This window comes from Carya illinoinensis, chromosome 6 (genome assembly GCF_018687715.1).
Source record: "Carya illinoinensis cultivar Pawnee chromosome 6, C.illinoinensisPawnee_v1, whole genome shotgun sequence".
Classification (NCBI taxonomy): Eukaryota; Viridiplantae; Streptophyta; class Magnoliopsida; order Fagales; family Juglandaceae; genus Carya; species Carya illinoinensis.
In genome coordinates, this window is record NC_056757.1 from 28,465,603 (window position 1) to 28,523,917 (window position 58,315).

The 58,315-nt window shown below is 36.6% G+C and overlaps 3 protein-coding genes and 1 pseudogene across 9 annotated transcripts; 2 read left to right on the plus strand and 2 right to left on the minus strand.

Annotated features, from left to right (window-relative positions):
* Window positions 1-10,661: 10,661 nt before the first annotated feature.
* Window positions 10,662-16,871, plus strand: LOC122313466 (probable methyltransferase PMT5). 6 transcript variants are annotated; one of them, XM_043128508.1, is made up of 9 exons: window positions 10,662-10,811; window positions 11,177-12,164; window positions 12,394-12,529; window positions 12,799-13,039; window positions 13,763-13,988; window positions 14,165-14,325; window positions 14,720-15,023; window positions 15,583-15,715; window positions 16,290-16,871. In XM_043128508.1, exons 2-9 carry the CDS (start codon window positions 11,653-11,655, stop codon window positions 16,437-16,439), a joined length of 1,863 nt encoding a protein of 620 aa, XP_042984442.1. In that variant the 5' UTR covers window positions 10,662-10,811; window positions 11,177-11,652; the 3' UTR covers window positions 16,440-16,871. The 6 variants fall into 6 exon arrangements, 5 of the variants coding, with proteins under 5 accessions (XP_042984442.1, XP_042984443.1, XP_042984444.1 ...); XM_043128509.1 differs by having other exon boundaries at window positions 14,165-14,307; XR_006243409.1 differs by lacking the exons at window positions 15,583-15,715; window positions 16,290-16,871 and adding an exon at window positions 14,456-14,619 and having other exon boundaries at window positions 14,165-14,354; window positions 14,720-14,863.
* A 2,513-nt stretch (window positions 16,872-19,384) lies between these two features.
* LOC122313873 (14-3-3-like protein GF14 iota) lies at window positions 19,385-22,864 on the plus strand. 2 transcript variants are annotated; one of them, XM_043129159.1, is made up of 7 exons: window positions 19,385-19,741; window positions 20,996-21,356; window positions 21,751-21,838; window positions 21,952-22,061; window positions 22,161-22,309; window positions 22,394-22,440; window positions 22,540-22,864. In XM_043129159.1, the coding sequence occupies exons 2-7, from the start codon at window positions 21,052-21,054 to the stop codon at window positions 22,543-22,545; spliced, it is 705 nt and encodes a 234-aa protein (XP_042985093.1). In that variant the 5' UTR covers window positions 19,385-19,741; window positions 20,996-21,051; the 3' UTR covers window positions 22,546-22,864. The 2 variants fall into 2 exon arrangements, with proteins under 2 accessions (XP_042985093.1, XP_042985092.1); XM_043129158.1 differs by having other exon boundaries at window positions 19,389-19,741; window positions 21,050-21,356.
* A 920-nt stretch (window positions 22,865-23,784) lies between these two features.
* LOC122313874 lies at window positions 23,785-26,533 on the minus strand. Its single transcript, XM_043129160.1, has 6 exons — window positions 26,238-26,533; window positions 26,075-26,147; window positions 25,070-25,121; window positions 24,881-24,950; window positions 24,021-24,119; window positions 23,785-23,864 (listed from the first exon to the last, which is right to left on the minus strand). Exons 1-5 carry the CDS (start codon window positions 26,340-26,342, stop codon window positions 24,033-24,035), a joined length of 387 nt encoding a protein of 128 aa, XP_042985094.1. The 5' UTR covers window positions 26,343-26,533; the 3' UTR covers window positions 23,785-23,864; window positions 24,021-24,032.
* Window positions 26,534-34,639: 8,106 nt separating this feature from the next.
* Window positions 34,640-45,148, minus strand: LOC122312732 (annotated as a pseudogene).
* Window positions 45,149-58,315: the final 13,167 nt, after the last annotated feature.

A 58,315-nucleotide genomic window follows, 5' to 3' on the forward strand; every position in this document is an offset into this window, starting at 1 on the left:
TCAGGACTGTCTTATTTTGTTTATATTTTATATTATATATTTGATTTATAATTATTATTTTTTTAATACAACTCAATTCACCCCCCTCTTGTGTTAGTCATCTGGGCAACAATTCCAAGCATATATAACAAGTTTAGCAATTTAAACAATGTTAATGTTCTAGTCTAAAACTTTTCCCCCTTTTGGCATCATTAAAAAGGATCGGCAGCAAGTAAATGGACTGAAGAAAATGATGCGTTTAATAGTCACTGTAGATAGTTGAAAAAGGAGCCGTCCGTGACCCGACAAATGCTGCAAAGTCTCGAGGCCTAACTCTATGAATTTAGTGCGGCTGGAGATTTAAACAATCGCCTGATATTGTTGACAAACGTGATTGAAGGCTCTGAGTTGTTATAAAAAAATGATCATTTTCATTTATCGGATGCCAAAAAAATAATCGCTTCTTGACCTGAGTTATGTTTTTCCACAACGATAGAATGGCTGAGCAATTCTCTTCCACTAATGTTCCAGACTTGAATCAGGAACCCTTGACGCATCAATCATCAATCTTCTCTCCTGAGGCCGTCAATACCATGATAGGAGCAGTGAACCGTTTTTCTAGTAAGGCTGATTATGAGATTATTGCAGAATCAAGAATGCTCAGTAGTTAATATGCTGCCTCTGTTACGATCATGTCTCGGAGGTTAATGGCGAGGGTGAGTGAGATTGATCATCTTAACATGCAAATATTTGAGTTACGACAGAAGCTTGCTAATAAGGATAGTGAGAATAAAAGGCTAAAGCAAGAAAACTAAGAGTTGAAAAAATTTACAGATTGGTATGCTCATGATCTGCAACCACGAATAGAGGAGCTGGAACGAGAAAGGGTTCAGATACGAGGTCAACATCAGCAGATAACAGCAGAGGTTCATCGTTTATTAGAAAAATAGGGACAATCTACTATTAATCTCGCTGGCTTAGTAAGAAAACTTTTGACAATGTCTGTTTAACATATCTTGTATTTCTTTTGACTAAATAAGATTTGAAGAGACAATAGTTTGTCTTATTCTTTATGTTATCTCTATAAAATCAGTCCTGAAATTCATCCAATCAGCATCAAGTTTTCATCTCATCTCTATAACTCATCTGCATTCCTTCAGCATTCTCGTTTTAAGCCTTCTATTCTTTTCTCAATGGCTCATTCTTCTAACATTTATCTAGATCCATCCATGAGGCATTCTGCATCTCAACCTCCTGTCCTTTTTGCAGCTGCCATTGGTGCCATGTTGCAGCAAGAAAATAATAATCTGACTAATAAGTCAGATTCTGATGCTATTTATGACTTGGTGAGTCTTGGGACTCGCTACTCTTCCTCTATTGTTGCTTTTTCTCAACGGCTACAAGCCAAAAATCACTAAATTGAAAAGCTCAAAGAACAAATTGTTGTACTTCAACGAATTGTTCAAGAGTCTCACACAAGGAAAGGAATCATTCAGCAGAAGAATAAACAGTTGAAATCTTTATTAGATTTTTCATTTCGCTTGCCGGTTCTTATGGATAAGAATGACATGATATTGTATGAAGAGAATGAGCGTCTCAAACATGAGGCTAAGAATCTCAAGTTTATGTAAAAGTATTTAAAAAATCTATCTCTATTTTTATTGACTCTGGTCTATCTTTTAAGAGATATTCATAAAATGCATCATACCTCTTTCTCTTCTGATCATACATAATCTATCTTCTGGTAAAGGTTTTGTGAAAATATATGCTAACTGATCATGTGTGTTTGTGAACTCTAATATTATATCGTCTTTCTGCACATGATCTCGAAGAAAATGATACATTATTTCAATATGCTTAGTTCTAGAATGTTGTATTGGGTTCTTTAAAAGATTTATAGCACTTGTATTATCACATTTGATTGGAATGTGATTATATATGAGTTTAAAATCTTCAAGTTGTTGCTTCATGTAGAGAACTTGAGCACAACAATTACCCGCAGTAACATATTCTGCCTCAGCAGTAGATAGTGCAACAGAATTTTATTTTTTACTAAATCAGGAAACTAGTGCATGACCTAAGAAATGACATGCTCCACTAGTGCTTTTTCGATCTATTTTACAGCCAGCATAATCTGCATCTGTGTAGCTGATTAGATCGAAAGATGTGTGCTTAGGGTACCATAACCCTAGGTTAATTGTACCACTAAAATATCTAAGAATGCGCTTAACTGCAATTAAATGTGATTTTTTTGGAGATGATTGAAAGTGTACACATAAGCACACACTAAACATAATATCTGGTCTACTGGCTGTTAAATATAATAAGCTACCAATCATACCTCGATATATCTTTGAGTCAACTGGCTTACCGGATTCATCTTTATCAAGTTTAGTTGATGGGCTCATTGGTGTTCCAATTTCCTTTGCATTTTTCATCCCAAACTTCTTCAGTAATTCCTTAATATATTTTGATTGATTGATGAATGTCCCACTTTTTGCTTGCTTAATTTGCAATCCAAGAAAGAATGTAAGTTCTCCCATCATGCTCATCTCAAATTCTTCTTGCATAGTCTTAGCAAAAACTTGACACATATTTTCATTAATAGCACCGAATATTATATCATCAACATAAATCTGAATCAAAAAAATATCATCATTTTCATATTTAATGAAAAGAGTTGTGTTGATTTTTCCTCTTGAAAAACATTTTTCAATTAAGAAACCACTAAGTCTTTCGTACCAAGCTCTAGGAGCTTGTTTAAGTCCATATAATGCTTTTGTGAGTTTGAAAACATGATTTGAGAAAATATGATTTTCAAAACCTGGAGGTTACTCAACATATACCTCTTCATTTATAAAACCATTTAAGAAAGCACTTTTAACATCCATTTGAAAAAGTTTAAAATCTTTATAATAAGCATATGCAAGTAGCATTTGAATAGCTTCTAATCTTGCGACAGGTGCATATGTCTCATCATAATCGATTCATTTTTATTGATTAAAACCTTGGACTAAAAGTCGAGCCTTATTTCTAGTAATGACTCCGGACTCATTTTTCTTGTTTCTAAAAACCCATTTTGTTCCAATAATAGTATGATTTTTGGGTCTAGGAACAAGTGTCCAAATATCATTTCTTTCAAATTGATTCAACTCTTCTTGCATAGTTAGAATCCAAGATTCATCAAGAAGTATGTCATCAATATTTTTGGGTTCAATTTGAGATAGAAAAGCAGTATGATTGCAAATATTTTTAAGAGATGATCGAGTACTTACACCTTGTGAAGGTTCTCCCAAAATTTGTTCCACTGGATGATCTTTCACAAATTTTCACTGTTTGGTTGCATCTTGTATTAAATTTTGATGATCTTTCCTGATGGCTTCATGTTGAACTTCCTCTATTGTTTTCTCTTTGTTGAGATTGAGACTTTCCGTATTATTTATACCTCCTGTTTCTTCATCAATAGATTTCTTGGAGAGTGAAGAATTAGATTCATCAAATACTACATGCATAGATTCTTGTACAGTCAAAGTCTTTTTATTGAATACTCTATAAGTTTTACTATTAGTAGAATACCCGAAAAAGATACCTTCATCAAATTTTGCATCAAATTTGCCTAAATTATCCCTGTCATTCAAAATAAAACATTTGCATCCAAATACATTAAAGTAACCAATGTTAGGCTTTTTCTCATTCCAAAGCTCATAGGGGGTTTTATCTAATTTAGATCTTAACATAACTCTATTTATAATATAACATGCAGTACTTATCGCTTCGGCCCAAAAATAACTAGGCAAGTTGTTCTCATTGAACATTGTTCTTGCCATCTCTTGAAGAGATCTATTTTTCCTCTCTACTACCCCATTTTGTTTAGGAGTTCGAGGAGCAGAAAAATTATGCACAAAACCGTTTTCATCACAAAATGTTTCAATATTTTTATTAACAAACTCTTTTTCCCTATCACTTCGGATACTTAAAATAGTATAACCCTTTTCATTTTGAATTCTCTTGCATAACTTGGTAAAGGCATTATGTGCCTCATCTTTATGAGCAAGAAAGATGACCCAAGTATATCTAGAGAAATCATCAACAATAACAAATGCATAATATTTTCCTCCTAAACTTGCAACTCTATTTGGTCCAAAAAGATCCATGTGTATCAGTTGCAATGGTCTAGTAATGGAAATATGTTTCTTAGTTTTAAAAGAAGTTTTTGTTTGTTTACCAAATTGACATGCATCACAAATTTTGTCTTTAAGAAAATATGTTTTTGGTAAACCTCTCACAAAATCATTTTTTGAAAGTTTGGAAATAAGTTCCATGTTGGCATAACCTAGTCTTCTATGTCATAACCAACTAGTTTCATTTTGAGTTGAAAAACAAATTGCATCTTGTGGGGTAATTTCTTCAAAATCGATTGTATAAACATTGTTACTTCTAAAAGCAATAAAACAAATATTACAATCATGATCATTCAAAATAATGCATTTATCCATTTTGAAAATAACTGTAAATCCTGTATCACATAACTGACTTATGTTCAAAAGATTATGTTTTAGACCTTCAACAAGTAGAACATCTTCAATTATGAGAGAAGATTCATTACCAATTTTACCTATTCCCACGATCTTCCCTTTCGAGTTGTCTCCAAATGTCACGTGTCCTTCTTCTTTAGATCTAAAATCAAAGAACTTAGTCTTGTCTCCCGTCATGTGTCTTGAACATCCACTATCTAAAAACCATTTGTTTTTGCTTGTGGAAGACTTCATGCATACCTATAAAAACAATTAAAATGATTTTTCTTGGTATCCAAGTTCTTTGGGTCATTTATTTATTAGTATTAGAAGAAACAAGATTTTTAGGTACCCATATGGCCCTAATAGTCATTGTATGATTTATTCTAATAGGACAAGTATGATAATTATGACCATTTCTATTACAAAAATTACAAATAGCATGTGACATATATGAAAACCTTGAATGATTATAATAATATCCTTTTTTGACAAAATTGTTTTTATGAAAAGAATTTTGAATATTAGTCTTTGATGTAGAATGATTATCAAAGAAATTTTTATAAGGTTTGTATTTTTGTTTTGACATATATCCCAAATCCGCCTTATCAAAAACACATCTTTGACTACCAAGAAGTTTTTCAAAATTTTTTTTTCCATTCGTAAAGTTTTCAACAATATTTTCTAAATCGGTTTTCTTCTTATTCAATTCAAGATTTTCATCTTTCAAAATGATACTTTCTTTTCTTAAAATTTCAATTTCATTTGTTAAAGAAAAATTTTTCTTTTTCAAAGCAATATATTTGATACCCAATTTTTCAAATTCCTCATAAACTTCTTCTAAAACATTTTGCAATTCTTCATATGAAGGATTTTCAATATTATCAAGATTTGTTACCTCAATGTCATCTTTAGCCATAAGACAAAGATTTGCTGATTCTTCATTGCTTGCTTCACTATCTGAGCTACTTGAATCATCATCCCATGTAGCTTTCATTGCTTTTTTACCCTTGTTTCGATCTTTCTTTAGCAGAGGACAATCTGATTTGATATGACCAAGTTTATTGCATTTATAACAAATTAAAGTGTCATTTTTACCTGAATCTTTCTTGGAAAACTTTTTGAAGGATTTTCTCGGAGGAGTTCTATTTTTCTTCAAGAACCTCTGAATTCTTCTTGTTATCATCGCAACTTCTTCATCTTTATCGTCATTTTCCTCATCTTTATCACTTTCACTTTCATGAGGAACAGCTTTAAGTGCTAAGCTCTTCTTTGGCTTTCCTTCTTCTTCTCCTATTTTCAATGTGTACTCATGGGTGATAAGTGACCCGATGAGTTCATTGACTTCGAGCTTCTTGAGGTCTCTAGCTTCAAGAATCGCTGTAACTTTTGATTCCTAACGTTTTGGTAAAGAGTTGAGAATTTTTCTTACTATCTCCACCTTGGAATAAACTTTGCTAAGAGCTGTCAAGTTGTTTATGATGTTAGTAAAACGAGTGTGCATACTAGAAATAGATTCATCATCATTCATCTTAAACATTTCATATTCATGAGTAAGAATATAAATTTTTGATTCCTTGACTTGTGAAGTTCCTTCATAAGTTACTTCCAAGTTATCCCAAATTTCCTTTACCGTAGCACAATTCATTATTCTATTAAATTCATTTCCATTAAGAGCATTATATAATAAATTCATAGCAGTTAAATTTAAAGTATAAAGTCTATCGTCTTCACGATCAAACTCTTCTTCTTCCTTTTTGACCTTTACTCCATCAACCACTTTTGTTGGAATATAAGGTCCATTTACAATACATTTCCAGATTTCTCTACCTTGAGCTTGAAGAAATATTCTCATTCTAACTTTCCATAATGAGTAATTATCTCCACAAAAGAGTGGAGGCCGACTGCTAGATTGACCTTCACCAAATGAAGCTGCAATGTTAGCCATAAGATCTTCACTCAAAAGATAGTTAATCTTATAATAGAGCTCTTAGCTCTGATACCAATTATTGCCCAGATGACTAACACAAGAGGGGTGGTGAATTAAGTTGTATTAAAAAAATAACAATTACAAATCAAATATATAATATAAAATATAAACAAAATATGAAATAACAATAAATATAAAGAGTAAAGGTAAGAGAGAAGCAAACTCAGTATGTTAACGAGGTTCGGCCCCACTGCATACGTCCTCGCCTCAAGCTACCCCTTGAGAATTTTCAAATTCACTATTCAACCTCCTTCAGGTGGAGATAGAAACCTATTACACCTTTGAATAACACCGCTACAAAGGATCCGTGTAGAACACCCTCTACACTTGCAATCACCTTACACGTGGTGATTCAACTATTCCCCGTGTAGAATACTTTCTACACGCACAAGGATTATACACACCCTTTTTTTGATACAAAAGCTGATAGTGGGTAGGTTATCAGAAAATACTCCTCAATGAGTGAAATAAGAACAATACAGTGCAAACTATATCTCTCAAAATGAATAAGGATTAAGGCTCAATGCTTAGAGAAGAGAGAATGAAAGTTTTGAATGAATGTTATATGCTCTTGATGTTGTGAATGTGAAGCTCTCAAATGATCTATTTATAGGCATATGAGACTTCATATTCAAATTTAAAAGGATTCACATGTCAAAGACAACATCATTCACTTTTTCAAAAAATTCAAATAAAAGGTTCTTCTTTTTCAATTGTCAAAGACAATATCATTCATTTTTTTCAAAAAAATCAAACCTAATCTTTTACTTTTGGCATATGACAAAATGAACACACTTTCCTTTTCAAAAAATTCAAACCTAATCTTTTACTTTTTGCATATGACAAAAGGAGCACACTTTCCTTTTAAAAAAATTCAAATCTAATCTTTTACTTTTTGTATATGACAAAATGAGCACACTTTATTTTTCAAATTTTTTAAACAAAATCATCTACCTTTTGTATAAGTCTAAAAAAGTATCAATTACTTTTAAAAATATTTAAATAAAATATGCACATGTGAAAGATGACAATCAATCATCTTTAATATTTTCAAAATTCAACCCTTTAATTAAGGCATACACATGTAAAAGATGACAATCAATCATCTTTCAAAATTTTCAAATTTAATTTTCAAAAATATTCATGCACATGTGGAAAATGTATTTTAATGCTTTATGATAAAATATTAATTTTGAGCATTAATCCTAATTTCGAATTTTAAGAGATTTACAACATTACTCTATGACTTTAATGTGAACTTATTTCCTTCTTGCTCATGCTTGGTTCTTTGATGTGCTTGATTCCATTGTGTGAACAACTTGAGCTTGAAACTCCTTCATTCTTTGAATTCATTTGTTATCATCAAAATCCATGTGTAGATTTATAATCACATGAAACTTGAAACTTTGGGTTTAACAAAGTAAATTTTATTAAAAATAATATTAATTTAAATTTTAAATATAAAAAAATCTGTATTAAAACACATCTTAATACGTGATTTTTCTTATATATAGCAAAGCTCACTTTAGAGTTTAGTAAAAAAGTTGAGTTTTTTTATATATAAACACAGTCGCGTACTAATCTGTGTATTAATACTGATTCATTCATATTTAAAAAATTTAAATTAACACTGTTTTTAATAAAATCTACTTTTTAACTAATCACATCATATTTATGCACAGATTAATACACAATTATGCTTGTAACTATATTTTTTCAAAATAATTTAATAAAAAACTTAAATTCTATTGTTGCAGCTATTTTCTCCCTCTTGTTTTCCAAGCAATAACTCCAATCACCAAAATATTTTAAAAAAAGAATTACAGGCTTTTGCTTTTTTTTTTCCTCTTTGGGTAAGTTTCTTTGTGGCCTTTTTCCCCTGTCGAAAGAATCTACGTGTTAGTGTTAGATACATTTTTAAATTGTTTTTTTTTTAAAGAAGTGTATTTTATCATTAAAAAAATTAATTTTTTATGTAAATTTTTTATTTTTTATTTTAAAAAAACACAATATTTGTTTTATTCCAAATTTATTATTAAAAATTTTATTTATTTTATATAAATTTCATATTTATTTTTATTTTTTCTAATTAATTACACAACTATTACATCTGCAATCATTATTTCAGATAATAAATAATAGAACTCCCTCAGTCCCTTGAATTATGGGCAAATCATTGTCCATTGTTCCCATATAACGAGGGGGGAAAAGGACGAAGGTGGAAAACAGTAAAGAGGGATGTGACGTGCGGAGACGGCAACAATTACTGGTGTGAATAATTGAACGCAGCTGTGTCCCGTTAGGTCAGTGTCGACATATACATCAGACATCGTGACTGTCTAATGTCTACCTTTCATTTGGCAACTCCACCTAAAGTGGTCCCATTTATCAATCACTTTAATTAGTTTTCTCTGTTCTTTTCAACAAAGCAACTCCTTTTCAGAAAATCAATGTCTATTTAGATCATTATCTGTATCCTTTGATATCTTTTAATCATAAATTTTTTTTATAAATTTAAATTTATAAATTAATATAATTTTATATAATATATTAAATTATAAATTTAATTTTTTTATAAAATATATTTAATATATCATTTAAAATCATGTCAATTTATAAATTTAATTTTATAAAATCTATTTATAATTATAACATTTTAATTTATGATATAATATAGGAGGAAATGGTTTATATAAAAAAAATATAAAATTATTGGATTTATAAAGAGAGGTGTATTATAAAGGAAAATGATATTTGTCAGTCACACTCTTTATGTGGCATATTATAAATAATTTTAGTTCTTTTCAGAAAATATTTTAGCCACGAATAAATTGCATAAAAGTAAGTTTATAAAGTGATGTGATTTGATATAATACATCAGATTGTAAAATTAATTTTATTATAAAGTAGATATAACATATTTTATAAAATCACATCATAAATTTACTTTATATAATCTATTTATATCTTTAGCTATTCTCATAATTTTATACGTCAAGCACTTAAATAAATAATTATTTAAAACATATCATTTGAGAAAGTGACAAAATAAATTATCTATTTTATAAGAATATGAATTTTTTTAATCTAAAATAACGTATCAATCACGTCAATTTTTAAATAATTTATTTAAACTTGTGTGAGGAAAGAAACATTTCTAATCAAATAATAGTTACTTAACATCTTATAATATTAGATAGAGAAGTATTAAGTTCATAAAAAGATTTTACTAATAATAACTCATGATTAGATATAATAATTGGATTAAAATGATTTTAGAATTTTTTTTTTGAAATGAAATGGATTTTAGAATTTAATATAGCATAACAAAATACATCAATTTATAAATTTTATTTTTATAAAATCTGTTTGTAAACAAAATATTTTGACATAGACATAAATCCATACACCCGTTACACTAGCAAGGCTAGTGCTTAATTACATAAATTTTGTTTTTGTTTTTCCAATACAGAATGTGAGTCCTAGTAAATAAAAAATATAATATACGGCACTTACATACTTATGATTGAAAGTATCATTTTCAACATAAAATAATTTAAATAAGTCCGTGTCCACACAATGGTAAATTAAAAGAAAATTAAAAAAATAATCTAAGTTTTGCTCTTTGTTTTGTCTAATAAAAAAGAAAAATGATATTTGTAGTCTTAAAATGTGTAATCTCGCGACTCATTTTAAAAAAAAGAATAAATATGAAATCTATATAAAAAAATAATAAATTTTTAATAATAAATTTTATTATTTTTCAAAAAGAATGCGTGAAACTTGCATATTTTATAACTGTATCTAGTATTATTTGTTTAAATATTTAGGAAAATCTTAAAAATAAAAATAAAATATTAATAATCATTTTTTAAATGAGCAACATATTATCATTTTTCATCAAAATAAAATTATCTAAATCTGCGGACTTATGGTTCTAATCATTTTTCCGTCGTCTATAAAATGTCATGAAAAAAAAAGAAGAAATGATTTGTATAGTCGACAAATATAGTCTGCATACAATCGTCTTGAAAAAAATGAATTAATATGAGACTTATATAAAAAAAAATTATTTTTATAATTTTTTTTTATTCATTCTGTATACCCATAAAATTTTTTTATTTATTTATTTTATACAATTGACTCTATTTACCGACTGCGTCTCTAACATAGCAAAAAAAAAAAAGACCCAACAAAAACACGTCCCAAGAACTCGAATCCGATAAATTTGGACTCATCCCTGTAGTAATTTCCAATGTCTCAATCTCCCTCTCTCTCTCTTGAATTGGCTCTGAATCTGTGTCTTGATTTTTCAACGACCCATAAGGGTACGCCCCCCAAACCCTAGTTCCCACATTTTGTTATATTCGTTCACGCTGATTCTGGATCAAATGTCCATTGGTCAGTATGTTTGTATCTGGGTGGATAGTGGTTTGGTGTTGGTTGGATTGGATCTGTGTTCATGTCTGTCCTTTTCAAGATCTGGGTTTCGCTCACTGGATTATGATAATGGAAAAGTGATGCATTTTTTTTAATATTTTTGCATTTTATGCTTTTTGGTTGTTAGGAACCTTGGCAAAAGGAAAGAAAATTTTGAGATCTCATGAGTATATGTTATCTGTCGTGAGATTCGGTTATTTTGCTCAGCTACAGAACAGTACCGTTAGTGACCCATTATTCCACTTCTTTGCAGGTTGATCTAGTAGATTGAGAGGATTGGTCTGTAAGAATTGGCATTACTCAGTCGTGATCAGTTGGTTTATAGTCCGGAATCGGGCATTATTTGGAAGTATACTTCTAGATTTCTCTCTTTTTTGTGTTTTTTTAATTGGATAGTTGATCCATTGGTGGACATTGAAACTTGGGGATCTGAATTTTGTATCTCACATTTGTTTATGGTGGATATCTATTAGTTTTCACTGTATCTTCAGAATTACGTGCGTCCGATGGTAAAATCGAGTGGGAAGAGATGTAGCTGCCTTATTTGGGACATGTGACGGGTTGTTGTTTCACTGTTTGTGGCAATAGTTCAGATTCATGATAATGTGTATAGAAGCTCGTATGTTATGATAGGTGGTTTTTCCCGTTCTTTGATATATGTATTCGAGGAGTTATTTATTTAGTGGGTTTTCTTAACTTGATTCTTGGAGTGGGTTGCACAATTTGAACATGAGAAGCTTTTGGTTCAATAAACTCTCTGTCATTTTTGGCCCGAGACCACCGGTCAGCTGGTTACTCTTGTGCCTTGTTAGCTTGCTCGCACTAATTGCAGTTTTAGGATCAACTTCTTCTAATGCCTTCGACTCTGTAACTCCTACACCAGTACCGGACATTTATTTAAACTATAGAAGGCTAAAGGAGCAAGCAGCGGTTGATTATTTGGAGTTGAAGTCTCTCTCACTTGGAGCTAGTGGGCAAAGAGAGCTTGGCCTTTGTGGCAAAGAAAGAGAGAATTACGTGCCTTGCTACAACGTTTCAGCAAATTTGTTAGCTGGGTTTAAAGATGGGGAGGAGTTTGATCGGCATTGTGAAGTTCTGAGAGATCGAAACCAGTGTTTGGTTCGCCCTCCCAAGGACTATAAGAGTCCCCTGAGGTGGCCTGCTGGCAGGGATGTGATATGGAGTGGAAATTTGAAGATAACCAAAGACCAATTTCTTTCATCTGGAAGCATGACCAAAAGGTACTTGTCACTTAGAGCTAACTGTTGGAGTTTGTGAAATTACCTACAACTACAAAAGGGTCGGAGCCTTTTCTTTTCTTTTTTAAATCGGTAAACAAAATTTTATTGAGAATAAGAATAGGCAAGAGCCTTTTTAACTCACTGCTTTTACACATATATTGTTTTTTTCTTGAGCTTGTGGGCAATTTATGAGTTGATTGTGTATACTATTTACAATTTGTTGTGATAGGTTGATGTTACTTGAAGAAAATCAAATTGCCTTTCACTCCGAGGATGGATTGATCTTTGATGGTGTTAAGGATTATTCTCGCCAAATTGCTGAGATGATAGGGTTAGGAAGTGACTCTGATTTTCTTCAAGCTGGTGTAAGATTTTTTTTATTTTATATATCTTATAGACATGTTTCTAGTTGTTACCCTTTGGACACCACTGGGTTTTTAGAAGCCTGGATTCTGGAATTTGTTGAATGCAATTCTTTATTGTCCACATGATGTTTAACATTTGTACTTTTTTAAGTAACAATCCCATAGTCTGTTTTTTGTTTCTTTTTGTGCTACCTTCTTTCTCCATTCTGGTAAAGAGCAGTAGAATATCGTTTGTGGCACATTTTTTCATTTAATGATGTTAATTACAGGTGCGTACTGTACTCGATATTGGTTGTGGATTTGGTAGCTTTGGAGCTCATTTAGTCTCACTGAAGTTAATGGCTGTTTGTATTGCGGCTTATGAGGCAACTGGCAGTCAGGTCCAATTGGCACTTGAGAGAGGTCTTCCAGCAATAATTGCAAGCTTCATTTCAAGACAGCTTCCATATCCATCCTTGTCATTTGACATGGTTCATTGTGCTCAGTGTGGTATTGTTTGGGACAAAAAAGGTACTTTCAGAGTTAGATTAGGCATGGTTTCATACCCCTTATAGATGACATCCTTTCTTTTTAGTTTTAGTGTTGCAAAGCTTCTTGGTGCTTAACCCCAAGGGGTTGGCCCAAGGTGAAGGCCTTGGTCTTGGGGCATCACTCCAAGGTCTAAGGTTCAACACCTCATAGGTGCAAACAATCCTTTGGGGCCACACTCCTTAGTGAAAAACCAGCGATTTAACCAGTTCCGTATAGGGAAACTTTCGAGGGTACGGTACATGGGACCGGGGTTTACTCTGCAGGGTGGGTCTGAAGGCCCCCTGCCTTGGAGAAGTTCCCTGACATCAAAAAAAAAAAAAAAGAAGAAAAGAAAAGCTTCTTGGTGCTTGATTCATGTCACTTGTACTTTTATTGCTTTCTTGATATCTTCTTGCCTTCTTGTTTTTGTCACAAATTCTCCATTGTTTGAATGCAGTAATAGTGGGATGGGGGAACTGAGGACTTAGTTGGGGGAAATAGCCTTGGATACCCTTTCCAGAAAAAAATAGAGTAATAGATAGACATAGTTCTGACCTAGAGTGACAGGGCATCATAGCTCCATCATTGATATTTTTAAAGTTTCTAATTTTTGTTCATTTATTTATTTATTTTTTATTGTGGATCTATAGATTATGGGGTTGAGTATTGTTTGCAGCTGTAAAAAGCATGTCTTTGCTGTCTAATGATGGCTTCATTGAACAGATGGGATTTTACTCATTGAAGTTGACCGGGTGCTCAAGCCTGGAGGTTACTTTGTGTTAACCTCACCCTCAGGCAAGCTACATGGAACAGCAGTGGGTAAAAGGAAGAGAAATGTGTTAACTCCAATGGAAGAATTGACCCAAGAAATCTGTTGGAGTCTTCTAGCGCAGCAAGATGAAACTTTCATCTGGCAGAAAACTGTGGATTCTGATTGTTATGCCTCTCGGTTAGAATATGTTAAATAATGCACTGTTTTCCATAACATATTTTGCGAGTTCTGAGATCAAGAAACTACTGTTTTAGATTTGATTTTTCCTTGCTCCATTGAAGTAGTTTGGAACTGCGATGTTTTTCTCTTGAACTCACAGCTTTATTAATACTTCATTTTGTTCTTATTTGTAGCAAGCAGAGTGCTATACCACTTTGTAAAGAAGGGCATGATGTTCAGTCATATTATCAGCCCCTTGTATCATGTATAAGTGGGACCTCTAGCAACCGCTGGATTCCAATCCAGAATAGATCTGCTGGTTTGCAATTGAGTGCAAGTGAGCTTGAAGTTCATGGAAAGTATTCTTTTACTATGATTTGTAAGGTTAAATACACTTTTCACTCCTAAACTATTAAGTATTTTACATTTTGTAACACAACTAATAAAACTGATACACTGACAATTGCACCCTCCTACTCTGCCAGGTGTCAAATAGCTTTGTTAGGATCCAACAAGATTGTGCTACATTACTATTTATCATGATCTTAGTGGTGAAACTTGGACTAAAGGCGTTACTTATCAGTTCTTGGTAGCTTGAGGGTGCAATGTGTCAATTTTAGTAGTTAAGTTGAAAAGTGTAAAATACATGGTAAATCTAAGGGTGAAAAGTGCTATTAACCGTTCTTAATTTTACTTTTTTGGTGTTCCAGTTGTCTGGATGGTCTATTAATTGGCCTGTATCTTTTCAGGAGTTCTGCCCGAGAATTTCTTTGAAGACTTACGGGTTTGGAGATCAGCTCTGAAAAACTACTGGTCTCTGCTTACACCCTTAATTTTCTCAGACCATCCAAAGAGGCCCGGCGATGAGGACCCATTGCCCCCATTTAACATGATACGCAATGTGATGGACATGAATGCCCATTATGGAGGTTTAAATGCTGCATTTTTGGAGGAAAAAAAATCGGTATGGGTGATGAATGTTGTACCCATCAGAGCTCATAATACACTTCCTCTTATACTTGATCAAGGCTTTACTGGGATTATGCATGACTGGTAAGTCATTAATTTCTGTTCTTTCTAAAAATTATTCTTCTAAGTAGAATATTTAGTGTTGATCTTTACTTAAATCTCCCTTACCTAATTTTTCTATTAACTACTAATGGCAAATCTGCTTATAAAAAATGATAATTATGGGAAATCTTAATCTTCAAGATGTCAAGTGATGTTCTAATTAAAACCTTCTAAGATATAAGACTTGCTGGATTGGATCTATGATACACCCCTTGCCTGCTGGAGATATATATCGCAACTTATGAATCAACTAGCTAATTAAGAAAAAGAAAAAGAGCAGAAGAAAAGAAAACTCCCAATTTCATTTCTCTTTTGGGGATTGAACTGGAAGTTTTAGACGTAGTATAAATATACTTCACTTTTCTGGTTTGGGAAAACATTCATGACCTTCGCTTCTAAAGAAACAGCATGCCTCATTTCTTGGGTCCATTGACTATAAATTATAATGTGTTTTTTCCCTTCAAAATTAGTAAATAACACTTGTGTTAGAAATAGGTTGCTTTGCAGCTTAATAGATGTAACTGTCCATATTGGTACACAGGTGTGAACCTTTCCCAACATACCCCAGGACATATGATATGCTTCATGCAAATGGGCTCCTTTCACATCTCAGTTCAGAGAGCTGCAGTGCAATAGACTTGTTCTTGGAGATGGACCGGATGTTGCGACCTGAGGTATTTGTATTGCAACTCAATTATTTATTGCTTATGCTGGATAATGTGGTGGAATGTGAATTAATTATTTTGAAATTCAAATTAGAAGATTGCCTTCGAGAACTGTCCTTTTGTTATACTCTTATAAGGAGGAAATGGACATAAGTTATGCTCCCTTTCCACCCTCTTTCATGTTCCTGGTCTGGCTTTTCTCCGCTGGAAAGTTTCATACGATATGGATTTATTGAAATTTTAATGCAAATTCGAAGTTGCTTTTGGCACCTTTCTTTGTCTTATAATCTTTAGATACTAGAAACTTAAGTAGGAGGGAGTCGAATTATGCTGCTTTTTTTCCTTTTTTCTTGTTCCTAATCTGACTTTATAGAAGCAACTGCCTAAGATGGATCCCAAGTTAATCTCATTCAACCTCCAATTCCTTTTCTTTTCTTTTTTCTTTGCTACTAGGTACATATGATGTGCTCTCTATAAGTTGTGTCCATGGTGTTTCTGATGCAATGGTTGCTAGTTGCTTGGATATCCGCTGCTTTATGATGAAGTTCATAACATGAAATATGAAATTTTGAATGGATTTCAGGGATGGGTTGTTCTTTCCGATAAAGTAGGAGCTATAGAGATGGCACGCATGCTTGCTACACAAATACGGTGGGAAGCAAGGGTGATTGACCTTCAGAACGGCAGTGACCAACGGCTGCTTGTTTGCCAGAAACAATTCATCAAGAAATGATAGATTCAGCATCTAGAGGTCTCATCTCTGTAAACATGTACACATCTTTGCTCTGGTAATTCTTTAAATCTGCCAGGAAATTCGGAAAAGTTCAGGTGGATATAGTATTCAGTCAATAATGACCTGATGTTCCTGTTGTAGAGTCAGCCACACACCCTACGAGAATTGGAAAAGTAAATTTAAAACCAGGAAAAAAAATTGTGAGGTTTGCGTCAGCTGTGGCTGACTTAAAGCTGGTCTAGGCTTTGGAAGGTCCATCTTTGCCTTTGCACTACAGAATGAAACATAATAGCTATTTGGTTACTTCCCTGTTGAAAGCAGTTTATTGCACAATAACAGAGGCAGCAACTAAAACAACTATTTGAGCGTGTTCAATGTTTATAGCACATTCTAAATGAGGTTCTTGAATGATTTTTATGTGTGTTAGCTTCACAATAATCTCATGTTATTATTGCCAGGGATATGAAATATTTTGGTAGCAAATATATCTAAGATGTGCTCCGAGGCTGATGGATTCGACCTTGTCCACCACCGATCAAGATGTGGAGGCTGTATATTAAAGACGTTTGCCACACAAAGTAGCTGCAAATGATTTTTTTTTTTTTTTTTTTTTCAAATGTGAGTGTTTGTAGCAATTCATTCATTTAATATTTTTTAGAATTTCATTTTTGTTTTTTTTTAGTTTTTTATTCCTTCATTAATTGATTTTGGACACCTTATTTCCTAGTTTACAATCGCCATTGTTGTCCAAAGAATTTTGATTGGCCACAACATGGTCACTTTCTCTTCTACCCTGGTCATTATAGTATGTTATTGGAACTTCTGCCTGAGAAATAAAAAACAGGGCAGATATGAGTTAGAAGTGATGGGTTCTATGGTCGTCAAGTGAGTGTCCCTCTAGGATCATTCCATTTATCCCTAAATTACAAATCCTTTGCAATCTCCAAAGCTTCAATATGACCTTCCCTGCTTTACTCATTTGCCATTGTAACCTTCTAGAGGTTCGGTTTGGTAGTGAGATAAAAATTTTGAGTTTTAAGATGAAATTATAATATTATTATTGTTTTAAAATTTGAAAAAGTTAAATTATTTATTATATTTTGTATGAGAATTTGGGAAAGTTGTAACGATGAGATAAAAATTTTAAATTTGAGATGAAAATTTTATGGTGCCAAACTGAACCTATTGTTGCACAAAATAGCACCTTCTCCCCTCATCTGAGAAGATTGAAACACAGCACCATCAAATTTAAGCTTAAACTTTCCACTAGGAGGGAGTTTCAAGTAGAAGAACTTTCCTTTGGCAAGCAATTGTCTATAACCTCTTTGGGCACAAGATTTCTCTTTGAGACCCCTTAAGTCCCTACATCTCCATTCCCCCCTACCCTGCACAATGGTAAAGAAGAAAGAAGAGATAGAATTTCGAGCCCCTTTACTGCGTTAGCTCCCACACAATGAAGCAAACAATTCGATTTGAAAAAACAAAAAAAACACCCATTATGTAATTTAATAAATCCTTATCTCCTTCTTGTAACCCTTCTTCGTTTGAATTAGCAAATGAGTACTGATACATATACTTAATTTTACTTATAAGATTTATTTTATTAATTTTCTTTAAAAAGTTTCATAATTTTCAACCTATCAATAACTAACATGTAGAGAAGTAAGTTTTTGTAAGTTTTTCTTAAGTGAGTAAGTCAATCCAATTATTTCTCTCTTGTAATCGAATTACTTATTTTTTTTTTTATATCCTTGGGTGTTCGGGCCAGTTTATGCGCACCTCGACTAATCCCACGGGTCTTGAAGTTAACGGCTAGGTAAACCTCCAGTGGCCTTGAGGGGACTCGAACTAGTGACCATTGGAGAGTAAACCCAAGTAGGGCTGTATATCGATGGGTTCGGCGTTGGTTTCGGCATCGAACCAAGACCATCGACACCTTCAAAGGCTCTTGTAAACCGGCCGAAACCGAGGGTTTGGGGAGAGAAAACCGATCGTATCGGTTTCAATTTGAGTCGGTGCGGTAGTCGGTTTACCGTCGGCTTATTTTGTGAAGGAGGAGCAACTGAGGAAGAAGGTCCAGACGCGTGCCGTCATCTGCCATGGATGAAGAAAGTACTTGCAGAGGGAGAACGGGCGCGGGGAAGAAGAAGAGGGGTGTTGGGTGGGGTATTAATTCATTCTGAAAACGATGCCGTTTGGCTTTTAAGCTAAACGGCGCCGTTCTATTATATTTTTTTAAAACATTCGTGTCCTAAACGACGCCGTTTCACTTTAGTTAAGTGAAACAGCACCGTTTTATATACGTATATTTGCAAAAATAAAATAAAATAGACCGGATCGGTCGGTTCAGGGTTTCCCAGGAGTCTAAATCGGCGCCGAACTGCCGATGTCGGTTTTGCTTCATTTACTCTCACCCGCCGATCAGTTCTTTGCCGGTTCCGTACTCCGGCCGTCGGTCTGATCGGTTCATGGCCAGTTTGGTCGGTTCTTGTACACCCTTAAACCCAAGGCCTGATCAATTGAGCTACCCCTCAAGGTTATCGAATTAATTATCTCTTATAATTGAGTAATTATTAATTATTCTTACATATAACTATGAAATACGTAAACATTGAGTAATCATTTTGAAAAAAATGTGATCCATTATTAAAAAATTAATTTTTTTCATGTGAGTTATGTTTTATTCACTTTTTTCAAACAAAAATTCTATATGCAATCACTTTTATGTATTCTTTTATACACTCCATTGATGCGATTAGTTGTATAATAAAAAAATTAATGCAATCAATTATATTAATTGAGTGTGTAAAAAAATTGAAAAATAAATGTATAAAACATTACTCGTGATATGAAAATGATAAGTATAATTTTTCTTTTAAAATAAATAAATCTTAAAAATAGAGTTTTTATTAGAAAGAATTCCAACAGCAGTTACAGCACCCAACAAAATCTCACGAGTCGCGCGCTTCCTCTTTCGAAATCCCTAGACTCCTGCTCATCCGCCCAGCTAACGGTCCGGATCTGGTCTTCATACCCCAAAACTTGCTCGATCTTTAACATCTACCTTTACATCCTCATTATATAACCCCCCTCCCCCTCGCATTCGGAGTTTCTCATTTTGTTATTCTCTCTTGACTCTCATTTTCCCTGAGCCGAAACCCCCGCTGCTTCTCGCTTTCTGCTTTCTTTGCTGTCATCTCGCTTTGATCTCTCTCCGAGAAGAGCAAAAATGTCTACGGAAAAGGAGAGAGAGACCCAGGTTTACTTGGCCAAGCTCGCCGAACAGGCCGAGCGTTATGAAGGTTCTCTTTTCTCTCTCTCTCTTTCTATTCAACTTCCATTTAAAAAAATATATATATATATATTTCTTTACTTGTTCATTTATTTGTTTCTCTGGATCCATTTTTGTTATGCATCGGCATTATGATTCGCCTTCTTAATGGTATAAAATTATCTGTGTGCCCGTGGAATCGGGATTTCTTTTTTCCATATAGTAATGCGAGAATGTCTTGACTGTTTGGAAATATGGCTGGAGATGCTGGTGATGAGCCCAAGTGTTGTGTTTCGTTTTCTGCTGTTTTACATTACTGCAATTCATCGGATCGGTTTGTCGATGGAAGAATTAAATCTTGTTTATCGTGTTTTGTTGATTTGAGACCCCATGGAATCCGTGGTGATGTCACCGTATTAGATTGGTCGGTTAGGAGAAATTTGGCACATTAGTCGAAGTTTCTTGTGTTTTTCCGCAATGCCAAAAACCGACACTGTTGATGACATTGTTACCGTATTATTCTTACACTAATTGTTTTGGTCAGTTATCCGGGAAGACGAAGACAACATAAGTATTTGGTTCCTGGTATACCTTTCTCTCCGTGCCCACCATTTCTTCGTACAAGAAAGGAAGGGGGAAAGGCAAAAAAGAACAATAATGCTTAAAGAAGAAGCAAACCACCATTTTTTATAAGTAAAAATTTATTATTATCAATAAGTTTAGCCAAGTACACTGTATCTGTACAAGAGAAAATATATAGCTAGGAAGGATAAATAGATACAAGGAAATCATGAACAGTAAGCCCATTAAAATCTAAACTAATTTTGGGCATTTAACTCCCTTATATGTATAGATATATAAATTCGGATCACAATACTTTTTTCATATCTGATGCAGTTGACAAGACATGTACTTGGCCATAATGACATGTCAATGAGTAAAGATCGGGTTAATTAATGTCTGTATACATAATACTTATCAAAAAATGTGTGTATACATAATGCGGCTGTTATTTTAATATTTTTTTGATGAAATAATTAGGTTTGTCCAGTGGCTTTTAATATGTATAGCTTCCTTTCAAATATTTGGTAGCTGGTATGTAATACACTTAAAATGAAATGTGTCCGCCTTTGTTTTTCTGGCTCATTCTACTTGTTCTTTGTCAACATTTTGCATACTGCCAGATTTAGTACTATGTACATCACCATGATATGTAGAACATTAATGAAAAGGTGTTTCCTAATTCAATTGGAAGGGATATTTAAAATTGGAAACTGTTCTCCAGTTACATTACAGGAGTGATCTCTATCTGAAATTTCATATTTGGATGATGGCACAGAAATGGTCGAGTGTATGAAAATGGTTGCAAAACTTGATCTTGAGCTGACTGTGGAGGAAAGGAATCTCCTATCTGTGGGATACAAAAATGTCATTGGTGCTCGCCGAGCTTCTTGGCGCATTATGTCATCCATCGAGCAAAAGGAGGAGTCCAAGGGAAACGAGCACAACGTTAAACTTATTAAGGGTTACCGCCAGAAGGTTGAGGAGGAGCTCTGCAAGATTTGCAGCGACATTCTTGCTATCATTGACAAGCACCTGATTCCCTCTTCCACTTCTGGAGAAGCCACGGTTTTTTACTACAAAATGTGAGTCACGTTACTTTTAGGGTATGTTCCATCATTTTGCCACGTGCTTGATAAAAAAACTCATGTAGAGATTCAAGAAATTATTTTGTTTTATGCTCATTCATTTTACTTTATTGATTGTATTTATATATTTATTCGATGTGATTATAAGAAAATATATTCCAAAGGATTACCGCCAGGAGAATAGTTGTGTTTTGATAAGATTATATGTGAGTGTTTCTGCCTCCATTGTGGTGGTCTACATGAAATAATGTAGATTCTGATTCATCCCCTGTTCCAGTGTCAAAGATGTGGCTTTGAGTCATGAAATGAAGTAATTTATAAATTATTCCCATTATCTATGTTTTTTTAATTTTAAATTGTTTTTTGTTTGATGTGTTATGCATGAATGCAGGAAAGGTGACTATTATCGCTATCTTGCCGAGTTCAAGACTGACCAGGAAAGAAAAGAGGCGGCTGAAGAGTCGTTGAAGGGATACGAGGCATGTTCATTTGACATATCTTACATTTCTACCAATGGCCAATCAATACATGTTTCATGTATTATTCTTTATTTCTGGTAACTTGATCTTCCCCCTCACCATATTTTTGTTAGGCTGCTTCAGCCACTGCAAACACCGATCTTCCATCAACCCATCCAATTCGTCTTGGTCTAGCTCTCAATTTCTCTGTCTTCTACTATGAGATAATGAATTCTCCTGAGAGGTATTATGTTGTTTCCTTGGTCATCTGTTCCGTGAATTCGAAAGATTTACTTGCTAATGCTAATTAACTCATGATCAACGTTGTTACTGAAACATGCAGGGCCTGCCATTTGGCTAAGCAAGCTTTTGATGAGGCAATTGCAGAGCTGGACACCTTGAGTGAGGAATCATACAAGGACAGTACCCTAATCATGCAGTTGTTGAGAGACAACCTCACTCTTTGGACCTCTGATTTGCCTGAAGATGGAGGTATAATAATAGACCCACCCATTAGCAAAATGCATGAAACACATCTCATGTTTAATTTTAACTTGTAAATGCTTTCTCACGCAGGTGAAGACAACCTCAAAGGCGAAGAGTCCAAACCTACTGAAGCTGAGGCAAGTGGTTGCATGATTCCTTCTTGTATACACCACTTTGAACCAAAATACTGATTCCCATATCTATTACTAAAAAATCTGGTTTAAACTATTTTGCAGCATTGACGGGGGATGGCAGCCGGCAGGCACCTGAGAGAGAGAGAGAGAGAGAGAGAGAGAGAGAGCCCCTGTGCACGTAGCAGCTGCATAATATATCATTCTACTTCGTAAGGGTGGCTGGCGTCTTTGGTTTTCTCGCAAGAGGATTGGACTATGCAATTTGGACATATTATTAATTTTGTTGATCTTTTTGGCCACAATCAAAGCCATAAAGATCAATCACTTCTCTGACTTTTTAATTTTTCAATTATTTTTCTTTTTCATTTTTTTCCTCTTATTTTGGCTTTTCATCGAGGCGTGTTATTTAAGCGATGGATATTTTTTATTTTTCTGTGCTTTTCTTTCTTTTGAAAACCTTCATTCTTTTACTCGTACTCTCGTGTTTTAAGCAAGCATTATTATATTAGTCGAATGATAATAAATACTCGAAAACGTGATTTGAACCAACAAAATTAGTTCCGAGTCTTGCAATGCCGTCGGTCCTGTCGCGAGAAGTTGTAAAATGTGTAAATATTATACAGTCGATCTAAAAAAAAAATGAAATTTACTATTAAAAAATTAATTATTTTTAAGTCATATTTATTCACTTTTTCAAAATAATTATTCGACGTTTACACACTCATGAATGTAATTATAATTTCTCTATTATAAACCCATTTTATTTCTTTTTAGGGCCCAAATTACCAAATTGCAATATTAATTTGTGTTTGGGTGTTGAGAGTATTTTTAACACTTCTCAACATTCTTTACTGTTATTTATTATTTTATTATTATTTTTTACATATTTTTTTATTACTATTCATTACTTTTTACTACTATTTAATATTTTATTATTACTTTTCACTTATTTTTTCACTACTATTTATAACATACCTCAACACTTCTCAACACCTAAACCTAAACACCTAAACCTAAATCACAAAGGTTATGATTTATATCTCTCTAAATTATATGTAGTAATTTGAACAAAAAAAAAGTGGAAAGATGCGCAACCCAACCGGGGGGTCACTAACCAAAGGAATTTGTATTTTGAAATTCGGGATAATTAGTGAGGACAAAATGTGACTGTACGACGCATCAGAAGGACAATATCAAGTCGTCTACATTTTAAACCAACCATCGTTCATTAGAAGAGGAATATATACTCTTTGCCTAATTTAGATACTGGAAAAGTTTGGCAACTCGCCACAGCTCTACCTCCATTTATTTCATTGTTTCCATTATTGACGACAACAAAAACCATACTTGGAGAGGCAACTCAAAAGGAATATATCACATTAAAACCTTCTAAAAGCAACATCGATTATCTCCCATCAAGTCTGCGCCTAAAGATAAAATGAGAGAGAGATGGAAATGGAAGTTAGAGAAAGCAACCACTATACAATCTATCCCCCAAAAGGAGGGAGGAGTAAAGGGTACAGCGATCATGTACTATACCATATGCTAAACAAACAAGTTTAAAATAAAACATGTACATATACCAAAATTGGCAGTTATGATTCTTCTTTGATGAAAAAACTTTGGGGCAAGCAAAAATCTTCCTCGTGATTCAGGATTTCCGTCTCCTCGTCATCTGGTTTCTGAGATTGAAAAACGCACACAGGAAGATCAGCATGTCAAAATAATCAGCTCTCAAAAGGAAAAAAAATACATAATGTCCAAGGTGCAAGCAGCAGAAACACACATCAAACTTGTCTCCGTTTGGTTTTTATTTTTTCACTTTCAGAGAGAAGGAAAGGGGGCTGGGTGGAACTCTATCATTTCAATGTTTTCATTTACCATCTTACTATTCTGAACCTTTGCTTATGTATGCGTACACCCTTGGCTGAGCTACACTTTATTTTATGAAACATCACTTTGGTCATCAGGCATTGCAATGAACAAATTCACATATACCCAAAATCCCATTAAACCAAAAAAAAAAGGAATTTTAATATATGCAACAAGTGAACTATAAAACTTGATTAAACAAATGAAACAGTTTTCAATTTACACGGAAGTTTAGAAATTGTAACATTCCAAGGAAAGCCCAAGCCACATTTGGGGCCTATACTACTAAAAGGACCAGTCAAAGTTACAATTGGAGCCCCTTGGAATTATTATAACAGGCAAAAACTTTTCCCTCAAAAGCAATATGGGATCCCATTCATCATCTTCCTATATTCAATCCTAGAAATTACAGAAATTCAAATAGAAAAAGAAGAATGGAACAGAAACTTAAAAATTGAGAAAGATTCCTCAATTTATTATAGCACATAGAAATGAGTTATGGGCCTCTATGGCATTTGATTCGAGTAGAGGGAAAGAAAAAAGATATGTATCACTTAAACTACTTAAATACCAGCATTTCTAAGTTGTAAAAGCGATCCAGCAACTGCAGCACCTCATCAGCAGAAAAGCGGCGGTCAAAGCTGTCACAGTAATGTACATATTGTAAGAGAACGTACCAGAAAATGAAGGTTTACAAAAATCTATGCTCCAAAACCTTGGGATAGAAACGAACGAAAGAAATTTATTCAATGGAAAAAACCTTTTCCGAAGAAATTCCATCAAACCATAGAGGACAAAGTGGCGATGTATTCCTGCATGGGAACAATTTGTTTAGTGCTTATCCATCTCCAAATAATAACTAAATGCTATTGACAGTTTGCAGGTACTCATGATGTAATTCCACAAAAAGTGGAATCCAATACTTGTAATTATCATCTCTCTTTTCCTTTATTATCATTTACAAAAGCTGCAGCTCAGCAAGGAGTAAAGTTTACTGCTTGAGCATTTGATACAATATGAAATTCTCAATGTCCTACAAAAAATTGTTTATTCTCTACATGTCAAGCTTCAATCTATTTATATCAGAGAAATCTGCAATACATGGAGATGGCAAAATTGATGAAATTTTGAATCATTCCCTCGTTTCCCCCAGGAAGCCTTATATACATACCCCTCATTCTCTGGTTTCTATAGGGAAGTATCACATACATATACAAAATATTATTTTGTTTATTAGTTAAAAAACGTTGCATCTCAAACCCATCACCATGGAAATATTCAAGCTGGTGAAAGGTTGAACGTGAAAATTTTATTTTCAGTAACGGCAAACTTGCCATAAATTAAAGCAAAAATTTTGAAGTATACTATGATTTTGGCTCGGAACTCAATGGAGACCACCAGAACCTCACTATCAGAGTAACACAAAGAACAAGCAGATAACGTGCATTAGTTGCGAAGGACATTTCAGTGCAAAGTTCGTTAAACAGTTGAAATCTTTAACTATCTCAATTAATGTGAGATGGTCACGGAATGTTTTCATTCACGTCATTGTACTCAAAACCACATCATGCAAAATACATACATACATAGATATATGTGTGTGTGTGTGTGTTCTTATTTTATGCCATCGTCAAGCCCAGTGCAATTCGTTTCTAAATGGAGGAGCTGAAAAACAAATAACCATTCAGCTGGAAATGAAAATACACAGAGAAATGGGTATAAATAATGCAAAAATTTGAAAATTCCAAAGGATTGATAAACCTGCCTTGTAGTTTAACCGGAGGATAAATTTCCAGCGCTTCCAACAATCTAAGCTCTAATTCGACCTGTGATTCCTCCTAATTAAGCATAAAGTTAATTAAAATCACATCCAATTTGCAGCACATATACATATACATACATATCGATCGAGATAGAGAGATAAATGCCTTGGGGAGAGAAGAAGCAGAGGAAAGGGGAGCTTTGCAAGGAGAATGAACGGACATGCCGTCTTGTTCCTCGTCTCTTCCTTTGCCTCCACTGTCCATGTCCATATTATATATATAAAAATATATATACACACACACACTCAGAAAAAGCAACGTCTTGTTGAGGGGATAATGCTTCCGATACTTTTTGGATTAACCAGAAAACGAAAACATTGTGTTGAGGTCTTTCTTCGTTAGGGTTTCGGCGTTTGATCCAACGGGATTCCGATTCGGAGAACGAACTCGCGTTGGCAATGTGGTTGGTCTTGGGCGGACATAATGAGCTGATGGACTTTGCATGGGCCCATAATGGGCCAAAAGTTCACGTTTGAGTTCATGGCCCATCTGCGGATTCCCAGAGAAATTGTTGCCTCTTTTATAGTTTCCCACGTTCACTCGCTATAAGTCATCAAAGGTAGACAATGGCTACGTGAAAAAGATCAAAAAGCAGTTGCTTTGAAGATGCGGAGAATTTATTATTAAAAAATTAATTAATTTTTTTAAAAAGATGATTATACATCACTTATCGACTTATCTAACATTGCTTTTAGTATTAAAAATTTGATAAACATACAATACTTTTTTCAATATATTTCACAATCATATTTTAAAATAAGAGATATTATTGTAAAATACTATATAAAAATATAATAATATTACATACAGTTGTAAAGTATATAAATGCCGTACAATCGCTTTGAAAGAAAGTGAGATTCACGATTAAAAAGTTATTTTTTTATGTGAATCTTATATTAATTTATTTTTTTCAAATAGACTATACGACACTTGCACAATCATAATTATAAATATCATTTCTCATAAAAATAACATAATTTTAAAAAAATACTCTCATTATATATGATGTGTCGTGAAAAGTATGGTAAAGATCATCGTGAATGTATCATTACTCGTAAGGAAAAGGAAGAACACCTTTTGGCAAGTGGAGGCGGAAAGAAGCACCAAACATCATATTTATAGTAGGGACGCACGAGATGATCATTGATGACGTTAGCGAAAGGAGACGAACTAATAATATGCTTTAATGGCATGGCATTACTATTAAAAAAATACTAGTGGACTGATGTCCTCCAAATTTACTGTTCTATCTTATTATCCATATATTTTATTTTTTTAATTTTTATTTTTACTTAATAATTAAGAAAATAATTATTAATAAAATTGTAGATTTTTTTAATAATTAAAAATGTTTAAAAAAATATTTATAAAAAAATAATAAAACAATAATCTCTATATTTATGCTAGCGATAGCCGCCAGCACCATCCTTACTACTAATGCTTTATTGAGGAGACTAAAATAAAAAAGGGAAGCCCCATTTTGTTAATTTTTTTCTTTTTTAATAAAGTTTTTGAAACTTTTTTTTATATATTTCAGATTTTTATAAATTGAAAAAAATAAAATACGAAGAAGGAAAGTGGATTTTATATCATTTTCTATATTTTGATCACAAATTCGAAAAAATAGTTAAATTCCTTTTTGGTATTCTAAGACCCTTAACGTTGCTTCAGTAATATATTAAGCTTATTAGCATAGGAAACAGGTAGTGGCCCCGATGATATTAACAATGTTAATATCGAGCTGAGATTGTTTATAAAGCTAGATGACTGCCCCTCATACAAAATTCACTAGTCTCCCGCACTGCAGTGCACCTGTTACGGCTGCCAAAAGTTGTCAATATATATATATATATATATATTTATATGAGAAATTATATTTGTATACTAGAAGGTATAGAACGTATAAATTTTTTTTTGAGAAAAGTAAGAAGAAGGTATAGAACGTATAAATATAGCGTATTCTTTTTAAAAAAAATGAATAAATATGAAATTTATATTAAAAATATATATTTTGTTTAATAATGAATCTTACTTTTTTTTTTAAAATAAAATGCGCACAATTTATATGCTTAGGAGTGTATCTACCATTACTCTTTTATATATATATATATATAAATATATATCTTTTTTATTTCTGGACATGGGATAACAGAAGTCAGTACCAAGAATCAAGCACGTTATTATCGTTCAGTTATTGCATTCCAATGACATAAAAAGCCACAGAATTGACAGGGAAATGAAAAGCCTACACTCCAGATATCTTGAATAACTGGGTTTCCCTTAGAAGGTCAATCCATGCCCCCTAGTTTCCTTGGAAAGCATGGAGAGAATACTGGAATAAGGAGAGAGAAGTATAAATACGCCCCTAGGAGGCTCGGATTCTAACGCAGCATCCAGCCAGGACTCATATCTGGTAATTTACCGGGGAGCAATGCTACATATAGTCACTTTTACGTATTCTCTGCGTATTCCACTAATATGATTGGCTGGATTAATTTTTTTTTAATATCCAACCAATCATATCACTAGAGTGCACAAAAGAATGCATAAAAATGACTGCACATAAAATTTTTATTTACCGGGGATGAAATCTCATTGAGAGAAGTTAGAAAAAAAAAAAAAAAAAACTTCTGAATCTGGTGATCTAATTTTCAGGAGTGAGAGATTTTCTGGACCAAAGAGAGCCAGGCCTGCAAGAAGAAAATAATCACTAATGAGCATATGCAATATGTGTTGAAAGCCACCCAAGTGGCCATGATTTGCACATGCACCGTAAGGTGCATTGTTTTGTTAGGTACCGTTCGGTGTTTTGTTTTTATTAGGCACCCATCTCATGTTTTCAGCAGCAGAATGCTACACCGAAATTAGCAGCCTGTTGAAGAGAACTCCTCCTATAAATAGGAGAGTTCTGATCTGCAGAGGAGGCAGTGGGTGAAGAGAGAAAGAGGGACGTGAGAGAGAGAGAATTTGTAGATTTATCTGTAAATCTTGTACAAATTCTATAAAAGAGGCTCCAGTAGACGTAAGCAATTTGCTGAACCACTTTAAAATTATTTTGTGTGATTTTCGGACAGGCCGGAGGCACAACAATTGGTATCAGAGCTCTGGTTCAAGCTGTCTGAAAATTCAAGTTGCTCAAAATCAAATTTTGACAACTCCAGGGTGTTCCTCGCGTCGAGACGAATCCGTTGCCGCAAACGGAATCGAAAACGGAGGTCGGAGGAGCCCACACGCGCCCCTAGAAGGTCAGTGCGTGCTTCTGCTATAATTCACGCTCCCCCACGCGCATCGGAGGAAGAAGACGACTGAGCCACATGCGCCCACGCGCCCCCACGCGCTCAAGAGGTTGAAGACGCGTGATGGACATGCGCCCCCACGCGCCCTACAGAGGTTCAGCGCGTGTACTTCACTCTCCCCCACGCGCACACAGTGCTGTAGCGCATGTAATACACGCGCCAACTCGCCGCCCACTCGCACTGTGCAGCGCGTGCGTTCCACGCGCCAGACAGATCAGAATCGTCTGTTTTTCAGATCCATTTTGGGCTTGATCTAAGCCATCTGGAGTCCGATTTCAACGATCAAATAGTGCTTTCCAACTATTTGGATCATTCCGGACTCATCCGTACGGTTAGAATTTTGAAATTTTGAGTCTAAAATTTTTAAATTCAAATGGAAAGATCTGGAAGAGATAGGAGTTCTGATAATGTCGGTCCACTGTGTCAAATGCCAAGTTTGAAGTTGAGAAGTTCAATGGAACAAGCAACTTCGGCATGTGGCAGTGTGAAGTCATGGACGTTTTGATCCAACAAGAGTTGGATATTGCATTGGGAGGAAAGCCAGATGATATGATTGATCAGGATTGGAGGAAGCTTAATACTCAAGCTTATAGTACAATCCGATTATGCCTTACCAAAGAACAAAAGTATTTTGTCATGAGAGAGACAAATGCTAGGATACTTTGGCAGAAATTAGAGGATAAGTTCATGAAGAAGAGATTTGAGAGTCGTTTGCACTTGAAGAAGAAGCTCTTCAGATTCCAATTTCGTGAAGGTATTTCTATGTCTGAATATCTGAATAGTCACAACCAAATTCTTGCTGATTTGTTAAACTTGGATGTTGAAATCGAAGATGAAGATAAAGCTTTACTGTTGTTAAATTCCTTGCCCGATACATATGAGCATTTAATTACTACTCTACTGTATGGGAAGGAAAGTATTAGTTTTGACGATGTATCTAGTTCTTTAATTAGCAATGAGTACCGGAAAAAGGATAAGCAGGTACAACAAGATACATCAAGTGAAGCTTTAACAGCAAAAGGGAGACCACAGTCAAGGTATCCCGGAAGGAGGAAAGTTTTTCATTCGAAAACCCGGGCCACATCACGTGGTTTATCAGTCGGCAAAAAACTCGCCAGAGATGAGTGTTCCTTTTGTCACAACAAAGGACACTGGAGGAAGGATTGTCCCAACCGGAAGGGACAACAGCAGAATCAACCCACCATAGCCAATGTCGTGGACATAGATGATGATTTGGATTTTTCCTTGATAAGTTCATCATCCATTTGTCATTCCGATGAATGGATTATGGATTCCGGATGTACCTATCACATGTGTCCCAATCGGGACTGATTTACTGACTTCACAAAGATCGAGGGTGGATCAGTACTTATGGGCAATGACAGTGCCTGTAAGACACAGGGAATAGGTAGCATTCGGTTAAAGCTGCACGATGGTAGCATCAAGACTCTAACAGAAGTTCGGTATGTTCCGGACTTGCAGAAGAATCTCATCTCACTGGGATCTCTGGACTCAAAGGGATTCAGAATCGCCATTGAAGACGGAACTCTCAAAGTACTAATGGGAGTTTAGGTGGTAATGAAGGGCTTGAGGCGATGAAACTTGTACTTCTTGCAGGGAAGTATTGTTGATGGAAGAGCTTCCACAGGCTGTGAGAAGCTAGATGAGACTGATGCCGACACTACCAGTCTTTGGCATATGCGTATGGGACACGCAGGAGAAAAAGTTTTACAAACATTGGTGAAGCAAGGCTTACTCAAAGGTGCAAAGACTGGTAAACTATCTTTCTGTGAGCACTGTGTATTGGGGAAGCAGAGGCGGATCAAGTTTGGAACCGCAGTACACAATACACAGGAAATTCTTGACTATGTGCACTCCGATGTTTGGGGACCTACCCAAAATGCATCTTTGGGAGGAAAACATTGGTTTGTAACTTTTGTTGATGATTATTCTTGTCGTGTGTGGGTGTATACGATGAAGAATAAAGATGAAGTGCTGAAAATCTTCCTTGATTGGAAGAAAATGGTTGAGACTCAGACTGACAGAAAGATCAAGCGGCTCAGATCTGATAATGAAGGTGAGTACACTTCAGACCCCTTCATGGAAGTATGCTAGAGAGAGGGAATTGTCAGATACTTCACGGTATGAGCTACACCGTAGCAGAACAGTGTGGCAGAACGAATGAATCGTACTTTATTAGAGGAAGTGCGATGTATGTTGCTGAATGCTGGACTCAGTAAGAAATTTTGGGCTGAAGCTGTGACATATGTCTGCCACCTCATCAACTGACTACCCGCAGCTGCCAATGATGGGAAGACACCCATTGAAATGTGGAGAGATAAACATGCTACTGATTATGACTTTTTACACGTTTTCGGATGTCCTGCTTACTATCATGCTAAAGAAAATAAGCTTGATCCTAGAGCCAAGAGAGCAAAATTCTTGGGCTTTAGTACTGGTGTAAAAGGGTATAGACTCTGGTGTATAGAGTCCAAAAAGGTAATCATCAGTAGAGATGTTACATTCAACGAATCTGAGATGCTTAAGTCACATAAGCATAAAGATTCCAGTGAAGGCAACAGTGATGGCGAAACATCAGATGATTCGCAGAATGTGGAGTTTATTATTTCAAAGAAGTTGGAAAAGCATGGACAAGATGAGACTGATAATCCAGTCATAGTACCTCCATGTCAACCCGAATCAATAGCAACCAACAGACCGAGACGAGAGAAACGTGTACCAACACGTTATGCAGACTATGTGACATATGCATTACCAGCTGAAGGGGGTGAGATCCCAACCACTTAGAGAGAAGCCATACAGTCCAGTGAACAAGTTGAATGGACAAAAGCAATGAATGAAAAGATGCAGTCTCTTCACCAGAACTAGACTTGGGAGCTTGTGCTGCTTCCAAAAGGAAAGAAGATAATTGGCTGTAAGTGGATCTTCAATCAGAAAGATGATCAAGCTGCTAAAAATGGAGTACGATACAAAGTTAGGTTAGTAGCCAAGGGCTACGCTCAGACAGAGAGAATTGACTACAGTGAAGTATTCTCTCCTGTTGTGAAGCATTCATCCATTCGGATATTGCTAGCTTTGGTTGCACAATATGATCTTGAGTTAGCATAGCTTGATGTAAAGACAGCTTTCTTACATGGTGATCTAGAAGAGAAGATTTATCTGTCTCAACCAGAAGGATTCAAAGAAGCTGTCAAAGAAAATTGGGTATGCAGTCTGAAGAAGTCTCTCTATGGCTTGAAGCAGTCACCTTGGCAATGGTATAAGCGGTTTGACCGTTTTATGATGGATCTGAAATACACTCGTTGCCAATACGATCATTGTGTGTATTTCAGAAAACTTGCAGATGGATCTTTCATTTATTTGTTTTTATATGTAGATGATATGTTAATTGCATGTAAAAGTAAGGGGGAGATAGATCGTTTAAAAACTCAGTTAAGTAATGAGTTTGAAATGAAAGATCTGGGAGAAGTAGGAAGAATACTGGGGATGGAGATCAGCAGAGATAGGGTGAAATGTACAATTCACCTTACTCAGAAGTAGTATCTGAAGAGAATACTGCAACGATTCAACATCGACTCGAAGACGAAGTCGGTGAGTACTCCTATGGCCTCATATTTCAAGCTCAGTGCATTGCAGTCTCCTAAAACTGATGAAGAGCGGGACTACATGAGAAATGTTCCATATGCAAGTGTTGTTGGAAGCTTAATGTATGCCATGGTGTATACACGACCTGATATCTCCCAGGCCGTTAGTTTAGTCAATCGTTATATGCATAATCCTGGAAAGGTTCATTGGCATGCGGCTAAGTGGATTCTACGGTATATTGCTGGGACCGTAGATGTTAGTTTGAGGTTCGAGAAGAGTGAAGATAGTCTAATAACTGGATACGTTGACTCAGACTATGCAGGTGATATTGACAAACGCCGATCGACAACTGGTTATGTGTTCACTATGGCTGGAGGACCAGTTAGTTGGCGATCAACTTTGCAGTCAACAATTGCACTATCATCAACTTAGGCTGAGTACATGGCTGTAACAGAAGCCGTGAAAGAAGTCATTTGGTTACAGGGATTGGTAACAGATTTGGGCTTTGAGCAGCAAGAGGTTACCGTTTACTGTGACAGTCAAAGTGCAATCCATTTGGCCAAGAATCAGGTTTATCACTCTCGAACAAAACATATAGATGCCTGATTTCACTTTATACGTGAAATATTAGAAGAAGATGACATCAAACTTCAGAAGATTGGCACTGAAGACAATCCAGCAGATATGTTGACGAAGGTCGTCACAGGGATCAAGTTCCAACACTGTTTGGACTTGATCAGTATTGTACACTGCTGAGCATCGTCGGGTGCATTGGAGCGTATTCGATAGCAGAAGTCTCTCATGTCAAGGAAAAATGTGCATTCATTTGAAGAATGAATCAATATGCAAACAGCCTGGTATGGCACACTTGAGTGGAGGGGGTGATTGTTGAAAGCCACCCAAGTGGCCATGATTTGCACATGCACCGTAAGGTGCATTGTTTTGTTAGGCACTGTTCGGTACTTTGTTTTTATTAGGCATACATCCCATATTTTCAGCAGCAGAATGCTGCACTGAAATTAGCAACCTGTTGAGGAGAACTCCTTCTATAAATAGGAGAGTTCTGATCTGCAGAGGAGGCAATGGGTGAAGAGAGAAAGAGGGACGTGAGAGAGAGAGAATTTGTAGATTTATCTGTAAATCTTGTACAAATTCTATAAAAGAGGCTCCAGTGAACGTAAGCAATTTGCTGAACCACTTTAAAATTGTTTTGTGTGATTTTCAGACAGGTCGGAGGCACAACAATATGCATTGCCAGTGTTTCATATGCATTTAATGTTCCAAGCATATGTTAGAGATGAAAAGCAAGTAGCAACTATCTTTTGTGCCACGATGGAATAGATTCAAGACAATTATTGGTCAAGGGCAAACTTTAAAACTGAATTGAATGTGCCATACAATTTTAGTATCAGATATGATCTTCTGAACAGTCGAACTAGTCACAATATCAGAGCACAACTGATTTCTATGGCTCACTTTAAACCATATATTTAAGAAATGCCCAAATGATATACAGCCCAGCTTTGTCAGCAGAACTGGTTTGGGAAACAAGAATAACTACTTTCCATTCTTTAGTGCATGTACTCCCAAATTGTGTCCATTTACCTATCTGGAAATTTTGGTGTTGCACTCAAGATTGAACAGCGTGTCCCTGCGATTCTTTGTACCCATTCGAATCTTGAACTTTCTAGCCAGGGACTCCACCCAGTCATCACTCTCATAGTCCATCTCACGAATACATCTCCTTCTAACCTTTTTAAGCATTTCTTTTGATGGTACAAATCCAGCAGTTACCTGCCCAATAGGTTCATTACACACAACATCAAATACTTTCCAGAAATGACAGACCAAATTGCATAAACAAAAACTGGATCATAAACCAAATAAAAAAAAATGTAGTACCATCTCGTCGATCACAGAGAGAGCAGACTTTGGATCTCGGTTGATGAGATGAGCATCAACAAGCAATGAATATGACATTGCAGTTGGTTGAACACCTAAACTTACAAAGTGCTCAAAGACTCTAGAGGCTTCAAATGTCTGCAGAAGAACTAGAAAATTTACTCAGCAAGGAGTTTGTTCTTGTATGTGGGTGTTGCCCATCTACAACGGATGTGCATAAACATGGACCCCAACGAATAGCATGAATACCATAAGTGTTCATCAAATTTCTTTTCCCAGATCAACTGGCTACTATGTCCTCCTCACACAGGGACTCAAAACTAGGTGGAGGCAGATGAAGAGGGAGTGTTAAGAGTATGATGCACCAGTTGCAAAGCGGGTATTTGTGAGAGAGAGAGAGAGAGAGAGAGAGAGAGAGAGAGAGAGAGAGAGAGAGAGAGAGAGAGAGAGAGAGAGAGAGAGAGAGAGAGAGAGAGAGAGAGAGAGAGAGAGAGAGAGAGAGAGAGAGAGAGAGAGACATAGTCCTCCAAATATCCAACCTTCCTGAGTCTCCCAAATGCATACATCAGAGCATTGTATGAATGAATATCAAGGGTCGATCCAAAAGAAGAATCAATTGCCTCGAAAGTTTGGTAGGCACGATCAAGGTCCCACATATTTGCACAACCTAAAATTATGCAATTTAGAGCAGCAAAAGACTTGTAGGGAGGATCTCCACGGCTCAAATTCTCCAGTTGAAAATATACCTGTGGAATATAACAATACAGATAAAAAAGAAGCTGCAAATGAATAAGTACACTTAACTAGAAGATTCAGCTCCTAATACCTAGTTGTATGAACCACATGTGCATTCTATAAACTCCAGTGGGGGAGCACACGAGATCTATTCTATTCTGATGATGCATCAATCCTGACATGCAATGGCATGATCCTAGATAACAATTTGAATGTGCATTATATTGACAAATTGAAAAATGAATTAGATTCAAGGCAAAACAAACTTAAACCACTGTAAATAACAATTTGAAGCTATATTAATTTACATCCTTTTTTGTCCACAACTGATTTTTTTACAAGTAAAAACAATTATTAAAACATAGAAAGAGGCGTAGTCCAAGTACACAAGACGCATACAAGAGAAAGTCCATAACTGATGTTACATAAACACAATAAGTAATTCATGCCCCCTGCAGCATAAATTTGTATTTTAAGCTTGAGCTCTACTTGGGCTGCATTCTTTTAAGGGGCACTTGGGCTACCTTATCCTAATCAAGTTGAGCCAAGCAGAGCTAGAGCTTTGAAATTTTTTCCTCAAGCTAAGCTCAAGCCTGCTAGAAATCTGGTTGATAATTAAGATGCTATGCATACAAGCACTTAATGTTCTTCTCATGTGAAAAATATTTGGCAAGAAAAAGTTCGTTTCATTTCATTTCATGTAAGCAAATAACAATGAACCTACAAGCATATAGAGGAAGGGAAGTTGAGAGGATATGTACATATTTTTTTTTTTTTTTGGACTCATTAGTGTTGCTAGGGTTTTAGATGAAAAGAAAACAACCATAATGATTTGTATCTTTAATTTGCAGAAGCTTCAGAATGTTACAAAAATGCAGATTTATAGAAACCGGATACCGCTAGTAAATAAAATTTAAACTAATAAACAGTCCATGACCAGCAATATATAGTTGGAGAGTAAAGGGAGAGAACATTTCTTGTTCTGCTTCTTTATTGGAATTACCATAAGTTGACTCAAATTCATTTAGAGTACCAAAAGCCCTCTGCAGATTTCCCAGTGATGCGAGAGCATATATCTTCCCAAGGTAAGATTCCGGATTAGGGGCCTTCATTTCACACAAAGAGCGTTGTAGGATTGCCCATGATGTATCCAGAAGAGGAGCTGTAGGTTCTAGCAGCAGTTCCCAGTGCCAACAAAACTAATCCTTCATCTACATAAAGTAGAACAGTTGTCCTCACTTGCTCACACAGAGCAATCCATTTGGCCATAAATTCCAGGGCATAATATGCTAACTTGCTATTATCTCCTTGCATGGCAATTTCTGCAATATAGTTGCACAAGTTCCAGGTAGGACAAAGAGCTTTGTTCTGATCCATTGTCTGAAAACACCAATAGAAATAACCACACATTAGAAAGATTAAGAGAAAAGTGAAACTCCACACACAGAATATTTGAGGTAGTAATCCATTTAGTCAAGTACCTTATTAACACAGCTCCGCACACATTCTGTAAACACCTTCATTGATAACATATAGCCAGATTTTAAAGCCACATCTAAATATTTCAAGGCAGCATCAGTCTCATCCGTCAAAAGCAGCATGCCAAAAACCAAGTCATATATGACTAATCATCAGGCAGGGAATCTTTCCCTATCTGCATCATCCTGATAACAATAAGCAAAGTGCTCCATTAAAAATTTAATGCATACAAGCATACAAAAACCTAAGCATTTCCTTATGATATTATACACAAACAGGCAACTATAAAGAAAAAAGATCTTACTGCAATATTTTAGCTTGAAGATTCTTCACAAAAACCAAATATGTTGCCCAATAGTTCCATAAAATCTACTTATATATATATAAAAAAAATAGTTTCATAAAATCTAATGACTAGTTCCTTTACTTCTTGAATGTGTAAAGCAAAATGGTGTTGCTGCTGTTTACTTCTTGTACGATGATGCCTTCATGTAACTTCCAGTGGAGACAGTACTTGCATGATTTGAAGTATTTCACTAGCCATTTCACCCATCCTCTCGCGTTTTAAATGTATTTATATACTTTTTTTTTTTAATGTCGAGGAACCTTTCCAAGGCAGGTCCCTTCAAACTCATCCCTGTAGAGTATTTATATACTTATATTAAGCAGAGTCTGCAAATCACGCAAACTCAAAACCAGCTTGAAGCGATACAAAATTCTCTAAAAGATATGGAAACCCAACTTGTCGAGTTGAAGACAACAATAGCTTTCTTGTCTACAAAAATAGACACAGTTTCAGCTAAAGGCAACAGGGTCGTTAAGACTAAGATAGGCCTAATTCCTTTAAATTCAGATAAAGGAAAACAGAAGATCGGATTCAGCCCTGTCCCTATAACCAAATCCAAGAAAGCGTGGCGGGTCAAAAGGAAATCTAGGTTATTTGAAGTGGGGTCTACATCAGGTGTTGGTGTAGAGAATGCAATAATGGAATGTCATTTGCCTAAGGTAATACAGGATAAACCATTAGGCGGTGCTACATCCTTGCCAGAAAATGGTAAAGGAGATGTAGGATTTGCTGAAGTTGCACGTATAGGGTCGCCAGAGGTGAAGGGACTTACTGTCACCCCAGAAGCTCCAATGGAGTTGATGAGGAGGTATAGGACTTGTCATTGGTGCCTTGCGTGGAAGAAAGTCCAGAATTGGGAATGCAATTGGATAATGTGTTTTAGGATAATGTTGCTCCCCTGGTCTCTCTTTCTATGATAGCAGATTGGATTCTGCCTAAAGTTAATGAGATTCTGCCTTTTGTGGGGATTTCACATGGAGGATGCGAAGACCAGTTCAATGGACTAATCACTGCAATCGAGGCAAGCCATGCGCTTGAAACCAAAAGTTTCAAGAAAAATAGAGAGTTACAGCGTTTTTCTTGGACAATTAACTACGACGTTAAGGGAGGTAGCTCAAGTAGAGGGAAGTCTAAAGGGACGAGAATGTGAAGATGGGAAACACAAGGGATTGGGGCTGGAGTTGGGGTTTATTGAGACAGTCATTGCATGAGGAAACGAGGCTGCACTAGACTCCTCACAGACACAGTCACGCACAAAGGCCACAACAAAAAAGCAGCAGCTAACAATCATTGCACATGGGGACAACGCTGCACCAGACTCCTTACAAACAGAGTCACGCACAAAGGCCACAACAGAGAAGCAGTGGCCAGCAGCAGAGGAACCAATAAGAGAGCTACAGTTGTCCTAGCTCTAGAATATTCCATATAACAGAATGTGTAAATATGAGTCGTAGGATTAGGATGAGATTTGATTGTATTCTCTAGAAATTTCTCTATAAATATGTCATGAGAATGTAATGTACAGTGCGATTTTGAAATAGAAAACATGAAGGAAAACCTCCTTTCTCTCTGAGGCATTATTTCAAGCACTTACTGTGCTCTTATATTTCTTTTTTATTCTGGTTTTATTATGGTATCATAGCACCTTCAAGACTAACGTCCTGTGTCTTACTTCTTCTTCTTTTTCTTCTTTTCCTTGTTTCTTTCCTTTATCGTCTTCTTCCCACACCTCCATGGCTGAACAAGTTTCCTCTGTTACATCCACCCCTCCCCCCCCTCCCCCGCCGCTCGTCAATCCCATTGTCACTAACTCTTCCTCTCACTTCATTACCATAAAACTCACTCTAGAAAATTACCTGTTGTGAAAGGCACAGATTGTTCCCTACCTGATGGGTCATCGTCTCTTTGGCTATGTGGATGGCTCTATCCCTCCACCACCTTCCACCATCAACGGAGCAACTAATCCAACTTATATAGATTGGGTTTTGCAAGACCAACTCATTATCTCTACTATTAATGCTTCCCTATCCGATACCATCTTAGGCCAAGTCTTAAATTGCTCTACCTCTTCCGAGGTCTAGTCCACTCTTCAAACAATGTTTTCGGCTTACTCTTGTGCTCACATTATGCAAACCAAATTCCAGATTGCCACTATAAAGAAGGGTTCTGATTCAATCCATACCTATTTTCACAAAGCCGCCACACTTGGAGCTGCTGGCCATCTACTCTCATCTTCTGAATTTGTCATTTTTTTACTGGCTAGACTTGGCAGTGATTATGAATCCCTTGTTGCATCCTTAACCACATGACTTGACCCTCTCACCACCCCCTCAAGTTTTCAACTATCTTTTGAATCATGAGTCAAGACTTGCTCATCAAACTACTTCTTTAATTTCAGGCACTTCTATTGTAGCAAACACCATGTTGAGACAATCCTTCCCCACTAGTACATCAAACCGAGGCAGGGGCAACTTCTCAAGGGGGCAATTTTAGGCACTTCCATTACTCGCAATTTAATTTCTGTTCGTCAGTTTTGCATTGATAATTATGTGTATTTTGAATTTCACTCCAAGTCTTTCTTTGTGAAGGATTTGCACACCCGGGCAACACTTCTTCAGGCCCACGTTAGGAACGGCTTGTATGAATTACCAATTGTTGTCTCGGCCCAAGTGAACCCTTCACAGTCTTATCCACAAGCAACGATCGGTGAACGAATCTCCGCTCAAACTTGGCACTCCCGTCTTGGACGTTCTAGTCCACAAACAACCACCCTTACCATCAACAAATTTCATCTGCCCGTTTCTTCCAGCAACTGGATGTCACCTTGTTCTGCATGTCCTCAAGCAAAATCACACATACTTCCTCTCCCTCTTACCACATCTTAGTCCCTTAGGCCCTTTAATCCTTTATTTTTTGATGTTTGGGGACCGGCGCATGTGTCGTCCTCCAATGGTTGTTGCTTTTATCTTTCAATAGTTGATGATTTTTTGAAATATATTTAGATTTTTCCAATCTCAGCTAAATCGGATGTTACCTCTATTTTTCTAGCCTTCTACACGTTTGTTCTTAATTATTTCTCATCTAAAATTATTTCCTTACAAACCGATTGGGGTGGCGAGTTTAGGTCCTTGCACAAAATCTGTCAAACTTATGGAATTCATCAATGTGTGACGTGTCTCTATTGACATGCCCAAAATGGCACAGTTGAAAGGTGGCACAGTCACATTGTTGAAACCGGGCTTTCACTTTTAGCTCATGCCTTTGTTCCTAAAAAATATTGGGCTGAAGCATTTTCAACTGTGGTTTTTCTTATTAATTGGATGCCTACTCCAACTCTTCAAAACAAATATCCTTTTTAAATAATTTTTCGTCTCAAACCCGATTACACCTTTTTACGAACTTTTGGGTGCCTTTGTTGGCCCAATCTACGGCCCCTTAATCATCATAAATTGGATTTTCATTCTAAACCATGTGTCTTTTTAGGTCATACTCCTGACCATAAAGGATACACCTATCTTCACATTCCTACAAGTCAGGTCTATACCTCGCATGATGTTCGGTTTCATGAAAATGTTTTTCATTTGCTCAACAACACTCTGACTCGAGTGAAAACATTTCTCCACACATGGCGACCCAACAGCCCATCTCTAATTTCCATTTACCATTTCCTCTCCCTAGAGCATCTCTAATTTCCCAACCCACTTCCACACCTACTCTACCCAACACAAACCCATCGGGGCCTTCACCAACTACACACGCATCTCAACCAGTCCCCACTCCATCACCAATTAACACTCAGCCCACCTCAGCAACCCATTTAACCTAGCCCGATACCCTCCCTTCCTCATCTCCTTCCTTATGCTTTATGCTAGAGCCTTCTCCCATCTTTTCACCCTCTACGCTACAACCCCTTGCACTTGCAACTCCCTCCATACACCCAATGCTTACCCGATCCAGAAATTACATCCATTGTCCCCTACAACGAACTGATGGTACAGTCCCTTGGCCCACCAAAAACCCATCTCTGCACCTCACTACTTCTCAGACCTCCTTCATTTTTGAAGAACCCACCTCTTTCACAGAGGCTTCTAAATATTCTTAGTGGCATGCGGCAATGTCCTCTGAGTTTGAAGCTCTCCTTCTTAACCATACCTGGGACCTCATTCCATACTCACCTTGCCTCAATGTCCTTGGCTGCAAGTGGGTGCTCAAAACCAAACGACTTGAAAATGGAACCTTAGAACAACGAGAAGCTCATCTTGTTGCTAAAGGGTTTCATCAGCAAACTGGGGTTGACTTCACCGAAACTTACAGCCCAGTCGTCAAACCTGTGACCATGTTCTTCTATCCATTGCTGTCACCTCCTCTTGGCCCTTACAACAATTGGATATTTAGAATGCGTTCCTACATGGTGATTTGGAGAAAGCAGTTTACATGCAACAGCTGCCGGGATTTGCAAATCCAGATCATCCCACACACATCTGCAGGCTGCGTAAGTCTATCTACAGTCTCAAACAAGCTCCTAGAGCTTGGTTTTCGAAATTAAGCAATAATCTCTTAAGTCTTGGATTCCATGCATCTAAATCTGATTCTTCATTGTTTATTTTTTGCACTGCCACTAATTCCATTTATGTCCTTATATATGTGGATGACATTATTGTCACTGGTTCTGGCAAGTCATTGATATCTAATTTTATTTCCTTTCTGCGCAATTCATTTCCAGTAAAAGACCTAGGCTGCTTGCATTATTTCCTAGGCATTGAGGTTGTTAGAGATTCTCGGGGCTTGTTTTTGTCTCAACATAAATACACAACTGATCTCCTTAAAAAGGCCAATATGCATAACTCAAAACCGGTATCGACTCCTATGTCTACATCAGTAAAACTCACGGCCTTAGATGGATCTTCATTTGAAGATCTAGAACTTTACCGTAGCATAGTAGGGAGTCTTCAGTACCTTTCCTTTACACCGCTTGATATTTCGTTTGCGGTTAACAAAGTTTGCCAATATATGCATTGTCCTAAGATTTCCAATTGGCAAGCAGTTAAACGCAATCTCTGTTACCTATGTCTCACTCCCCGTCATGGTTTGCATTTTTCTACTTCCTCTTCATTTACATTATCTGCCTTTTCAGATGCTCGCTAAGCCAAATGCCCAAATGATCGCAAATCCACTGGTGGATTCTATGTGTATTTTGGTTCACATCTTGTATCATGGGGATCCAAGAAGTAACCTCCCGTTGCTCGATCCTCAACCGAAGCTGAATACAAGGTCGTTGCCAACACCACTTGTGAGATACTCTAGTTACAGTCCTTACTTGGTGAACTTGGCATTTTTTTTTTTTATCTAATCCTCCTACATTGTGGTGTGATAATCTAGGTGTCACATACTTATTGGTAAATCCTGTTTTGCACTCTCGCACCAAGCATGTGACCTTAGATTATCACTTTGTAAAAGAACGTGTGACTGTAAAAACACTTAAGGTTTCATTTATTTCAACTAAGGATCAAATTGCTTATATATTTACTAAACCTATCTCAACTGCTCGCTTTAATCTTCTTCGATCAAGCCTCACCATCTCCATGGTGCCGCTTGATTCACGGGGGGCTATTGAGACAGTCATTGCACAAGGCAACAAGGCTGCACTAGACTCCTCACAGACACAGTCACGAACAAAGGCCACAATAGAAAAGCAGTGGCTGACAGTCCTTGCAAATGGGGACAACGCTGCACTAGACTCCTCACAAACAGAGTCACGCACAAAGGCCACAATAGAGAAGCAGCGGCCAACAGCAGAGGAACCAATAAGAGAGCTACAATTGTCCTAGCTCTAGAATATTCCATATAAGAGAATGTGTAAATATGAGTTGTAGGATTAGGATGAGATTTGATTGTATTCTCTGGAACTTTCTCTATAAATATGTCATGAGAATGTAATTTACAGTGCGATTTTGAAATAGAAAACATGAAGGAAAAACTCCTTTCTCTTTGAGGCATTGTTCTAAGCACTTACTGTGCTACTATATTTCTTCTTTATTATGGTTTTATTAGGGTTTGGCTTGGTTATTAGTTCTACGGGAAACAAGGGGCTGAGGTTCAATGTAATTGTTTGGGTATTTTGGGTAATTTTGGGATTAGTGTATTTTGGGTTGTTTTTCATGGACTTTTTTGGGTCATTAGGGGCTCTTTATTATGGGTTAGGTGTTTTCTTGTATACATTCAGTGTACTTAGTTACTCATTTTGATATATAAAATATTTTTACTTATAAAAAAAATATTAAGTTGATGCATCATTATCATTCGCAATGGAATAAAATTACCAAACCCATCTAAAGCTACACCTTAACATTTTTAAATTTGTAGGAATTTCCACGATTGAGTTGGGTTCAAAGTAGAAGTATTTCCTAAGAGTTCTAGGGGTGTTTTCTCTTATTTCTGCTTCTTCTCTCTCTCTCTCTCTCTCTCTCTCTCTCTCTCTCTCTCTCTCTCTCTCTCTCTCTCTCTCTCTCTCTCACTCTTTTTTTTTTTTTTTGGATAAGTAAGAATGGTTTCTTCTCCTTCCTTCTTGCCTAATCCATAATTGACTGCAGGTGAGCTGAACATTCAATTACAGAAAATTGCAAAGCTCGCAATTTGATCCATTTATGTAGAAGTATGGATCTAGTCTGTGATGTAATCTGAAGACTAAAACCAAGATTTGAAAACATGTTCATTCAGTTATCGAGAATTTGTTTATTGGGTAAAAATGAAAAAGGAAGTGAAAAACTAAAACTTGAACTTCATATAGAAGCATAACGACTCAATATTCCATTTTTAAGCACAAAGGCAATCCTATCAGCTTAATAACACTACAAGCCATAGCATCTTCAAAGTAATATGCATCCAAATAAGCATACATGCTAAAGAAAGCTTCCAAACATGTCCTACATTTATGAAGAAAAAGTAAATGGCTAACCCTTTGAGCAATTTGATGGCTGCCACGGTCTCCTTGGCCTTGTGCATGGCTTTGAGGACCAAGTTGAAAGATGCCATGTTGGGAAGGACCACATAGTCCTCCATCTGGGCGACAAGGTCGAGCAACTTGGCGCTCATGGCATCGGTCATCAAGTTGGCCGTCAAATAATGGTTGTAGAGATTAACATCAGGCTTGTTGGGTTTGCTGGCCTTTTTGAGAGCCCGAAGCCAAAACTCGAAGAGTTACTTCATGTTGTCCCAGCGCTGGGAGATTATGCAATCAGCAAAGACGTTCATCAAGCCATGGACATAATGGGTTTGTGAAGGGGCCTGGAAGTGAGAGCTCGGGGATTGACGGAGAAACCTTAGTTTGGAACGAATTGGGAATCGGATTCCGCCAGTTCTCATTGTAGAGAGGACTTTCGGAAGCTATGTTGGGAGGCAGAGGAGTTGAGGCTGAGGCTAGCTGCGAATGAGTTGCCTTGGCGAGCTGGGGCTCCTGGGAGAGGAATGTGAAGGTCGAGATGGTCTTGAAGAAGGGGCAAGAGTCGGTAATGGTGGTGGTGGTGGTGGTCTTGATGAGAGTACCGGCACGACTAAGAATCGCCATTTGGGAAGCCATTAATTAGGAGCTTCCTTCAGCGTATCAAGGCAAGCATTTCACCAAGGCTGTTAGAGGATGGCTTAACAGAAAAAGATTCTCAGCAGGTATACACCACGCACAAGAGCAGAAATCATTCCAGGAGATTCCTCCGTAACAAAATGTTGTATTTGTTCATTTTTGGTGTACTACTCTCTCTCTCTCTCTCTCTCTCTCTCTCTCTTAATAAGTAAGAAGTAAATTTTATTTACTTAGAATGGAATAGGCATAGTCTGTATAATACAAAAAAACACCTAAATACATTCTATATTTAGGAAAGAAAATCATGAACATTATTTTCATAAAGTACAATAGCTCAAAACCAAAGCATCAATGTGCACATAAAAAGAATATAAAGCTTCGCCAAAGTGAACTCTCTATCCTCAAAGCATCTCTCATTTCTTTCCACCCATGTGCACCACATGATACACAATGTGATCATCTTCCATACTACCGCCACTTGAGGGCAGCCTTGAAGTTCCTTCCAACAAGCCAATAAATCCACCACCTTCGAAGGCATTACCCAAACAATATCCATTCTTCTAAAGGTCTCGTTCCAAAGCCCTCTTGTAACCTCACAATGGAAAAGTAGGTGATCTACAAATTCTCCATGCTTTTTACGCAGATAACACCAATTCATCACAATGAGTCCCCTCTTTCACAGATTGTTCGTAGTCAAGATCTTCTCGAGAGCTGCAGTCCAAACAAAAAAAGCTACTTTAGTAGGCACACGGGACCTCCAAATTCTCTTCCATGGGAACGGAACATGACCAAGGTTTGACAAAATCTTGTAATATGTCCTGACTATATTTTTTTACTGTCAATGGCCCTTCACTGAACCTTATCCTCTGGTACCGTGGTATTTCCCGTAGAGTATAGCAAACTGAAAAAATCAGATATAGTGTGCAGTTCCCAATCATGAATGTCCCTATTAAAAAAGACATTCCACTAGCAAGAACCATGAGAGAATACCCTCATATCTACAACAGATACCTTGGTGTTGGCTGCAATACGATAGAGTGCTGGGAAAACCATGTACAAAGTGCATTCTCCACACCAAACATCATGCCAAAACCTGATTTTGGACCCCTCAGCCATCACAAACCGTATATGACTTTTGAAGCACTACCACCCTCACCTAATAAATTTCCATAAGCCCACGCCATACCCCTTCCCCCCCTCTTACTACATTGGAGCACCAACCTCTCCACTCACTCTCATGTCTAGAAATAATAATTTCCTTCCAAAGTGTGACCCCCTCTAGGTAGAATCTCCATAACCATTTTCCCAATAGAGCTTTATTGAACGTCCTCAAATTGCAGACTCCAAAGCCACCATGCAAAATTGGGGAACAAACTTTGTCCCAATTAACTAAATGAAATTTTGTTTCCTCCCCCACTCCTCCCCATAGAAAGGTCCAGAATAGTCTATCAATTCTAGTCGCCACCCTTGCAAACAAGGGAAATATGTGGGGAGATTACTTGGATAGCTCTTAATTAAAGTGAGGCACCCCCCTTTCGATAAATACATCTGTTTCCACCCTGCCAACTTCCTCTCTACATTTTCCACAACTCCATCCCAAATAGCTTGAGTTTTGAAAGTCGCCCCTAAAGGGAGTCCCAAGTATTTCATAGGCAAGGAGGACACCTTACAATCCAAAAACTGCGCCAAACAGTTGATTTTGGGTATCGCTGCCACCGTGACCATCTCAAATTTATCAAGGTTCACCTTAAGCCTCGACACAGCTTCAAAAACTAATAAAAGGGCCTGCATAGATTGAATTTGTCCAAGGTCTACATCACAAAAGAGGAGAGTATCATTTACAAATAAGAGGTATGAGAGTGAAGTATTACCCACCGAGAAACCGGAAAGAAACCCTCCACCAACAGCAGCCTTCACCAATCAACCTAATGCCTCTATAACAATGACAAACAGAAGGGGAGATAAAGAATCCCCTTGCCTCAAGTCGCGTGAATTGCTAAAAAAACTAGCAGGAGTGCCATTAACTAGCACCAAGAGACAAATGGTAGAGATACAATACCGAATGCAGGAAATCCACCTATTACCAAAGCCGCATCTCCCAAGCAAGTATAGAAGGAAATCCTAATTCACATGGTCATAGGCCTTTTCCATATCAAGTTTACAAAGAATACCTGGGACTCCCTCCTGCATCCTGTGATCTAAAAATTCATTGGCAATAAGAACCAAATCCAAAATCTATCGCCCTCGAATAAAGGCATTTTGAGGCTCAGAAATAATGTGATCCAACACTAGGCTAAGCCGATTCGCAAGCACTTTCGTAATGATTTTGTATACTCCACTCCCAAGACTCATGGGGCAGAAATCTTCAATTGCCTTAACCCCATGTTTCTTTGGTATGAGGGCGATGAATGTCACATTAAGGCTTCTCTCGAACTTCTAAAAAGAGTGGAATTCCACAAATACCTGCATAATATCTCCTTTCACAACATCCCAACAAGCCTAAAAGAAACCCATCGAGAAACCATCTGTGCCCTATGCTTTGTCCTTCGCCATGCTACGGATCACCTTATGAACCTCGTCTTCAGTAAAAGGCCTTTCCAAATGACTTGCACTCTGTGAATCAATAGAATCAAACAACAACCCGTCAAGCTTTGGCCTCAAGCCTACCAATTCTAAAAGGAGGTTCTCATAATACTGCACAATATGATTTTCTACCTCATCAGGAGACGAGAGCATGTGGGATCCTGAATGTAGTGACTCAATAGTGTTGCCACGTCTATGAGAATTCGCCACTTTATGAAAGAATTTCGTATGTTTATCACCTTCCTTTAACCAAAGGGCCTTGGATTTTTATCGCCACGAAATCTTTTCCATCAATAACACCTTCTTCAACTCAGTCACCACCCCCATTTTTCTTACAAAGGCCTCATCCAAAAGATCTCTCGTCACTTCCCTTTCCTCTAACTCTTGTAATTCCTCCATAAGGTTGTTCTTCTGGTCATCTATACTACCAAACACTTCCAGATTCCAGTTTTTAAGATCTTACTTCAGAGCCTTTAACTTACATGCCAAAATGAAACTAGGCGTGCCTGTAAACAAATAAAAAGACCAACAAGAACGTACCTTTTCTAAAAAACCATCTGCCACTAACCACATATTCTCAAAATTGAAATACCGACGTCTTCCAAGGATACCTTCGCAGTCCAATACAATAGGATAATGATCTGAACACACACGAGGCAGCCACTTTTGAGAAAGCGCCGGGAAGTGCGCCTCACACAACAGAGAAACAAGGAACCTATCCAATATAGACCATCCCTGACTATTTGACCATGTGAACTCGCCCCTAGAAGATGGGGGTCCATGAGATTCAAATCAAAGACAAACTCCAAGAACTCTTCCATGGCTACCAAGTTATAATGACTCCCCGAATGCTCACTAGGGAACCGAACAATATTGAAATATTCCCTTATACACCATGAAACCTCCCATAAATACATTAGGCCTGCCAATTCTTCCCAAAGGGCTCCTTCCATCTCTATCCAAATTTGGGCCATATATGCCTATAAACGCCCACTCCCAACCATCAATCATGTTTTTAAAACGACTAGCAACCAAAAAATTTCCAACACAATCCTCAACGGCCTCCATCACTCTTTTATCCCACATTAAAAGGACACCACTGGAAGCCCCCAGCGAGGCCAAATAAGACCAACCAACATACAAACACCCCCACAAACTACAGATGATTCTTCTATCCACAACCCTCAACTTAGTTTCTTGAAAACACATCACATAAGGATCTTATGTGAAGACGCTTATTATAATCATTCAACCCCCACACATTTCACGATAGGATCTTAGGCTTCATAGTTACAAAGAATGCCCCTCCCTTTCAATCTATCCCTTCCCCCCCCCCCTCCTTTCCATTGACTTCACAATTAATTGAGCACAATAGTCTTTTGAGTTCCCTTTCTCGCTTCATGGCCAACTTCGAGCAACTATCTTCAATAGCTATGAGAAGGGCTCTAACATGTTCTTCGAAGCTTAGAAAAGAAAACCCAAGAAACGATTGCATTTCTTCCACCTTCCTAAAAACCCAGTCTGAAACATGCACCTCCGGGTTAGGGGGAAGTGTGCATAATGGAGTAGGATCATCCTCCCCCTGAGCATGTAATTCTTTGTCAAACAAAACCACTAACATTTCAGCATGATCCAAGGTCACCTCCGACACCTCTGGCAGGGCCTCCCTGAACTGGCCCCCTACCTTGCACGGGTCCCCCAAGCTAACTACCTCTGTCGTCAAAGGACCAATCTCCTCTATAAGCCTGTTCAAGACAGGTTCCCCACCCAACTGCAGAGCCCAAAAGTGTCTACCCACTTCCACCGAAGCCCCCTCAGGGACAAAGACAGCCTTCGGCAGACATAACAAAGTTACGGCTACTGTCGAGGGTCCATCTACCTCCATCGGTATGTTCTATGTTAGTTCCCTGGGACTAGACGCACCCGCAGTGAGGCATGCCCCTTCGTAAGGAAGAGGGACCACTGCGATCTGTTGAGATGCCTCCAGAATGAGTTCCGCCACCATCATCGGGTTCTCCAGGCACTTTGCCAGCCCCGGAGACTGGTACCCACCACCCGCAACCACACCAGCCAAGGTGAGTTGCTGAGGCACCTTGCAGCGCCTCCAAACTGACTCGTCAGGTCGGTTTGCACCCCTTAACTTGAGAGGCCTGGACCCAAGGGAAGGGCTCTTACCCATGAAAAGCCAGCCCGCCAGCCCGCCCTGAATGGGCCAATACCTGAAGCCAGGATGGGCTCCTTGCACTTTGAACTTCTGCTGGGCCCATTGCCAGCTCCAAGGATCAGCCCAGAAGTTTGCTTTGCCACAAGACTAGAAGGACTTGTCCTTTTAGATGGCCCAACTGCCAAGCCCAAGCCCAAGCTCATCTTCATACCCATCTCATCCTCAACGCATCGTTTAATAGAATTGAGATTAAACTGCATCCCCCTCATTTGCTTTGGCAGCTCTCTCACTGCACATAACACTACTACACAAGCCTCTCATGGTACCTCCCCTTGTGAGCGACGTGGTCGTGGTGCTCACTGAGTGGGTCACTCTATGTTTTCTAATCGCTCTTCTCCTTGCATGGTTTGTCAAGTTTGTCAGAAACAGGGCATGTTTCCATTACTTGCTACCATCACTTTAATCAAGCTTATAAAGCTCCTTCACCCTCATCTCTATTTGCAAACTTCACTGCTATGTCTCATGTTCCTTCCCTTAGCGCATGGTCCCCTCACACTATTGCAACAAGTCATTTTACCTCTAATTTTCTAACCTCAATTTGGATGTTGTAGCTTATCAGGGCTTTGACCAGGTTAGCATTGGAGATGGATCAACTTTGCCAATACAACACGTTGGCTCTGCCCAGTTGCACTCTCCCTCTGGCAATTTTCTTCTCCGTCAACTCCTTCATGTTCTATTTATTACTCATAACTTACTTTCAGGTCATCAATTCTATATTGATAACTCTGTATATTTTGAGTTTCATTCTAATTTATTTTTTTTCTTTTTTTTTTTTTTTTTTTTTGTGAAGGATTCCTAAACCTGGGTAGCACTTCTTCAAGGCCATGTTAGGAACGGCCTCTGTGCCTTGCCTAGGGGTGTAATCAGTTCGATTTAGTCTGATTTTAGATAAAATTTGAGATCAAGCCAGTATGAACCAGTTTCGTATTTTCAAGAACAAATTCCGCACCGGTTATCCCCCTAAACTGGTTCTTCCAGTTTTACCAGTTCCAGTCTAGTTCGGTTCAATTTTCTGGTTTTAATATACTATATTATATATTATATATTATAATATATTATAGTATATAATACTATAATGATAATACATTACAGTATATTATAATATATATTATAATTATATTATAAACTATAGTAATATATTATAATATATTATAATATATAGTGATATAGTATCAGTATAACTATTAATATGCACTATATAATATTAATATAACTATCAATATAATAAACTATAGTGATATAAGATTTTAAAGTTTAATATTATATTAATTAGTAATTTATTATATAATACAAAACTATTTTATATATAATTATATATTATATATAAAAATTATATACAATATAAAAATTAAAATATATATATGAACCAGTCCAATCCGACCTGGTTTTAGAAAAAGAAAAATTGGAACCAGATCAATTTTGATTGATTTTAAGAAAAATAAAACCGATACCGAACCCAACCTACCAGTCTGGTCCACCAGTTCACCGATTTGTTTTTACACCTCTTCTTCTGTTTCATCTCCCCAAGCTTGTCTCTGTGAAAGAACTACGTCTAAGATTTGGCACTCCCATCTCGGCCACCCATCATCTCACACTTCTTTTACAATCAAACGGTTTAATCTTCCTACAACAACCAGTTCTGTCAACTCTCAGCCATGTACTACCTATCCTCAAGCAAAAATGCATGCTTTACCACATCCCTCGTCACCCTTTAGATCTTTGTCACCTTTCTTGCTTTTATTGTTGGACGTATGGGGATCGGCGCTTGTGCCCTCCTCCACTAGTTGTAAGTTTCATCTAAGTATAGTTGATGATTTCTCTAAGTACATTTGGCTCTTTCCCCTTCAATCCAAATCTAATGTTTCCACAATTGTTTTAGCATTTCTCAATTATGTTGCTACATCTTTCTCTTCTAAAATTAATTTCAGCCACTAAAACAAATCTTTCAATCACGTGGTATCACACACCGGTTCTCTTGTCCATACTCTCATGAGCAAAACAACATTGTTGAAAGACGTCACCATCATATAGTTGAAACTAGGTTATCATTACTAGCCCATGCCTTTGTCCAGCAAAAATATTGGGCCAAAGCCTTTCAAACGGCTATTTATTTAATCAACCGTCTCCCAACTCCTGTTCTAAACAATGCTTCTCCCTTTCAGGCCCTTTTTAATAAATCTCCTAATTACAATTTTTTACGGGCCTTTGGCTATCTTTGTTGGCCTAATTTGAGGCCCTTTAATAGACACAAAATGGAACTTAGATCCAAACCATGTGTCTTTATAGGCTACAACCCTGATCATAAAGGATATCTATGTCTTCATGATGTCACCACGGGCCGTGTCTATATTAGTCGAGATGTCCAATTTCACAAAACAACATTTTTGTTTGCCTTCATTTCTTCAAATTCCTCTCTTAATCTAACCTTATGAACCTAGTTTGTATTTCTCTTTCATGTCCAAATCCACCCCCTCAGACCAGGCCCACTCCTTCCTTAGACTCAACCATTCAACCCAACCCCCTTACTCCAGCCCATAACGCATCTCACAGAATGCCTCTTACTCAGCCCGCTAGGTCATCTTCTTCATCTTCCAAAATTGTTCTCTCCCCTATGCCGCTCGCATCTCCTTTATTTTCTTCCTCATCCCCACTTCCTTCACCCCAACCCTACCACTCCATAACTACACGCTCGAAAAACAATTTTCATTGTCCCCTCCAACATACTAATGGCACAATCACCTAGCCTCCTCCAAAATCATCCTTGCATCTCACTGTCACTGAATCTCCTTCTGTTCCCAAAGAGCGTTATTCCTTCACTGAGGCTTCTAAGCATCATCAATGGTGTGAAGCCATGTCCTCCGAATTTCAAGCTATTCTTTCAAACCACACATGGGATTTGGTTCTATTTTCTTCCTCCTTCAATGTTCTCTGCTCCAAGTGGTTGTTGAAAACCAAACGTCAGGCTGATGGAACTCTTGAGCGTCTTAAGGCACGCCTTGTGGCCAAGGGGTTTCCTCAACAACCCAGTGTTGATTTCTCTAAAACATATATTCCAGTGGTCAAGCCAGTTACGATTCATGTTCTTCCATGACATCCGAATGGCCCCTACATCAGTTGGATGTCCATAATGCCTTCCTTCATGGCGATCTGGAAGAATATGTCTTCATGCGACAGCCACCGTGGTTTGTTAATCCAGATTTTCTACATCACGTTTATAAGTTGCAAAAATCTCTCTATGGTCTTAAACAAGCCCCTAGGGCTTGGTTCTCTAAGCTCAGTAATAAACTCCTGCCATTAGGCTTCCTTGGTTCCAAGTCAGATTCATCTTTGTTTACTTTTTCAAATGCTAGCGATTCAATTTATGTGTTGATTTACGTGAATGATATTATTGTGACTGGCTCCAATAGTGATCTTATTTCTGAGTTTATTTCAGCATTACATATCTCGTTTCCAATTAAGGATTTAGGGTCTTTACATTATTCTTTAGGTATTGAAATTACTAGAACATTTTGTGGTCTGTTTATGTCCCAGTCCAAGTATATTTCTAACCTCCTTACCACAACTAATATGGACAACTCCAAGCCTGTGTCCACTCCTATGTCATCCTCTTTGAAACTCACAGCCATTGATGGATCTTCCTTTGAGGATCCTCAGTTATATCGTAGCATTGTAGAAAGCTTGCAGTACCTAGCCTTCACACACCCTGACATCTCATTTGCAGTAAATAGAGTTTGTCGATATATGCTGTGATGCCCCCAAATTTCGTTTGAGATCGGACGGACATTTGAAGCGTCGAGACATGCAACACAAGGTTACCTGCCCCCTTTCATGACATATAAGATGCAATGTTCCTAACATGCATCTAACATTATACAATATTTGCAGCAGATAAATTTTTTTTCTTTAGCAATACTATGCACCAAATTGAAAATATCCCAAATGCTTAAAACATACTTCATACATAAAGACCCATTGAACAATTAAGATCATAACACTAGTCCAAAATGGTTATGATAAAAAAAGTACTGGAGATGCAACTCCATCGTACAAGTAGTAATTTACGTTAACTACTATATTAATATTGACGTCGCACCGTCGCTCGGTCAACTGTGTCTAGTTGGTCAGCTCCTGATTCTCCTTTAGGTCCTGTAACAAGATCTACCAATCGGGGGGATGGTAGTTGGGACTACCGTAGTGAAATTTTATTACAAATCTCAGTAAGTTAACAAAAAACTTACACATAGGCTAATGATGCATGGATGATAGTAAAAACATGAATGCATAATCAAATTCATGAGTAATTAAAGCATAACTTGATGTACAATATATCATAACTGACATATTGAAACGTGAACTGAACTTAATTTGACATGAACTTGATCTGAAACTTGACTTAACATGAACTTACTCTGAAACTTGACTTAACATGAACGTGATCTGAAACTTATTCTTTAACTGCTTAAATACATACTCCACAGTTGTTGTGGCTCTATGTATTATACGTGTCACAATTGCTGTCTCTCATGTAGTGTATGTGTCACAATTACTATGACCCCATACTTCGTGTGCCATAGTTGTTGTGGACCCCACGAAACTAAATATAACTCAAGATGAAACGTGACTGGAATACGAAAGGACAAAAGCTCTGACGTAACATAACGTGATTTGAACATAACTTGAAAGACATAACCAACTTGAGATAGGGTTATATCATAATATGACTTAAACATGTAACACACAGTATTTCATAGCATGATCTCACATATAACGGAAACTTACTTAACATGACATACTTGCAACAGTGAACATGACATGACATACGTGTAATAGATGACATATTTAACATGATGTACTTGCAATATATAGTAATAAGTGACAGAATATCATGCGTAAGAGATGAAACTCATGACAGAATAAATTCTGTGTAACAGACAAATATGTGATAACTTGGCATGGCATGGCATATATGATAGCACACATACATACACTGTAGTTCCTTTACTTAGCACACATACACAGTAAACTGCTAGTGAGTTAAAAGCTAACTTACCTTAATTTCCGCATTTCTTATTAAAGTTCAATCGCGATCACGAGGAACTGTAATTAATGATTCTAAAAGTTAGAACTAAATCACTAATAATTTGAAATATGGAAAAATATTAACTTAAGAGTAAAATTTTCATTTTACCCCTAACTTAAGGGTTTTGTATGCTAACTCTAAAAGTCACCAAAATTTACATGCCTCGTGTAAATTTTATCCTAAACTTAAATATCAATTTAGAAAAATTTAAAACTAATCACAACTATTAAAACTTCATAAGGCCGAAATTCTCATATGCTATTTCCATTGATTTTTGTTTCTAACTTATTTTGATCAATCTTTTGATCTATAACTTATAAAGATGTGATCTTTAAACCAAATCATCACATGATTTAAAAAGATATCTTCAAACATATATAAGCTTCTAATTCAGGATCACATGGTTAAAAATTAACCAAAACATAAATTTAGCCAAGAACATCCACACTTTGACCTATCCGAATATCTCTTTGCATAAAATTTCATATATTTGAAACTAGTATCAAATATCTTCAAAATAATATTATAACATGTATATAAGAGGCTTATGATCTTCCAATAAAACTATCAAAGCCATTGGAATAGGTTTAAACCACCAAATATTTAAACTTTCTCAAAACAGAAATTGTTTTTCCTCTTCCAGTTTCTAAGTTTCTAAATCTAAAAAAATATTTCATCAAAACCTTTAATAATACAAAAAATCATCAACCAATAATAATATACACATGTTAAAAATACTCCATAAAAATTTCGGACCAAGATCTATCCATTACCTTGGTCAAAAACTCTAAAATATAACATATTCTCCAGTTTATCTCCTAGAATGACCTTTTTAGAGTTTAAATAATATCTGATTGACCAAATAATCTTCAAATGGAACAAATAAGCTATAATCATAAACTAGACTAAAAAAGGAACAACTTGTATGAATGAGATTTTATGATAAAACACTTACAAAAGTTTCGAAATGGACATGTAAAAGAACACGTTAAAGCTATCCGAGAGTGCTTGGTGTTCTTTCAATGAAAAGTGTAAAAGAAGATGATTTCGTGAGGAGTGGGCTAAAGATATTTATGCACAAGATATGGAAGAGGATGAGACTGAAGTGAAGGTTGAGTGTTGGCCTTTCTTACCCAATAATATCTACAAAAATCAGATCAAAATATTTTTACCAATAATATCCATAAAAATCAGTTTAAGATATTTTTACCAAAAAATATCCACAAATATCAGTCTAAGATATTTTCTAATGGTAGAGTGTAGATTTGGAAGAGTGGGGTGGCTCTTTGATTTTTTTTCCTTCTAAAACCTTTTAGATCCTCTTGAAAACATTTGATTAGTCATGTAGGGGATGAAATTACTTGGCCAAAATCAATGCTGAGGTGTCCAATTTTGTGGGACTTAATGGGCCTAAACCGAATGGGCCTCAACTTGGAGTTTTAAGAGGGTTTGGGTTGCTATTAAGTCCAAATCCAATTTCTCTTGATCCAAGTATCTAATACTATACATCATGTATGGTTAAGATCTTTCCATGTGTCCAATTAAAACTTTTCTAACTTAATTTGGACATTCCACATTTCTGATAACATAGTAAGTAATAACATTAACTATGTGGTTAGACTAAAACTTATACGATTAATGGATTCGTGAAAACTTATGGGGTCTTCATGAGGTTTCTAAATCCAATAGAAATTTTACAATTGAATTTTTAGCGGGCCGTTACATATGCACTGCCCTCATCTTCCTTATTGGCAAGCTATTAAACGCATTATGCATTACTTTCATCTCACCTCACATTTTGGTCTTCATTTTTCTAACAAATCTTCTTTTGATCTGTCTGTATTCTCTGATGATGACTGGGCAGGCTACCCTGGTGATCGCAAACCCACCAGAGGATACTGTGTGTAGTTTGGGTCTCATCTTGTTTCTTAAGATTTCAAAAAGTAACCCACCATTGCACGTTCCTCAACCGAAGCAGAGTACAAGTCTGTTGCTAATACTACCTTTGAGATTATGTGGCTTCAATCTCTTCTTGGTGAGCTGGGTATCTTTCTTCCCGAACCACCCACTCTCTGGTGTGACAACCTCAGGGCTACCTATCTATCTGTGAACTTGGTTCTACACTCTCGCACGAAGCATGTTGCCCTTAATTATCACGTTGTGCGAGACCGAGTTATTGCTAAAACGCTTAAGGTATCGTTTGTTTCAAGAAAAGACCAACTTGCTAATATCTTTACAAAGCTGCTATCTGCGGCCCAATTCAACTTTCTTTGATCAAGCCTCACCATTTCTCCGGTGCTGTTTGAATCGAGGGGGCTATTAAGGCAAGCATTTCACCAGGGCTGTTAGAGGATGGCTCAATAGAAAAAGATTCTTATGCAACAAGCATACACCACACACAATAGCATAAATCATTCCAGAAGATTCCTCCATATCAGAATGTTGTATTTGTTCATTTCTAATGTACTATTTTCTCCCTCTCTCTCTCTCTTAAAGCCTCATATATATAAATAGCAGTAAATAGAGGCTATTGCATTGTATTGGGAAATATTCACATAAAGAAAAATTGTCTGAGTCTAGAGTATTCTCCATGACATTTTGTCAAACATCGTCCCTGCACTTGTAGGTTGAGACTATGTTAATTTCTTTACGAGGAGGAGCAGATATGGAGTACTTTCTCATTGGATATATTCTATAATGAGTATAATGTAATATCCATTTAGCTCCTTGGTTTTATTAGGGTTTTGGGAGGAGAGTGTCCGAGAGGTCGGGGGTTATCTCGCCTGGGGGAGAAGGGGGCGTTTTGACTATTATGTGAAAATGAAGGGGCATTGTTAGAATTCTTGAAAAAAATTTGAAATATATTTCGATGTTCAAATAATTGCATGACCAAGGCGCAATCCATGTGTAGCCTGGATAGATTATTAGTGGTAACATGGCTTATTTAAATAGATTATTAGTTATTTACTAGGGGATTAAATATTTTTAAATTAAAAACATAAAGATCACTATGTTCAAAAGATAAATTATAAATAAGAAAAATATGACATTTATGAATAATTCTATTTAAATGAATTTACTCTACAAATTATTCACGTGACATAATTTGATTTGTATATTTTATTGTTAGGATAATACTACTATAGCTCATAATTTATATCACTCACTTTGCACCTTGACATAATATCACAATGTGGTGTCATGTAGCTTATTAAACAAAATATATATATATATATATATATATATATATACACATATATTCAAAACAAAATAGCTCAGAAAACACAAACAAACAAACAAACAAAAAAGAAGAAGAAGAGAGAGACTAAAACTCTATATTCATGTTACTATTCTAT

Excerpts from the sequence above, each read along its gene's own strand:
- LOC122313466 (XM_043128508.1), top strand. The coding sequence starts at position 11,653 with ATGAGAAGCTTTTGGTTCAATAAACTCTCTGTCATTTTTGGCCCGAGA. Across the intron at positions 13,989-14,164 it reads TCTGATTGTTATGCCTCTCG|CAAGCAGAGTGCTATACCAC; the intron begins GTTAGAATATGT and ends TCTTATTTGTAG. Across the intron at positions 15,716-16,289 it reads ACCGGATGTTGCGACCTGAG|GGATGGGTTGTTCTTTCCGA; the intron begins GTATTTGTATTG and ends AATGGATTTCAG.
- LOC122313873 (XM_043129158.1), top strand. The coding sequence starts at position 19,669 with ATGTCTACGGAAAAGGAGAGAGAGACCCAGGTTTACTTGGCCAAGCTC. Across the intron at positions 19,742-21,049 it reads ACAGGCCGAGCGTTATGAAG|AAATGGTCGAGTGTATGAAA; the intron begins GTTCTCTTTTCT and ends ATGATGGCACAG. Across the intron at positions 21,357-21,750 it reads ACGGTTTTTTACTACAAAAT|GAAAGGTGACTATTATCGCT; the intron begins GTGAGTCACGTT and ends GCATGAATGCAG.
- LOC122313874 (XM_043129160.1), bottom strand. The coding sequence starts at position 26,342 with ATGGACATGGACAGTGGAGGCAAAGGAAGAGACGAGGAACAAGACGGC. Across the intron at positions 26,148-26,237 it reads CTGCTTCTTCTCTCCCCAAG|GAGGAATCACAGGTCGAATT; the intron begins GCATTTATCTCT and ends ATGCTTAATTAG. Across the intron at positions 25,122-26,074 it reads TCCTCCGGTTAAACTACAAG|GAATACATCGCCACTTTGTC; the intron begins GCAGGTTTATCA and ends GTTCCCATGCAG.